At 39.2% G+C, this 57,764-nt stretch overlaps 1 protein-coding gene across 1 annotated transcript; it reads left to right on the forward strand.

Annotated features, from left to right (window-relative positions):
- Positions 1-6,107: 6,107 nt before the first annotated feature.
- LOC104462500 (versican core protein-like) lies at positions 6,108-39,863 on the forward strand. The gene is made up of 9 exons (XM_010074459.1): positions 6,108-11,756; positions 13,923-14,036; positions 16,359-16,472; positions 23,327-23,485; positions 24,231-24,313; positions 36,733-36,877; positions 38,016-38,198; positions 38,671-38,811; positions 39,517-39,863. The coding sequence occupies exons 1-8, from the start codon at positions 6,179-6,181 to the stop codon at positions 38,799-38,801; spliced, it is 6,507 nt and encodes a 2,168-aa protein (XP_010072761.1). The 5' UTR covers positions 6,108-6,178; the 3' UTR covers positions 38,802-38,811; positions 39,517-39,863.
- Positions 39,864-57,764: the final 17,901 nt, after the last annotated feature.

The raw sequence follows: 57,764 nt of genomic DNA on the forward strand, positions 1-57,764 counted from the left end.
GGAGACTTAATAGCAGCCTTCCAGTACCTGAAGGGGGCCTACAGGAGAGATAGGGAGGCATTCTTTATCAGGAAGTGTAGTGATAGGACGAGGGATAATGGTTATAAGCTGAAAGAGGTTAGATTTAACTAGACATTAGGAAGGAATTTTTCTACTGTGAGGGTGGTGAGACAGTGGCCCAGGTTGCCCAGGGAAGCTGTGGATGCCCCATCCCCGGAGGTGTTCAAGGCCAGGCTGGATGAGGCTTTGAGCAACCTGGTCTAGTGGAGGGTGTCCCTGCCCATGGCAGGGGGGGTGGAACTTGATGATTTTTAAGGTACTTTCCAACTCTAGCCATTCTGTGATTCTATGATAATTAAAGTCTGCTGACTTTAGGCTCACTCTTGGTGACCCGTCAGGGGTGTCCCACAGACGTGCCAGGATTTTGAAATAACACATTAAAACAATTCGTATTAGGTTATTCAGAGTCTTAATCAAACACAGTGTGCATGTTTACTGTGTTATTCTGTGGACTGTCTCTTTGGATCCACTTTCCATAGAAGCTTCAATTTGCAGCAAATTTTCTGAATGTAAGAAAATGAGGAAGACAATGATTCATGCATCTGTCTTCAGTCCTTGTTGATGTTAGTGTGCTTTTTCACAGCATATTTTCCCAATCTATTCCTGCAATTACTTTCTCAGAACAATGTTTTCGAATTAATAAAGGGTCTGATCAACAGCTCTTGTGAAGCTTGAGACATCTGACTTGAGTCATCGTTTAACAGCCTACAGAAGCTGATGGTCTGTTCTTCCATGATGAGCTAACTGCTCATTGTGCTAACTGCTAGGTAGTAGGTATTTTCCTTATCATCTGGCCCTAGTCCCAGACACCTCTGACCTTGGTCTCATAGGGTCTGATTAGCTGGAGGTGACATTTAAGGATCTTGTTAGGCAATGCAAGTTTATCATCATGTTTGTAGGATGGGAGTCTTCTGCAGAAGGTGACATCTGTGGTGCTGTGCAGACCAGCTGTAGAAAGAAAAGGAGGCTTTTATTCATGTACATTTGTTTATGTTATAATAAATGCAAAGTACGTATCTGTGGGGAAGAAACAAGGTGACTTAACATGTAACATTGAGTAGTTAACAAGTATGCACAGGGAAAAACTCACATTTTCTACATTTTTGGCTTAAATTAAATTGTTCATTGCTTTTCGCTCAGAGCCAAATGTTCTTTATTTTCATTGTAAGTTACTGCATTACCTTTTCCACAGTTGCTGAATGCTACATTTGCAAAAATTTGGTTCAAAAACATATATGTACAGCATTTAATGATCTTTTAGTCATACTATGATCTTATTTCATAGCTAATTCCATGTTCAGTTCAATAATTTAATGACATTTTAGTCATAGTCTAAATTAATATATAATTCTGATATTCTGTTGAAGACAAAACCAAAATTTTTTTTGTTATTCAGCTCAGGAAGAAATTTGACAAATGCAAACTATTCTGTTTTCTCATGCTACCCTGTCTTGTGGTTACTGGTTTTTGGTAGTTAACATTATGAAGTTTGTGATAGTGTCACATTATGGAATGAAAACTCATGTTTTCGAGACAAACCATTAGAAATGTTTTTTATCTTAATTTAAAAATCTTTAAGATCTCTATTCTAATCAAAATATAGGGTCTAATTCAAAGTCCACGGAACATTTTGTGAATCTTTCTGTGGATTTCATAGGTTTATTTGACCTATAGTTCTTTTACAAAAGACCGACATCTATTCTCACAAACACCTCAGCAAGTTGTTCTGAAGCAATAAGTGGGCAAAATGCAGGAATGTACAGGTGTAATTCTGTTATCTGCAGGATGCCAGGTTAGATGTTGACAGTCCCATTGTGAATGATACTTCACAAAACTGTGCTAAATCCGTAAGTCCTCTGAATGACATATTTTGGGGTTTGAAAGTTTGGAAAACTTCAGAATTTGTTCTCTATTTAATTCTCTATTAATTCTTCTTCAGCTGCTTATGTGAAGGTTTTTGAAAGAGAAAATGCTTTTTCCTGGCTTTGCCCTTAAAAAGTATCTTGGAAAAGCTCTTCAGGGTTCTTTGTAGAATATTAAAATTCTTCTCAAGAAAAATGTTACTACTCATTACATATTTTTTGGATATGCAGAAGTTAGCTTGTCCCTCTGTAACATAGAGGCAACATTTATATCTGATCCAGTGAAAAATTAATGTGGGTTTAAAACCAATTGTCACTAGAAGGGTTGCAATGGAAACTAATGCCACCTCAATCAGTTGCTCTGTGGTTATGCGTAGTGGCAGTCAAGTCCTCTTGTGGCTAGAAAGCATCCTGTAGCCAGGGGTATTTCCATTTCTTACACATAGTTGCCTGTTATTGAGATAGATGCCTATTCCATACAGGTAATTTAAAACATGTAGACCTGTTGAATGGATTAAGAAACAGTCTAGGCTGCATATACACTCATCCACCTATCTATTCCACCTCTATTTCAGTGCGTACCTCATCACTTTCCTCAATAGGAGGCTTTACTGATAAATCTTCTTTAGTACTTATTTGGATTGGCAGTCTGAGCTGACAGCCCTTGGTTTTACCACTTTTTAGATACTTGCTTTCACTTTCTTTTTCTTGGAGTCGTAATAACAAAGCATCTCTTTGAACAAATGATCCTTTTGGCTTGTTTGCCATGATAATATGTGAACTATTGATAAACATATTTAGGAGCCAAACTCCTTTCCTTAAAAGTGCTCCTTTTGCCTCTTATTAATAGTCTCAAGACTTTATCTCTTTACTTGTCACTTGAATGGACAGAAACATAAATATGATGTCAGCCGCATCTAGCCAGTTAAAACTATTGCAAGTGTTTGTGTGTCTGCCCTAAGGGTCTAACAAGCCAGTTTAACAGATAAGACTTTTCCCTCCTGTATTAATATTTTGTGATAGCACTTAGCTTTTCCTCCTAGTGTCTTGATTATTCTTAGAAAATGAGTTATATGAGCCATATTTTTGCGTAGATTATTGGCTGTCTCTGGGGTTTAAGAGAATTTTCCATAGCTGTTAACCCTGAGCATTTGGCAACTTGATTGCTAACACTGAATAATCAAAGCTCCAGAAGAAGAAATTCTAATTAAAAGAACAAAATAATCTGTTGGATTCTTTACTATTTTTTTAAAAGCTGGTTATTTTTTTTTCTTGTATCAAAAACTAAAACAAAATTGCTTAGTATTTAATGAAAGCGCTTCCTGAAAGTTTGTTATTAGAATATCATACCTTTAGCTAAGGTTCTTTTATGTGGATCTTTGTGGCATGTGAGATCTTGAAAAAGCTAACAAAGTAAAAGTAGGATCTGATAGAGATCTTTGCATATGTAAGAATTTGTATATGCCTTCTAGGTGAATTTGTAACAGATGTTGTTCATTAAATTTATTGCCTACCATAAATGACTTAGCATGAGCTAGTAATTTGAGGGACTCCCAGGTGTGCACAGCTACAAAAATAATACACTGTTCAAAACTTGTTGGTCATGGTACCCTCCTACAAACTACCGCCTATCCAGTCCCATCCAGGTTTTATATTTTTTTTAATGTATAGTTCTGTACAAAAGCTACATGTTTTGTGCACACAATCCTGACAGCTGTGCATGAAATCATAATTAATCCTTACGCCACGTTAGTCTATACACCACATTATTTATACGTATTCCTTCTTAAGCTGTGTACACAGTACAAGCCATCTTTCTTGCCCATGAACATTTCCATATGTAGTTCTCTGGTTCTGTATGTTGGTGCAGTCATTTTGTAGTGAATTTACTGAGAATCAGAGACTCTCAAAACTCCCTAGCAGCTTTTTTGAATTGCCATTCCCATTTCGCTTATTGAATTCCCATGTATTTTTGCATTCACATTTTTGAAAAGAATGTGTACAATTCTGTGTGGATTGGAGCTTCTACTTTTATGAAAATATGCTTCCTCCATATGACTAGTGTTGCTGTTTGCTAAAATTTGTGAATTCTGAAAGTGACGTTATTAGACTTGTTTCTCCATGTCATATTGCAAATCTTGGACAAATTCTTGCTTTTCTGCTTGAACGAATTCCAGAAGCAAGATCTGGGCAGACTCAAATGAATGGCTGCAGAAGATTTATTTTTCTGTGGCATCGAGCAGCCTCTGTAAATATTTCTAAACAACTGGGAGAAGGAACGGAGTTAAATTCTCTTTATGAGCATCGTGTAAAATAATTGCTAACAAGCACCTGTGAAGCAGAGAGAAGGAATTTCAGTTCTGTAGTCATCTAATAGAGCTGCCATAGCATAAAGCAGACATCAGGGTTCATTGGACCAATCTAGAATAGCCAGGCAGAAATGCGGTTAAAATCAACCTTCTTTTGTTGCACTGGGAATGCTGAGTTTAGTGCTATACAAACTGAATATTTTAGTGGAAATACACAATGCTGAAGGTGTTTTATTCTCTAAAAGGCTGGCATGGATCTTAATTTTTCCCAAGTTGCCTACCAATTAGATCAAAGCCTCAGATTCAGGGTACCTTATTACCTGTTCTTTCTATAACAGAACTGAAATTGCCATTTACTCTTCAGATGGAGGTTTAACAAAATGAAGATTCAGTAATACTTTGTGAGTTTAGCTGTAAAAACAGCATGAGATATTGGAACATCAATTCTCAATAGACTTGCAATGACCTTTTCAAGACCCACTTTGCACTCAATTTGCACGCACAAAGCACCCCAAGCCAAGGGATCACAAGCCTTTCACACTGCTCTGCATCAGTTTAACCTGATTTAACACATTGTTTTGCAGAATGATCACCAGATTACTCTGTCCCTGAGGGCTTGTTAGTCATAGAGGTGAAATGATGGTCATATGTAAGGGAATTACTTCAAACTAATGAAATATTTTACCTGTCAGGTTCTCATTGTCTTGTAAATAGTTTTAATGAGAAAGATTTACTTAAAAATTACACTTTGTCATATACTGGATATGCGAGAATACCTGCAAATATTCTTTGGGGACAGATCATTGCTGACAGCTCTGTAAAACAGGAGTCCTGTACGTTGGTTCAGATTCTCTGCTGGCAGGTGTAGGCAAAGCTCCATGGCCTACACCAGTTTATAGCAGCAAACAGTAATTTTGCTTTGGGCAAAAAAATTATGAACATAGACTCAGAGTAAAGATGCAGTCATGGAATAAGATTTCAGCAGAAAGTTTCCAGCTTCAATTCAGTCAGTCAAGACTGAAATTTTACTTTTTTCTGAGTCTGCTGAGGGCACCATCTATTGTCAAGAACACAAAGTTTGAAGTAATGTTTGTGCTGAGAGGGTACATTTAAGAAATGTCTATGGAATTTGGGATCATAAATCTTAGAGGAATTCACAAGGGCTTCTGTAGCTAAAACCCTGTCTACTTAGAACTTCCTTCCTCCTCTTTATCTGATTGGCCACCTAGGAAAAATTTGAGAGATTTAAGATCTGTGGGAGTGTGCAAATAATTCAAAGCAAATGGGAAGGAAAAGAAAATGGGTGGACTTTGTTCATGTTACTGTCTAAATGGTGATGGTTTTTCAAATCTAGAATATTTTTTCTTATTTGCTTCATAATGCTTTATAATGCCAAATAGCAACAACTTTGTAAAGTGAGGCTTTATTTACTGACTTGGGGTCTAAGTCAAAAGAAAAGAGCAGTTGATATTGTTTTTATGGTGTTCCTAGTGATTTGAATTACTCAATACTTAGAGTAAATGGAGTTGCAGAGACATACTCTATATGTCCTATTTTATTTTAGACTTTGCCTTGCTTAGCTTTGTCTGAGTTCACTTTTCAGTAAAGGTTAGCTAGTGTCTCAGATCCATGGAAGCAGTTGGTGCAGGTTGGGACCAGAGTGTTTTGGTCTAAAAATTATTTCTATTTTGTCCATTTCTTATCTCTGCTGAATAGTGTAGGACAAGTTGGCTTATGTGTGGGTTTGGGACTAAACATGCATGGCAATCGAAAGTGTTACATAATCAATGTGTTCAATATATACAAAGGCTTCAACTAGAAAGTCAAGCACTGTTGGCAGCACTTAACTTGGTGTCAGTAGAACACTTGGAATTTACTGTGTTTCATTGTGAATTGTTTTGATTTCTTTTCTCCGATGGATTGCTTATACTTCATCTGTCTACTATAATGCGCAACCGTCACTGTCACTTAGGGATTATGAAAAGCTCTCTTTTTTTTGCAGATCATCCGGTGAATGAATTTTTGGATCTGTTCAGTCGCCACATGCTTCCTCATGCAATAGATGAACCCCATATTGAAGCAGAATCAACTCAGACTGAACCCTGTACTTCAGACTCTGTGCAGGATTCATCTGAATATATAATATTGGATCCTTTCTTTCCAAACTTCATAGAGTTTGAAGAAGAGGAAGACTGTGAAAATACTTCTGATGTTACAACACCTCCAGCTTTGCAGTTCATCAATGGAAAGCAACAAGTCACTAGTGCACCTAAGAGCACAAAAGCTGAGGAAGCAAGAAGTGACCAAATTGAAAGCGTTGCACATTCCAAAAATGTAACCTTTTCTCAAATCAATGAAACAAACACATTTATGATACCTGAAACTGAAGCTTCTGGTACTATGCAACCAAGCAAAGCTGGAGAAGTAATAGGGGCTTTTGAAGTTACACAATCGAGAGCAGATGTTGCAATGTTAGAATCTGTTTATAGTGGTGAGTCAGAAGTTGCCACAACAGAAAACTCAGTAGCCATTACTTCTTCATATGAGCAGTCTCTGCAAAAAAATAAAGAGACTGTGACATGGCATGGAAATGAGGAGACCTCTACTAAAGATACAAAAAATTTGCTTTTGATTACTAGCGAATCTTCTGGAGATGGCTCCACCGACTCTGATTTATCCAGTTCTATCTTCTCAGAAATAGTGACAATGTCAAGAAAGGAAGAGGAAGGAAAAAATTCTGGTATAACTTCTGCTCCTGATGCATTTACTGTGGAAAGTTCTGCTGTAACTGCTTCACTGGATACATTTTTTAATACTGCTACAGTTGGCATAGCTGTGAAAGAGTTCATTCCAGAGGAGGCAACCCCTGCTCCAGGAAATCATTATAAATCAACTATTAAACTTAATGCAAATTCTCCTGTTGAAAATATTCTGGAAACAAGTAGTCATACAGCAAAGCCTGAGAAGAGTACTACTTCTTTTATAGTTCCAGAAGGCTCTGGAGATGGAGTAGAGGATGTCACTATAACTTCAGCCATGACCATGGAAACAGCAGTAACAGAAACACTTTCAATGCAAGATATTCCTTTGGGCTATGGCACAGTACTGCCAACAGAAATTTCTGTAACTGTTTCGGGAGTCACCTCTGCTTTGCCCAGAGGATTAAACACACTTTATTCTGCTTTTGGTCAAAGTTCTGAAGTAACTGTTGCCACCAATTCTGTGTCGGAGTTTGTTACGGAAAAAGTAGTTGACAGCTCTCTTGTAACTGAAAAGAATCTTGAAGATGAAAAACAAATACAGACCACTGTTTATTCAACTCAGGAAAATTCAGCTACTGCTGCAGAGGGAAATCTGGAGTTAAATGATCTTGGGAACACTACTAGCAAAGTCAGAAGTGTAAGTCAAGAGCCCACCCTGCTCACAAAAACAGTACCAGCAACAGGTACCATAATTTCTGAAGTAAAAAAAGTCAACACTGTTCCTCTCTTGAGAGAGAAAAAGCTTTTTATAAGTGAAGGATCAGCAGAAGAACCAGCATACATATTTTCAGGGAGTCCCGCAAGAAAAGTGGTAAGTACTGACTCCCCGTTTATTGATCCAGGATCTGGAGACATAGATGTTGTCATTGAGTCTGCTACTTTGACTTCAGTTCCATTAAGGCCTGTCACCAAAACACAAACAGAAATGGATGAAGGAAAAGTTTATGTCATACATGGTGCTTCACTGAAGAATGCAACAACAGAATACGAAGAACATGCAAGAACAGATGAATTAGCAATATCAATTTCAAGTACTGGGTCAGATGGCTTGACAAAGGAGTCTGGAGCAGCAAGTCAGATGTCCCAGGATGTGTTTAGTACAGGAAACTTGGAAGAACAAAACCAGGAAACAGAAAAAACTCACACAACTCCTTCTGAAGTAAAATCTATTCCTGGTTCTAGAAAAGACATAACAACACATGTTGCACCGCAAGTTAAAACTGAAAATTTAGAAACAGGTGAGGTCACATCATCTCCAGAAGCAGTGGTTAGTAACAGCCCTCATGACATCATGGTGACACACGGTACTGGCAGTATAAAAGCAGTAGCTGAATCTACAGAAAGCAAAAATGCAAAAGTTAGTTCTTCAACGGCCTCATTAGGCAAGATTCTCCTGATTGAGCATGGCTCTGGAGAAGAGTTCAAAGGTGACAGCAGTACCACAAAACTAATGTCTAATGGACCTACTGAAGAAATTCGTGAGAGTCATTTCTCATTTTTTGATCATGGATCTGGAGAAGCAGGCACATTCATTGAATCGTTTGCAAAACCAGTAGTTTCACCCACTCGGAGACCAGAAACACGAGAGAAGTATGACAAAATTGTCAGCACACCATCTGTGGATCATGCCCTCACTACCGAATCTGATGAGCTGGTCACAAGTACTGAACATGAAGTAACCACAATGAGAACTGTAACTGACATGAGAATGGAAGAGAAAACAACTAGTGAACTGACAGTGAGAGCTTTTACTACGAAAATACCTTTGGCGGAAGATAAACACTCTGGGGAATACAGGCCAGAGGAATTTTCACCAAAAGCTTTAGAATATTCTGCAGAAACAACAACAGGCCCACTCTTTGAAACTATACAGGCTAACCATGAGCATCTGGGATTTTTAAATGTTCTGACTGTCAGTCCATATCCAGAAGAAAAGAAATTAGAAACTGATTCTGTTAAAAAAATACTTTTGCCATGTAATGATGACAGAGTAACTGAGCCTGTAAAGACTGAAAGGAAATACATAAGCTCTCCAGTTACAGATATAGAGCAAGAGGAGGAGTTGGTACAAAATATTTTCCCTAAAAAAGATATTCCCAGGTCACTCCTGACACCTAAAGAAGAAAAGATAACAAACGATGAGCTCATCGGTGATCCATTATTTTCAGGACAAGGATCGGGAGATGATCTTGCTGTTATTCCTTCTGTAGTGCCATTGATTGTCAAAGAAATCATGAGTACTTCAAGTCCTCAAATGTCTCATCCTGCAAATATGGGACCCAAACTTTCAACTGACAAGATGCAAGGCTTTGAAAGAGGAAGCACTGAATCCAATCCTGAAGTTAATGAAGAAGTTACAAGCGTTGTAACTGAGCTGTTGTCAGAAACAGAAGTCCATTTCCTCAGCTCAGTGATCACCAGTTCCCCAGCTTTAGCAGAAGAGAGTTCCAAGATCTTCAGCTCCAACAAGATTAAAGAGACGACGCATTATTTTGTTGTGACTGAAGAACCTCACAATAAGGAAACTAACTACAGAAGTGGAGAAAATGAAACAGATATGACAACAGATACTTCTAAACCAGTTTCCCAAGAGGAAACTTCACATTTACTGATTAAAAATGACGTAACTCCTGTTTCTGTAACACGGAGTGGCACTCCTAGTCTTGAAACAGAAGAATTGCTTGTAACACCAACAACAAAAATGCCAGACAGAGCATTACCTGAAAGCTCTGGAGAAGGATCTGGCTGGGTTGGTGTTTTGGATTCATCTTCTCCTGATTTGTTTACTCATTTGTCGATACCTCCTGTGTCAAAAGTAGAACTAAATGCTTCATCTAGTGTTCCTGGGGATGTTTATTCTGAAGTTATGACAACAGAGGCACCAATATATGGATCACAGGCTGTGATCACAGGACTAGCATCCCTTTTTACAGAAGAAAAAGACATTGTGGCAAATCCATCTGCTGTTCAACCAAACACGGCTACATCAGAAGAACTAACAAGTGATACTGGGATATATGAGAAAATTATTCCCATGATTGATGATAAAAGAGCTGTTGTATTGAACGTTTCTGTTTATGGTGATATTACACTAATTGAAGAACGACTTCAAACCCCATCAGAAGAAACAACTATTATAGACATGGATCACTCAAAATCAGTGCCCGAAGATATAATAAGTGTGCAGACAATGCCAAATCATGTCATAAAATCAACATATGGTGGTGATGATACCGTGGCGTCTGAAGGGGAGAAATACAACTCAACACCTAAATTTTCCCTAACCAAAGAGAAGTCACTTGGATCTGGTGATAGTCTTTCTTTGATTACTTTGGGTCAGCCAAGTAGTGAATCAGTAACAGCTGGGCACAGAACAAAATCAGATTACAAGGATTTGGGTTCAGGAAATGTCATGAAGTTTGCAACAGAAACTGTCATCAGTACCAAACTCTCTGAACTGGGCATTTTCCTTCCTACAGTGTCATCGCTGGTAAGCCCTCATATGCCTCATGAGTCTAAACATGTTGTAACAAGCACAACAGAAGACAGCTATGAGCTGAATACTTCAGCAAACAACCGATTAAAAGTAGATCAAAGTGAAACCATCTCTGTCTCTGGTTTTTCTGGAATGGGCCAAGAAGAATTGGATGATAAGCAGCTAGTGGTTCCTTCTCTTACACCAGTTTTAACTACTGAGACAGAAAAGACTTTGACAACTGACATGCTTGATATAAGTATTGTCACCACACACCGTGCATCCCAACTGACAACTGTATCATCTAGCAAGAGTGAAGAAAAACATCCTACAGTATACACAAACACAAAATCGGCATCAGCAGAGTATGAAGAAACTGATTCAGTGAGCTTTTATTCTGTACCTCAAACTCCTAAATCCTCAGTAACTGTTCAGCTAGTTAATGGAGTATCAGAGTATCCTGAGGTAATCATTCCAAGTACATCATCATCAAAGGATTCAGATCAGGCCGATCATTTATCAGAAGAAACCTTCAAAGAGGTTAGTTCTGATATTGCAGCAACATATAAACCACCCACTACAGACCTTCTCAACAGAACAGAGTCTTCTCTGCTGGGTCTTTCTCCTAGGCCTGTTTCAGAAAGCATGACTACTGAAAGTACTCCTCACTTTAACGGACTTGTAACAGACAGGACAGAGGAGACAGAAACCTCTCAGACAGTAATGGATCTGGCTGTTGAGGAAGAAGCTACTGTTTCTGGAGATTCTCTGTCAACACATGTCTTGCCTACTGCTTTTCTGAATTTTGGAGAAAGAGTGAGCACAGATGTTCTGATAGTTAGCACAACAGAAGCTGAAGCTTCCTTAGGGAGAGTGAACGACCACCGTCAAGAAGATGACAGGAGTACTGAGAGAGAGATCCCATGGCTTTTTTCCACACCTGTTTCAGATTCACCTGTTAGTTTTGAAAGTGAAGTATTTAAACCTGACCAGGAAGCAGTTACAGTGCCAGCTTCATCTTCACAACCTTTGGATAGAAACACAGAAACACAATCAGCTTTGTTTGTTCGAGAGGAGATCACAACAATTTCGTCTAACATTGCAACAAACAGCATTGCCCCTGGAAACAGTCTGTATCATAGTGAGCACTCAACGATAAGCTCTGAGGAGCCAAATACTGTTGAGCTTGTAACTTCATCATTTTCCCTCCCGGAAGTCACTAATGGATCAGATTTCCTGACTGGCACCAGTGTGGGTTCAGTTGAAGGCACAGCAGTGCAAATTCCAGGTAACTTCCAAATATGATCACTGTCATATATGTTTGTTGTGATCCTTGTAAATGTGTGTCTTAACTCTGATAAGAGGGTTGACAATCAGAACACCATGAAATAACAACAGAACTCGTGAGCCTCAAACTTTGAAATCAGCACGATTGTAACTCCTACAAAGTGAAGGAGTATGGGGTACCAAAACTCCAGCTCAGTGGCTTTTCCTGAGTGTTTGCATCGTGGAGCTCTGGATCAGACTTGAGGTGACCAGCCAGTTCTAAAAGACAGGAAGGTAATACTGATTGTGGTAGAGAATTCAGCTGTCATTATTTAATTTTCCAATGTCCAACAGATAATTTTTTTTCTGATTCCTTTTCTGTGTTGGCATGATGATAGTACTTATACAATTGTTTTACAGGTAAGCTTGTTTCACAACATCTTGCAGTTGACTTAGCAGATCTAGTGCACATTTTGAGATGAGAATTTTCTGTAAAAATTAACTTCTCTTAACCTACAAGATAACTTTTCAGATAAGAGAAGACTGAGACTTTACATAGTTAAAGCTACGTATCTGTAGCTTTAACTGGTTGATACAGTGTCTGTCTCTTATAAATTACAGATCTTTTTGTGAGATGTCATTTGCCACAGTATTTTGTTAGGCACAATTTAAACAAATACAGAGATGATGCTGGTATGATCGATATAAGTAGCTTTGCTTCAACTAATATATTATTGAGATACAGCTGAGGGAAGAACTGAACTGGGTTAATGTTATAGAGATTTCTATTATTTTTCCTCAAATAATCCAGGTACCTGTCAATTTGAAAATATTTACTGGGAAAATATCCAGTCCATAGGAAGACAAACAGACAGCTAATGCACAATAAACATTGTTATGTGCTTAACATAGCCCTACATTTGGGACTTTCAGTGAAGCAGTCCTAAAAAACGCACCCTGTTTTATTCATATGATCAGACTCTTTTCACACCCTCCAAAGCAAGATCCTGCCCACTTAATTACAATCCTAAACTTATGTAGACAGGATACTCTTCTGGAGGCTTTCAAATGAACATTCTGCTTTCCAGTGACTAGATAGGGAACTTGTTACTTTAAGAAGACCTTTTTGAATGTCTAAGAGTAAAATAAATGTTACTTATCTTTTATTTTATAAACCGTAATCAGATTGTTTTGGAAAAATATAACCAAAAATCTAAACTTTTCTGATGTCTCTGAATTAACCTAGGTTACAGAACTCTCTTACCCATTTTCTAAATTTTCAAAGCCAGGGCTTTCTTCTTGTATCCCAGAAGGACTCTCTTCATTATTTTCCTCTGAGAAGCTAATACTTAGAAATGGTTATCCAGTGCATACTTGTTTGTGTGAGTGATTGCTCCTAGGCATTAAATAAAATGTGAATATCTAGTTGCCTAAACTCAGTTGAAATAAACATCACTAGAAGGCATAAAGCTCTGCAAGGAAAAGCTCTTTAAATGATAACTCCCACAGCAACTGATGATTTCACAGCAGGTAAGCTTTTATATTAATGTTTAGTTCAGTTACAAATGTATTCAGTACCTTTATTTGTATTCTTGAAATGTGTTTTTTAAGAGAGACGGGCGGGAAATATACATACGTGAAAACATCCTTTCAAAGAAATAAGACTTTGTGGGCATTGATTTGTTAAATATAACAAAGTGAAACAACAGCAGCCAGCCAAGTATGTTCTGTGTACCCAATCATTCTACATAAACTAACCCTGTTAAAAAAAAAAAAAAAAAAGCATTTTTCCATCCATTTTGCACATGCTTAACTGTTTTCACCTATAATTAATTGTCATGTCATGCAAACTAAATCCTCTATAGAGTATCATGACTGCCAAATATAGTACAAATTTCTATTAAAAAAAATGTAATTCTGAAAATTATCTATACTGGTTCATAGTAAATGCCATGTTGTTGTTAAAGTTGAGAATAGTGATACCTGAAAACAAGATTTACTATTTTACAAAACTATCTTATTCTCAGTAGTCTGTTATGTTAATAGAGGGAGGTTCTCTAACTACAGTAAAGCCTGAAACATCAATGCAGAAATGAAGAAAGATTTCTTCTTCCAAAAAAAAGAAAAAGAAAAAACACCAGTTCTCTGAAATTGCAGAGTCAATTTTCTTTTTCTACTTGTTTAACAGGTCAAGATCCATGCAAAAGCAATCCCTGCCTTAACAGTGGTACCTGCTATCCACGTGGTTCTTTTTACATCTGTACGTGTTTACCAGGTTTTAATGGCGAGCAGTGTGAATTAGGTAAGTTGGTGCTATCTAGATACTGATTAAGTTGAGTATAGAGTTTTCATACACAAGAAATGCAGAACTGGTGTGTTTTGCAGTTGAAGAATACATTTGAAAAACTCTACAGTGAGGCCTTAAGAAGAGTAAAACGAAGGAGATCCACTTAACCCTTTTCTCTCTCCCTGTAAAGCACACAGAAGTATACACATACAAATGTAAGATACTAGTAAATGAACTACATGACTTAGAATGCGTAATATTAAATTCATAAATACCTCAAATAAAACCAACTAAACATTAATATTCGGGATAGTTTTTAAGAGTGCTGTGTAATTATTTGAAAGGGTTCAATTTCAAATGTGACTGGGAAGCTGAGCACTGAATGCGAGCTTGATTTTTTTAAGGAAATTGTAAATTTGATTATAATCATATAAATCTTTGTTATAAATCGGTATTTTGGTAGCTCTTCTAGCTGAGGACCTCTTCAAGCTGCCTGTGACATCTGTGTTTACTTGCCATGACTGTGGGCTTCGAAAGCCTCACAAGTACAGCTCAGAATAAACAGCTTTTCCTTCCAGAAAGTGGTATTTTGGCTGTTTAGTGTAGTTTAGGTTTTTGAAAATTTGTAAGTTTCATTCCCTGATAAATGCCATGGATTTGCCTATTACACAGTTGTCTGCCACATTTGAAAGAAAAAAAACTCATGCAATGTTGCTAAAATGAGTTCAACTCATCATATATATCTTGGGAGAAAAAAAAAAAAACAACCCCACCTCAAGGTTAATATCAATGCAGCATAATTGTCAGGATTACTATGGTTTTAGTTGTGTTCTGCAAGACAAAATGCGATGGAAAAAAAAAATTAACCAGTGTTTTTCTCTGCTTTCCTAGCTCATATTGATGAGTTTGCTATTTCTCTAGTCGGGTGTTGCTGGTAGATATAAAGTTTTAGGTGTTGCGTCTTAAATATTCTGCTTTGTCAAGGAATATGGCATCCCCTGGTTGCAAACCAGAGCTCTGAGATAATAATTTTGTCTCTTTTTTTTTTTTTTTTTTTTCCCAGATTCTAAAAGGATAATCTGGCCACTTTTTGTCCCCTAGAACTCTTAGTGGCTTATTAACAGAGTGGGTAGGACACTCCACAGCCAGTCACCATATAGAAGTATGTTCTGTAGTGCTTAAGAAAGTAAACCTCAGTGTTTTTAGCCCTGGATTCAGGGATATTCTGGATATGAGGCATAAAATGTTGACTTGAGAGCTTTCCAGATGACTGGAACAAATAAGACCTACCTTAAAATTTGAATAGAATTAGATTTTTTAAATAAAAAAATTAAAGACTTTCACATGATGCAGCAATTATTCCTATGATTGCACAACTCTTTGTTGGTTTGTAAATGTGTTTAAGTTCTCTCTTATATTTTAATAGTCAGTCACTACCAGCAGTTCACTTTGTACCAAGAAGTTTGCAAAATCTGTGTTGAAGTTTAAGCTGTGATTGTTTCAGAGGAACAGCACTCATTACAAAACATCATATGATCTTTATGAAGAGACATACTAATTTATAACCTGTGCAAAAACGTGCACAAAGTTATTATATTGAATGTACTAGTGCTCCAATTTAAAAGATGAAGACAGGGTATTTTAGCAACTAGAGTCAAGGGGGAGAGAAATGTTATTTGTTTACTCTGGAGATAAGTCTCGGCAGTTAACCTGTGCATGACTATGAGTGTCACTACCTGACTGGTTATTTAGTGAGATTGTCTTTATGATGCTTTGTCCTCATCTTGATAAGATCAGACAAGGAAGAAATGAAAAATGCAAACCAATAAGATGCCAGGGCATGCTGCTTTGCAGACAGAAATTAAGAGTCTGTTTGATGCTGTATGATAAGATTTCCAATATTTGAGATTTGTGGAGATATTTGAGGTCTCCAGTACTTGAGAATTTTTTGTGCCATGGTCACACACTCAAGCCAAATTTTCTACCAGTACAGGAACATAGTACACTCTGCACAGTATCAGTTCTTTCTCAGCTACGCAATGAGGAATTGAACGCCTAGATTTTAGAAATTAACTCAGGATTCAGAATGCGAGATATAAAATTGTGGATCAGTAATGTCACATTTCCTGAGGAAACCACTTCTTGGCTTGTGGATGAAGATAAATGAAGGTTGTGCATAGTGAAATCAGTTATCATGCAGATAAACCAGTCACTTGGGTCTTTTGCAATACTTCATTCTTTTGGATTGAACTGGTCCTAGTAATAAGTATGACTAAGGCTGAAGAACATTTCCCTTCTAGGAGGTGGGTGGATTATAAAAACACTTTTATGTTGTAGATATTGATGAATGCCAGTCTAACCCATGCCGGAATGGAGCCACGTGTATAGATGGCCTCAATACCTTTACTTGCTTGTGTCTGCCAAGCTATGTAGGTGCTCTCTGTGAACAAGGTAAGGTATATTATTTAATGTATGGTGTTTGAGGTAATCTGTTTCCATTTCAACATCTTTCTGGAGGCAAAGCCTCCTAAAAATGAGAGGATGGAAGAAACTGTCAGAATCTGTGGGAAGTCATCAGTGATGAGATTATAATTGTTGAGAATGTTAGACTCTAATGATTTGTGGCTCAGGACTTTTTGTTTAAGGTTAAATCTGCACCATTTTTGCATATGGGTGAGAGCAAACTCTATCCACATGCTAACCTGACTGGAAGTCACATTACTGCTGTGCCTATATAGACTGATATATTGGGCAGTTTCTGTGTCAAAATAACAACAGCTCTACAGTTCTCAAGTGTCTCCAAGGCAAGCACAACCTGCTCATGTTGGCTTGCAAACTACCAGGAAGACACTTAATGAGGTTCTCTCATTACTGTAGTGGTGCTTCTGGGATAAATGAGTGGGAGCAGAGCTACTTGCCAACTGAGATTCTGTCTTAAGAAATTATATACAGTGTGAAAGACACATCAGAACCCATCCCTTCCAACAAGGGTCACTGGAAAGTAGGAATAGTCTACTGAATACACCAGATTATATACCCATCCACTGGGGACCATAGCCTTGACAATGTAATCATGGAATTTTAAAATTCATTTGTTCTGTGATTATTTTAGGAAAAGTAGGTGCAGGATCACAATTACAAGGAAGTCGTAAAAGGATTTCTAAACTGGACAACTGAAATCAGAGTAAACATCCAAGTCTCTGTAATTGTTAGAACACTGCCTGCAAGAAATACCACTGTATTTACAAGAAATATTTACAGTGAAAGATAGTTACTCAATATGTGCATGTAGGAGGAGGAACAGGGTAGCAAAATCTGTTCTGTCAGTAAAATTAATGAAGGTGTTTCCATGGGAAAAAGAAATGGTGTTTTAAAGCGTACTTTCTAAAGCTTGTGAAAATACTTTTCTCTTTTTCTTCAGCTAAATAGTTCTGGTCACAGTTGAAGGAATGAATCACACCTTTGGATTTGTTTCATTAATCTTATATATTTTCATGTTTGTTTCTCATCTTCAGTGAAAGGCAGTTCGCAAACTCTTCCGTCTCAACCTATAGAAATTCATTTGTTAGGGCTGAAAACTCTCAAAGCTGACCAGTTCCAGCAATTTTCACTGTTTAACTTTTTCAGTGGTCTGGCTAACCTTGTAATTTGAAAGGACTTTCTGAATCTGTTCTCCAAAGTTGAGTTGACAGTGTTTTAACAACAAAAGAAATAAATGTTCTCACTCCCTTCCTCCTCTTCTTCATTCCAGCAACTCCATAGTAGCGAGTGGCTCAGAGTACCATGGTAGCTTTAAGCTGCTTTTTATGACCAACCTGAGAGCACATTTTAGGGGGTTAATGGGAACGTTTCCTAGTTTGTCAATCAGAACCAGAACCCTGCTCACTCAGCTTTGGAATTTAAATTTCCTCCACTTAAAGTCCTGCAGTGGTTTGGGACTTGGGAAAAGCGTTTGGTGCCAAATTTCCACTCCACCAGACAAAATAAAACTGTGTTGGCTATTCAGACACAGTTGTCTGGCAAGCAGGCTTTATTTCAAGGCACCAGTCCTGACCTCACTAGATTTAAAGACCATCCAGAACGACAGAATGTGTACCTCGGTGCCACAGGAAAGGTGGAGCTGAGCACACCGAGATTATATTTCATGACTCTCTTTCTTTTTTTTTTTTTTTTTTTTTTTTTTCTCCAATATATACTATTCATTTTAGCAAGCTTTGAAAAAAAGTCAAGCTGAAGGGCTTTCTTGCGCAGGGTACTGGGTATTCAAATGCCATGGAAAGGAACAGAATCAGCAAGCGTGCACTGCCTCTGGAAATGAAGCTCAAAGTGGAAGACAACTCCACTGTGTCCTGGTCCAATGACACTGGTGTAAGAAAACGTAGAGCTCAGAATTTCACCCAAATGCCCCTGTGAGACTATTCTAGACTAAGGCATCTTCGGCTGGTGTATTATGCGTCTGTCAGCATTAGGAGGGGTTGTGACCAGAGGACAGTGCAGCTGCACATCAGGGAGCTCCGGCAGGTGGTAGAAGTTAGAGGAGTCTTCAGGGTGATCTAGCCTAGGGTGAGTGAAGTCAGTCCTGAGACTCAGTAAGCTGTAACTGGCTCCCTGACAACCATTTTTGTTGCCAGGTGGAAACAGTTCAGCAGACCATCTGAGCCCAGGAACTTCTTCCTGAAGAGAGCTAAAGTTGTCTGATGTTAGAAATAGAGCAGCTGAGGGTTTTTCCTTTTTGAACTAGATTGGTAGCTCAGAAAGCCAGCATTGTTTTTCTCTCGGACTAGCTTAAAAGTGAGTGGAGTGCCTGTGTCAGATTCTACCCTCTTTTGCCCACCACATGTATGTTTTCATAGTACAGATGCACATTCTGCATGCCACTTGGTGACATTTGAACATCACTTCTTAAAATGCAGAAATATCCCCAAAATACTTTTTCAAAGGGAGACATTAGACTACAGTAGGTCTTGATGTGAGTCTAATCCTGGGGGAGCAATTAGCTTTTCCATTGTCATCCCTCTGTGAAAAGCCCTTATAAGACCTCTCAGTGTCCAGACGAATGAGCCCAGAGCTCAGGTCCTGACAGTTTTGCTGCCTGAAGTGTTGCTTTGCAAGCTCCATGTTTGGGGAAAGAGAAGAGGCGGATTGTTTGATACCCTGTCTCACACTGGGCTGGTGGAAGCAACTGTAGAAAACAGTCCCCAGGGACCAGTGGGGCGTATGAAAGTCTGTAGCCGGTGTTGCATTATCTGGACATCTGTATTTGTAGTGAGGAGTAGCTTAGTTCATGAATACTTACATAGGAAACAACAAAATGGTAGAGACTTGGAATTCAAACCTCAATTTCAAGAATAAGCACTCTTTATGAGAACTGGATAAGCACCTGTTTAGATTTTCCTCTTCCTTCCTTGTCTGGCTAGAGATTCCTTTTCTTTTTCTCCTTTTGCTATTCGACTAGTGTCTACCTGCTTTCAAGGAATGATATTTGTGTTTAAAACTTAAGATGGGCTTGGTCTGCTGCAGGATCTCTGCACCTAAGTTAGCCTGTTTACCAAACTCAGCTGCATGTATGGACCTGTGTGCCAAAATGGCACGTGTGTTTGTTACAGGACATAATACCTCCTTGGGATAATACAACCAGCTGTTCTCTTCCAGGTTCTGAAAACAAAACAAGTGGTTTTTTTAATTGTCATGACACAAACAATGTTTTTTTAATAACCCAAGTTCATTTTTCAAATGTCTGTGTTTACTTCAGTCTCATTTGATTCACTTTGTTCCCAGGGCTTGGTAGCTTGGGATGCAAGTATTTGAGAAGGACTCAGTGCATCTGTTCTGAAAACAGATGGTCTCTAGCTGATATCTCTCAGCTGAGAAGGGATTATTTTGCATATTTACCTTTCTCCTGGTGATGTGTGGGCTAATGGGCCCCAGGTGTTTGTTCATTAGCTGAAAGCAGACAGTCACAGATAAAACTCGCATCTGAGGAAGACTCTCATTATGTTCTAGTACCTGTGTTTCAGTCTTTGTTTTCTTTAAGCCTCTCAAGGAATTTCTTTAAAGACAAGGGACCTACTGTCAGCAGCTCATTGCAGCTGTTGAAAAAGTGGTACCTATCTATGTCGTAAACCCACAGAGAATTGTTTTTTAATGCAGTGTTTAGAGATGTTTTTATACATATACAATTGCAGTTACAGAGAACAGAAGCTGTGTAAGTAATTCCTTGGACACATCATCGGAAAAGCCTGTAAGTTGTCATAGGTCTTAAGACTAGTCAGACAACTTTTAAAATACCATAAATATGGCAAGCAATGTTTCAGTCTTTCCATCACGTTCTGGAATAAGGTTACAGAAAGCTGTGATCACCTCTCTGGGTAAGTATACAATGAACGTGGAGTATTGTATTCAATAAGTTCTTGCACTTAGCTCACAGGTGATCAGGTCAGAAAATTTACAGCCACCTGCAAGTAGACTTTACTGGTTCAGTAAAGGCATTGAAAACTTATACCCATATGGAGCATTTACCTTTTTGTTGCCCTTTCAGCTTTGTTAATGTAGTAAGATACACACACTCAGGATGAAGCACTACAGAGATGAAACAGTCCCCACATTTTTACTTACCTGGTTTTCATTTTTCATCCTCTGGCCTCCTGACTCTCCCTTTTCTCATTGCTTTTTCACCTCTTCTCATCAACCTCTCCTCTCATTAAAAAAACAATAAATCCTCTTTTCCACTTCTAAAAATCCCATGTATTTTATAGCCTTCAGCCTTGTCTTTTTCTGTCTTTGTAGATTTGATCTAAAAACAGGTGCAGAAGAAGTTATTGAACTTTTCCCTTTTGGAAAAAACAACATGACACTTTGGATAGGCCAGAGGAGTTGTATGTGTACCGCAGTACATGCATTTCAACTAGGAGTACCTATGTCAATAATTGGCATCCTCTATCTTAAGAAGAGAAATTTTGGGTTTTATGATTCATGCTCTTTGAACCCAGTCTTCTACACTTTTTGTTTTCAAGCCTCTTTACCTCCCCCATGTGCCTTTCAGCAGATCTTTTCTCAGATAGTGCACTTCTTCCCTAGCAAAGGCCAGTGAAGGCTTGATTAGAATAGCCCGGAAATACTCTCTGGCCATGATTTTTTCAGTGTGCAGTGCTGCTTGTTATTATTTGACTTGTTTCCTGTGGGACAAGCGAGTCCCTGAACAAGATAAATAATAAAATCTTAAATGCCTTCACAGAAGACACAGCACTGTTAGTCAGCATTGTGTGGTTAAACAAATGCTCTAGAAGGCTAAAGGCAGACTAAACTTTAAAATGGCTTAGGTGCCAGAGATTAAAGCTGTATCTGCAGCCTGCACCTCATACTGAATACGAAGAGGGAAAAGAGAAAAAACTAACAAGCTGGCAGTATAGATTACATTCCTTTTTCATATCTGGGATTACTCAAGGCACAAGCAGTTTTCCACAGCTTAACTTGTTGAAAATAGAAGAGAGATAATCAGTGTAAGCTCTATTATGCCTTTGTATTTAGTGCATTTATGTCTGTAGTGATGACTTTTAGAAAATGATATTGATACCAGACTTCTAAGACAATGACTGCTGTGTTATTAGTGTTGCCAGGAATTGTCAAAGAAGTTCTCGTAAGCATCTGAAGTGATATGTTTGCACTTTTAAACCCATTTGCGTACATGTAAAGTCTGGTCTTTCTCTTGGGAAATTTAAAAACTTAGAAAAACATAGACACCTTGGTGCTTCAAGGTATGATCAGCCTCTTCCTGCTATGAATTAAGAACCAGCCCTGTGTTGTGAAAACATTATGCCACTATTGTCTATTGTGGTAGCTGCTCAAACCTAAGAAATACCATAGTTAATGAATTTGCAGACATATGCTATTGGCATATTCTGGAATATTTGGCTTTTTCTGTACTAATTCAAAAAGAGCCCCTTTGACCAAAGCATGTTATTGGTTATTGACTGTATTGACTTGCTGAAAATAAGAAACCCAATTTCATACCCAGAACATATCTATACCTCTGGAAAAGCCAGACAGTTGCTTTCAAGCACAGTTTTGTTTGGAGATTGATAAAACTTGGTGGGAAGTGGCAAATTCCTGTTTGATGGGTGGAGTGGAGAATGCCAAGTTTTGTGCTTCTGTTCTTCAACATCCTACAACGGAGGCCTTTCATGTACTTAGATAGCTGGAACTGGCTGCAGTAAGAACAAGCTGTAATCTTGTGCTGGAGTGTCCTTTATGGTGCCATTTCATCTGCCATAACTCAAAAACAGTCTGAGTTTTCCCTACTGTTTCTCCCATTCCTCCCTTAAACTCTCTCTTCTCAGTGGAAAGTTCCTCTTGTCATCAAGCACAGCCCAGACACATTCAGGCGTCATATTTGTTATGCCCATCTCATTAATACTGATTTTTGTTGGTGCAGAAACAAACTTGGAACTGGAACTTTGTTGTTTCTGCCATCTATCCTGTTTATAGCTGCCTAACCTTGACAAAATAATTAATGTCAAATCCTGGGCTTGTTACTGTTCCAAGGCTCATGTTTATTTCTCTTTAGTTGAAGGGATATGCTGGCTGATGTGAACTTCTGTCTATTATGCATTCTTATCAGTTCCATCCTTCACACAAGCACAGACAATGTGCTTTTCATTACTCTGTATTTCAGCTTTATAGCCTTCCTTAGAAACTGATGCCTAAAGTTTATTGAGTTAGACTTTGTCAAGGAGGATGGGTTTTGGAGGAGGATTTAGAGGAGTAAGTTCAGAAAGATAATACTGCAGCTTTGCATCTGTGGATTGAATAATCATAACACTTTCTTTCATAGTATTTTCAGTTATCAGTTTCTTCCAAACCAAGGTAATTCAGTACAGTCACTCAAAGAACTATTTGGCCTTACAGGTAAAAATTCCCATCCCTATATACAGACTCAGAAAACTTGGATGAAATGTAGATTAACTGCAGCCCGATATCCAGGCATTTCATTCATCCAGAGTTATGGACAGAAGATGTCCTCCTGAGATTGTCTAGATACAGCACAGTTCGATCAGTGGAAGCTCAGAAAGTTGCCAGTTGCAATTACACTCCTTGCATAAGTAATATTCTTGCAGCTTGTACTGAAACTGGTTACACAGAATTACCTGGAAATGTAATGAGGTCTCAAGGGTGAGTTTCTGCGTTTGTACTGCTTAGTGGGTGGGGGATATCTTCTTGAACCTTTGCCCTTCAGAAAACGCATCCGTTTGCATGAAACATGCCTGCATTTCACACCCATTGACAGAGATAGGATTTTTTTGTCACAGACACGGAGACCTGTGATTATGGCTGGCACAAGTTCCAAGGACAGTGCTACAAATACTTTGCCCATCGGCGTACATGGGACACAGCTGAAAGGGAATGCCGTCTCCAGGGTGCACACTTGACAAGCATCTTGTCACATGAGGAGCAGATCTTTGTGAACCGTATGTACTGTTAGAATTCCTCTAAATGGGAGCGGGCGCTGAGGGTTCAAAGCTAGTGAAATATCCTCCTGATCACTCAGCTGTTACATCTCCGTGTTAAAATGTACTTTTAGAATGTTTAAAAGGCACACTTTGTGTTCTTCATGTTTACTTTTGCAATCAATGCAAGTTCTTTATAGCTACTAAGTTGTTATTTGTTACAAATTTTGGTTTTGAGAAAGAGGAACTATTGTTTTGGCATTGGAAATTGGTTTTAGAGGCTTTTTTTCTGGAGGCTTTAGATCTTTTGTACATGTGACATCAATGACCACACCACCATATATTCTATTAGATAGGCATAAAGAAATGGTTCCTGTATGTTGTGCTGCACAATCTAGACAACACCGGTCACAGCCTAACCAAAACTCGAAAAATGTAGGTTAAAATACGTGCTTTTATAATTTTAATACTTTTTCCTATGCTTGCTCAGGTACAAAATTGATCTGTTTTCTTTGGCAGACACCGTCAGAACAGAAGAGACAGGATTTTTTTTAAAACCATTAGATGAGAATCTGCATTTTTATGGGCAAACCAAATTAAAATTGAAAAGCTGAAAAGCAGCCTGTAAATAGTTGTTAGCATAATGACTAGAAGAATCTTAAGAACAGGATGTCTGATTCATTCTGTGCAAATTCTTATTATTTCCTTTGATAAGATCTTTTCCATTTATGGGAAGGTTAATAAAAATATCCTTCTGGTTCCTTAGGTATCGGGCATGACTACCAGTGGATTGGCCTCAATGACAAGATGTTTGAGCGTGATTTCCGCTGGACTGATGGTAGCCCACTGGTAAGATTCCTTTGAAATGAAATCACTTGTTCATTTCTTTTTGTGGTGGCTTATCAAATTCCCACCAGCAATGAGGGAAGCTGCATGAAAAAATGCAGACACGAAATAGGCACCCAAGCAAACAGCCAGCAAACTCTTGTTTCTGGATAACTAATGTTTTGTGGTAGAGTTCAAAAGCCGCCTTCTTAGTTCTTATTATTGTATATGTGGGAACTCTCAAAGCTTCCAAACAGAAAAAATCAAAAAAGTTTGAGACTGTAATTTAAGGGTTTCTGCTGGAGCTGGTTTGTGCTCTCCTGGTCTTATACAAGGACACACGTGTCAATTCTCCTCTCCCTTCTGTATATGGGGCAGAATGAATTTTTCGGATGAGGATATGGCAGTCAAGGTCTTGTGTTAGCTGGATCTGTGGGAGTGTGCAAAGGAGTCTCTCAAGTATTATTGGAGATTTTTCTAGTCTGTATGGCAGCTCTACAGCTAGGATGGAGAAGCAGCCATCCTTAGGTTGTTTAGGAGGCCCATAACCAATAACCCATCCATAAAATTTTATGATGCTGTTGATAACTCTTACTGACAAGAAGGACAATCAGCAGGAGAAGGAGGACACTCTCCACCCACCTTTGACTAATCTAAATCAAAGAGCTGATGAATTCAGGAAATGATTGAACTCTTTCCAATTCAAAACAGTCCCTTTTGTAGAAGTGACAGGTGATTTATTATTGTTTAGCGCCCACTGAAGAACATTACATGAAAAAAGTCCTAAACTGGTTGTGCTTCTTAAAGCAGAAACCATCTGGACACATGTCTGCACATACGCAAACATGCATACAACGATCATTGCTGCATACAGTGTAGCTACAACTTATGTAGAAAGACACCTAGGGCAAAGCAGGCTTCATTTGTTACCATAAACCAGAGGTTTTAAGTCCTCTAAAATGGCTTATAAATAAGCCATTTCTTGGGGAAACTACCATGTGTGCCAGGTGACAGCACAGAGGGAAAGAAAAAGATGATGAAATTTTTTTATTGCCTGCCTGATTGCTCAGTGCATCTGTGATGGTACCAATGCACACATTTGTGCTTGGAGCCACAAAGTCTTGCAGCATGTAAGCAGAAGAGCTTGTTTTTGTCATTTTCTCTTGCCTATCCTCACGTATTTTTGGGAGCACAGAAGGGGCCATGGCCTTGAATCCTGGTCGTTCTGGATAAGTTCATTCTTTGTCCCCATATGCGGCTTCTCACTCCTTACTGACAGTAACCTCTGAGGGTGGTTTAGGCTTGGTTTGAGCTCAGGAGTGGTCTGGGCTGTCTACAGTGGTTCATCAAGGAGGCTACATTCACTAAGGGATCTAAAGTTAGGTGAAATAAATTTGGGCATGTATGTAGTGCCTGAAGGGGCAGCCCATCTTACACTGAAGAGTGTAAAAGAAGATACATGCTTATATATTCCAAAGATAAATTTGGTATTTCATTGCATCAGGAATTCAAGGAAATAAAGATAAGGGTTGAGATTCTATTTTTTAATTCAGCCTACTGGGCAAATGTGTTATTACATTTTTATTTTAATTTTCAATATTAAGACATGAAGACATTCTAGGAACATAATGAGACCATCCGTCCAACAGATTTCTGTTTTGATTGATCTTTTTTCCACTTTATTTTTCTTTTCTTTTTAGCAACTTTCCTCTGTATCTTCCTTTGGAAAAAAATTAGCTGTCTCTTGAAACCATTTATGTTCATTGCTTCAATAGCTTTCCCTCATAACTTGTTACATATGGTTTCTGGATACCATGGTTCTGAGAAGGTTCCTCATTTGCTCCTTTTCCCTAGTTTTTAACTTATTTTTTATATTTTCTAACCACTCTCTAGTTAAAACAATTTGTCTTCTCTCTACTAATTAATAGGAACAATAAAATAATTAGAGATATGCATCAAATATTTTTCCCTGATGTCTTAAATTCCGGTTAATTTGAATACTGCATAGGTCTCACCATCTCCTGGTGAAAGACACCTTTCAGCATGCTGTGCTCACTACATCCCAAACACAGACTGGGCTTGAAAAGTGAACAATAACATGAATAAAGTAGTTGTGTCATACCTCTCGTGCCCTAAAGTTTAATTGTCAGTCCAGGTGCTACTTTTCAGTAAACAAATTGCTTTCCAGCTAACTGATGTTTCATTATATTGGATTTTATTGGCTGGGCCAATTTACTTATATTTATCTTTTTTGCAATTCCTTTAAAAAACAAATTGGGGCCTCCTTGGCTAAAGTCAGAGCATATCTTCAAAGAAACTGCTTGGCTTAGCTTGGGCTGCCTTGCCCAATATGCAGAACAAAATAAGCTATGATTATACTAAACTGTGGAATCCATTGCTGGCCACACGTATGAATCTAATTTGTTCTGTTTTACTGTACTGTAACCATATGGCAGGAAGCAATCTCTTCTCATCCACAATGAGCTCCTGCTCTCTCTCTTTTTTCTTTTTTTGTGTTTTTGAGAGAAAGAATTCCTCAGTGTTTACGGTGGTTGGGAGAGGTGGATTCATGTTCTGGAGCTGATGGGCCACATGAAAAACACTTTGGCAGCAGAAACCGTTCTCTTTTTATATCGAGGGAAAAGAGCTGATTGCAGCTGTGTTAGTTAGTACAGCATAAAAAGTGAATGCTCTTTCAGGAAACCTAGATTGTCTCTTGTGGTACAAATTCAGTGAGAGCAGGAGATGAGGGGCCACTGCCACAGGCATGGGCTTGGAATATCAGCAACATCTGAGATGGCATGGGCAAGTAGGAAGGGCAGTAAGCTGCAAACTTTGGCTCATCTACGTAGTCCGTAACTTCAGATAATTTGTCTCAAAGGTGAAGGTGGTGAGAGCAGGTACTGAATTGTGTTAAGAGAACTCACAGCACTCCAATATTTTTATATCTTCGTTATTCATTACTTCCTGAAAATTAAGGCAATTTCTTCTCAAGACTTTTCAGGTATGATTACATTGACGGATGCAAGAAGAAAATAATGTAGTATTTTAAAGAGCTTATTTTGTTAGCTCTGTTTTTCTTCTATTGCAGTGTATTTATAGGGCTGTTCTGTGGGCAATTTTTGTGGAAAAGCATTAGTTTTCCTGTGATTTACATTCTACACAGAAATGAAAATAGCTGTATGTCAGAGTTCATTTACATTTTAAAAATCACAGAATCAAAATTATTCTTGCACTTTTCTGTAGACTTTTCTCCCAGTGTTTCTGTGACAGTGAAGAAATCTTTAAGGATGAATCATGAGCAATCTTCATCCCACAGTTAACATAAAAAGCTCTAAGCAATAAAAACAAATACATTTGGGAAAATCACAGCAATACAGGAAAAGAAAGCAAGGCCTAAATACTCACAGAACTATGTGAAAAGAGGAATTTGTCCATGCCTGCTTGGATCTTTCTGTACTTTAAATTTGATGTAATGCAAACTACCAAATAACAAAACTTACACTATCAGTGGAGACATAAAATAATTGGCTTGATCAAAGGAAGAGCGAACACAATGTGACATTTAAAAATATCTTAGGGAAATTGAATTTAAATAATTCACTTAGTTTGGTGAATAGAAACTGTTACAGCTGTAAAGCACACCCATCCAAATAATAAAAAAAAACAAAACTGGTGTTGCTTTTGGCAGCTTCTCCATTGTATTTGGATTGCTGGAGTTTCACTGTTAAGGACCCTTGCGAACAGGCACAGCAGTAAAGGAGTCCTTTGGAGCTATTCGTGTTATGGATTAAACGCATATAGCTACTTGGGGTTGTGCCTTGGGCCTCAGTCTCACAAGGGGAGTTATTCATATCCTTTGGAAAATGCTGTTGATAATTAGTGCTTTGTAGGGTGGTGAGCTCACTCCCATTACATAAGATTAGTGCTGTAAAGGAGCTGGCTAGTGTCTGTGGCCAGATTGTCTGTCACTTGGAGAATGCTTCCAGCTAGAAAAGTAGTGGGGCATATTGCCACTTTTAAAACTGTCCAGAGACTCTACGTTAGTTTTTCTTCCCTTCAGCATGAGAGCATTTATGCTTTGTGTTTTGCAGGTTGTCAGTTGTAGGTAGCTAAATTTAAAAAAAAATAAATGCAAAACAAAACAGAAGTTTAATTCTGGCAAAAACAAAGCCCTCTCTTTTCCTTCCTTTATCGGTCAGTGTATTAGAATACTTTAACTTGAGGAAATCTGTAACTGTGCCCCTCTCAGAAAGAGTAACTATTGAAAACAAAAGCGTTCAAAAGGCATGGAGTATTGTAGGGAGCCTGCCTCTGAGGGTTAAATAAAGCAAACAAACTAAAAAGTACTGTAGTCAGCTGCAAACTAAAAGCTCATTGTGCCCATGTCCCACAGGATCTTTGGAGAAAGAGTTTTTAAATCACCAAATGTTTGGATTTTGTGCTGCAGTCAGTCATTACAGCCTCTTTTTAAGATGCTCATTTGACCTGCATTTAAATGGAGGAGAACTATATAATGTTATTAATGACAGGTATATTTTTAGTTCAGTATGTTGTAGGCAGTAAGCAGGGCTTCTTGGACAAAGTGGGTTTTTGTCTCATTTTTACCAGGGGTTTTCCTTATGGTTGGCTCTAGGCTAAAACCCTTGGATAGTTTCAGACCTGCAGTAATTGTTGACACAAATGATAAAGTGCAGGATTTTCCTTTTTTCAGTGGCTCTTCTGTTAGTTGTGCACAAAAAGAATGTCACACCCCATGCTATTCGCATCATGTTGATAATACGTAGTTATGTTAGTGCAAAGAACATGTATTTTACCAACCAATGTTTAACACCCTACCGTACTTTTTTCCCCACAGTAAAAAACCTACCCATTAGCAAGAGAATTTCACCAGCTCTCTTTGCCAGTCTCTGTACTAAGGCAACTTCTGAAAGCCCAGCACCCACAGTATATGCAGAAAATTGAACTATACAGTGTGGGAACTGTGATGGAAGTTATTACTCTAAGACGAGTTGGTACAGATCAGATAAAAGCCAATGCAGTTGTGTCCACTGGCTTCAATTAGCTTTTAAAGAGTTAATAAAATAAATATCTTTTCTGAATAAATATTATTTTGGAGCTACTCATTAGTGTCTGGACTCAGTAGTGAGTAGACATTGCCATCTAGTGGGAACTTCTTGCCATACTTAGTGGTTTCTGCTTCTTGTGGAAAAATTGTCCTACTATGGTATTATTTTAAAAAATATCAAAGAGCTAGTTATCTGGTTCACCACATGATCAATTTCCCCCAAAATATAGGATTGATAGTGCTTCTATGTTTCGGCTTCATCAACTGGCCTTTTTCAGTTCTTTCTTTTGTATTCCTTAGATTTCTTTCCCAATTTTTTTTTTTATTTTATTTTTGCACAGATCTTAGTGCTTATTCAATCTGCAATCAGTGCTTGTGCATATTCATGGCTATACATGAGTACATGTTACTCAGAGTCCTTTTTTTGCAACCTGTTGCATGGGAAATCAATGAGTTTTTCAATACATCCCACTGCTCTGTTACCAAAAAAACCTTTCAAGTGAAATAGTTTGCAAAGGTCCTTAGCAAAAGACCTCCTGAGAGTTTGTCTTGCTCACAGCATGACTACATAATGGGAAGTGTTGGGTGCCTGCCTGATCCAAGTCCTGCCCATTTCCCAAATCCCATGAAAATAAAACCCAGATTGTGGGTTTGAGGGAAGCCATTCAACTATGATCTAAAAAATATCAGGATCATGACTTGTGACTTTTGTGTATACTTGTGGATAAGTTTAAGGATCGCCGTTGTCTTTAAATTGACTATAACTTCTCCCAGCAAAGATTTACCAACACACTTAGCTTGGTCCCTCTTTCAGCAAGTTGTTTTAGCATGTGTCTGAATTGTGCATGTGATTTACCCTATGGAGTTTAGGGCACCACCTACGTCTTTAAAGCAAGGTATATACTTAAGCACTCACTGAATGGAGTTTTCAATCTCATGAATGCTTTTGGTGAGTTCTGTCAGACTGTTCCCATTCATAAAATGAAACAGAAAAATCCTTTGCAGGACTGGTGTGAAATTGAGTGAAACAGAGCCTATGCTATAAGATACTTTCTTGTCTTTCTTAATGTGTAAATGCCTCTAAATATTAGGTGAACGTAATAGAAGTATTTCAGACGTTGCCAAATCTTCACAGTCATCTGTTTGATTCTTTTTCTATCAAAAGGAAATGCAATGCCTTTCAAACTTCTTATGAGTGTCTCATGTAACAGAGTCAGTGTGGTATAACAGCATGAGACACAAATTAAGTTTTTCGGAACCGATCCTTATACTTATTGTAACCTTGTGCTGATCTTGTAGTTCAGACAACCTATAAAAGTAGGCAATTATCAGGACTTACTGAAAGTGAGATGTAATTTTTAATTAAGCTATCCAATTATAACACAACCTCCACAGCCAGGGACCTGTTCGGGGACTTTTCTGATAACGATTTCTAAGAATTTGTCTGCTATTGTAAAAAAAAGTATATTCCTGTTCTTAGCAGAGTAATGGGGGGGGGGGGGGGAAGGGGCAATAGCCAGTAAGCTTTGCAGTGGTGGTTTCAGCTTCTTTAGTGATAAATACCAGGCAGGAATTGTTCCTTCACTTTTAAGGTGAAATGGCACAGAAATTATGCAGTCACCCAATCCCTACATCTTTCCTTGTTTTTTTTTTTCTTCATTTGCCTCATTAGTCTTGCATTAAGAAATAATCAGATAGGGAAGCAGCCAGAATGAAAGAAAATAAAAATCACGTTGGAAATTACAAGTGCCAAAAAGTGCCAAGACAGATTTGTACTTTAAGCTTATTTAAACATGCTGAAAACATGCTTCCTTTTCCCAGAAGGAGAAGCATTAGCCTTGTAAATCTTGTATTTCAAGTAGATTATTTCCTAGCTTTAGGTATGTAGAGAAGATTATTGGCCTTTACACAATGAGGAGGTCAAGCAGTAAAATTTTGTTTGCATCAGTAGTTTATTTTGCTGTGCTTCATTAAACATGGTGCTTGTTGGCTATTTTGGAATGCAAAATCCAAGTGATTGATCCCAGCCACTTGGTGTGCCTTTTGGAGATAAAGGAATGGCTGAAATGTCCAAATGAGTGTCACAAAGCTGAGATGCTCCTCACTAGTAGATTCACTTTGGCAGTGCAAACATCTGAAAGAGCTGAGTGGATTACTTATTAGTAAGGAAATGAGTCCCTCAAACAAGGCCAGTTATCTGAAAATTTAAATAGCAAATCTCCCACAAGGTAGGATCTTGTTCATGATGGGAAAGCTGTGCTTATTCAGTTAAATTAGCAGCCACCTGAATGAGAAAAAGTAGTGACTAGCTAATAAAATTATCTGCTTTACAGCTCGTGGGATAGTCCTGGCTTCCTTAGATTTAATTTATGTGAAAAGTCAGCCTATCACCCAAATGGCAGATCATGGCTGTGAGTTAATTCAATGCCATATAAGGAAATCCTCCCCAAAAATGTGGAACTTAATAAAATGTCTTCACGGGCTCTTGTAACCATCATATCCAAGCTCCTTCTGTGAGGCAAGAGAATACCTTGGCACTGTTTCACAGACCAGGAATCAGCCAGCCAAGTGTATTGTCTAACACCACATGGGAAGCCTGAAGAACTGAACCCTGTCTCAGCTGCAGGTCTAACCCACAGACCATCCACCCTCTTTCTGCAAGAAAATTTTCAGTGCTCTTTAGCAGAGAAAGCTAGAACAAGTAAATCCAATGTGTCAGCATGGGCTTTGATTTTGACAAAAGTACCTATACAAGATTAATTAATTATTACGGTCTAATTAAAGGCATAAAGAGCATAACAGATGCTCCAGTTTTCAGCCTGAGATGGTGGCAGGACAGACTAGTGGTGTGGCTCCCAAAGGACAAAATGAATGTACACATACAAAAATCCTGGCCCCAAGGCTAGGTCCTGCAGTTGCGTGATTACACAGAAGACTCGGGTTTTTGATAAAAAAAGCCCAATGTCTTGTCATCATGGATGTTGAGAGCCACTGGAGTGGTTGGTGCGGTGGTGTCTGCCTGATCCTGAGGTGTGTGCTTCCAGCCTTCACTCCCCAGCATTGCTTTGTGCTTCCCTCTCCACAGCCACTTCAGCAAAGCACGCTCCATAGCTGGAGGAGAAAAGTGTAGTGGGCCAAACCTCCTTTGAAGTACGTTTTGAGTCAAGCACATAAGCAAGATAATATGTCCTAAAGTGTCCAGTCTGGAAGTTCTCTGCATTTTAATCCAAGGGAAAAAAAACTTCATATGTGTTGTGATCATGTTACTTAAAAAACAGAGTAGTAACAGGTCGCTCTGTGCGATCACCCAGTATAAGTATTTCTGCTGAGGACTAAAAGGGTTGTAGCAGCTTTTCTTCTGTGTATTAACTTAGCACTGGAATCTGTTTAGGTTTTCAAAAACAGAAGTCATATCTTATGAGTGATAGAGCTGAGAGTATTGCTAAAGGTGCCGATTGAAGCTTGGTTATTGGCAAAAGGATGTCTTTGGCTGTATCATTTCAAACAACGGTGCTCCTTAACATGGTTTGGTTGGTCAGCTGAGACAACAGTTTACATGAAAATATAACTTAGTGGCAGGGTGGCTGGAACAACGCCACCAGTTTTTGGCTCGTCTGTGAATATGGCTGATGTTTTTTGGATGTGATCTTGAAAAAACAAACAAACCTGAATGGTACATGTTGCCAAGGAAATAAGTTAATTTTATTATTCTTTTTGTACAATATAGTTTTCTAAATGACAGTAAAGCATTGAAATACAAGGAACTTAAATGACATAGCACCTTTGAAAAGGGCATCTTGTTCGGGATATTTTGAGCAGTGTTTCACAGCAGAATAACTATGACTTGTGTATCTTAGATACTTACTGCTCTTATTGCAAGTGTAGGGGAGCCTTTACACTTAGTACACTTGGTATGAGATATTGTAAGGGATACCTTTGAAAACAAATAGTACAAATTAGTGTGTGACTTATGGGATTTGATTCTTTCCCATTAATTTTATGCCGATATAGGTTTACTGGAGAGAGAGTGCAGTCACCCCTGATTTACACTAGTGTTAAGTGAAAACCAGAATCAAGTTCCTGCTCATGCAAAAATGTAATCCTTAAGAGGAAAGCAAAATATTAGTTTATTTGTCTAGCAATCTAGTCCACTCAAACTGTGAGAATCTTTTTCTGTCATTATCCCATTATCAGTGGCTAAATAAGGAGCTGAAAAACTACAGAAGAGCTGGGTGGAGACCTAAGAAAGCAATTCAGCAGTCTGGAACTTCCTCTGCTAAGCAATTCTGGCTCTAAACCCAAGCAAAATCAGAGTTATTCAGCCAAAGTAAATCCGTGCAATGACGATATCAGATGTGAGGTAACAGCAAGTCACACTGGAGGATATCAGACATTCTTGAATAAACCACAGGGCCTAGATATAATCCTTTGACATTATGCTGCAGCCCTGCCAGCAAAACAAACACACATTTTGGAGTCATTATGGCAAGGCAAGTAAGAGCATATGGAGTCTGTGCACTTAGGGTGGGAGCTGGCAAGCTGCTGAGCACCTTCAGCTCACATGCCCCCAATAGCCATTAAATATCCTTCATTCCCACACTCTGGTGCCTATGGAAGCAAAGAGCTCTCTAGTATAATTTCCACAAGAAACAGCTGCAAGGCTTGTTGAAGTCTTTCCTTTTCTCTCAGGATGTTATTGATCAAACTTTTCTACCACCAACCTGGTTCTTTAATTTTTCTCTGTGTTCATATTTCTGGGCATATTATTGAAAGCCTTTGGATTGTCTCAGCTTGAGAAGTTGCTGCCCATCATCTGAGCAGTGTAACCAACCATGCATGCACTTGTGACTTACATTATCAAATCTTACCTTTCAGCTGAGGTGCCAGTAAGACATTCAGAGGTAAAAGTGAGAGGTGGTCACTTCATTCTGCTTACCCCACCTCTGCAACACTCAGACAGACTTCCCTGTAGCACAAGGGAAACCTACAACAATTTTTCTTCCATGCCTCACACTTTGTGGTACTCCTGAAGGTACAACACAGCCCCCCATGTAGAGGAGATGGAGCAGGTATCTGGGGCAGTGTGACTGGCAAACCTAAGCCCTTGCTGCGTGCATGCGCTCAGCTGTCCCTGGTTTAGCAGGCAGTAGCTTTCTATGTTGTGGTAGCGTGATGTTTTCTGATCACATTCCAGCATCCTTAACCAGCTGTGCTGTAAAAAGGTGCTAGACGTTTGGCTCAGTGGCTATTCCAAAATACCCATTTGGAAAAGGGGTCTTGGAGCACCACGCACAGGTATATTCGTTCCTCCCCATTTTCCTTCTCACTGGCTCAGGACACACGCACAGAGCTTATTTTTCTTTTTTGCAGTAGGTGTTGCAAGAAGCCTCCCACACCACAGATCGCATTGACTCATATGTGCGGCATTTGGTTTCTATGCTTGCAAAACTCGTACTCTGATTTATAAGCTAATGTGAAATGTTGAATTTTGGACTTGAGTAAGTGAGTTAGTGTGTATTGTAATTTAGGACTATTAAACACTGAAATGTAGAGATGGAATTAAGTTAATTCCACATAAAAAGGGGGATGTTTTATTAGGGGCAATAAATTCAGTGAAGAAAAAATTTATTTAGACCACGATTGTTAAATTGCTTGGATAATTAAAACCTGTGATGGGTAAGATGACACATTTAAGTGTATTTAACTCATTTTTTTCATATCTTGGTTCATTGTAAGGTAAATACTACTTGTGTGTGGTATGTTAATTTTATTTCTAAAACATGTTCATCCAGGCAGTGAATAGTTGTTACTTCATAAAGTTAAGAAAATAGAAAGCTAAACTTTTATGACTTTTATATGGGCCAGCTCTAGATAGAAAGATGTAAGCACTGAGGAAAATATAAGCACTGGAGAAACTGTGTCATTTTGCCCATACAAGGGGCTAGGTGCCTGCTTAATATCTGGCATTTATGTGAATTCCAGTTCTTTCAGATATCTATTTTTATCCTTCATTAAATTCTTCTTGGAGTGACACAACAGAAATTGCGAAGAAAATCACTAAGAACAGTTTCCCAAATCTCTCACTTTTCTTTATATAACGTTACACAAATTTCAAGTTACTGTGCTTGATTTGGGATCAGGATGAAACAGGAAGTGGGATGAAGATTATCCCACTTCTGCTGACTGCAAGGACGGCAGGCTATATGTCCTCTACCAAGGACTACTGCATAGATTTTTCAGTTAGTGTGACACTCCTTTTGCTTCTGCTTTGCCTGCTTTCTGATTGAAAAAACAGACTGAATCCTCCCTATTTTTAATCCAAAAATGGCATTGTCCAATAGTGAGCTTAGGCATGCTTGAAAGAGCTCATTCTACAGTGGAATAAATGTGGGTTTAGCCCATGCATGGAGCCATGCACAGCCTGCCAGCAGCCAATGTCATGCAGCTCCTGGTATGAACGTATCTCTAGGTGGATGCAAAGCTGAAAGCTACAGAGTTGTGTAGCTAAGTCAGTACAGACCTGCATGTAGCCAGTTTGGTTCTCAAAGAACAAAGCCTGCCCAAATCGATATGCCAGACGTGTGTCCCAGGTGCAGGGCTAAGAAACTATTTTTTTTAGTGCTAAAGATATTTTTCAGCCATTTGAAGGTTCTCTCTTCCCCTCCCCCCCATACCAGTATTCAGGTTTTTACTTCTAAAATTGGTGTGCCAGTTTCTGCTTTTATTCGTAGATGCCTGGAGTTAGCTTTTCTACAGAGGGCAGAATTTAGATCATCATTTCTAAAGCTGAAAGGCTGCTGCACATGCTCACTCTTGCTGCCTAGGCCTTTTTAATGGAAATATCAATCTGTAATGATCTGGGGGCACGTTCTGACACCTTTACTTATTTTACACCTAATTCTGCACGTCATTCCATTGAATGACTTCATTAAGTGAAGTCAGGGAATAAATAATTTGAGTCTGAGAAGCTACCCTGTAATTTACCATTTAGTAGACATGGACTAACGAGGGTTATGGGCTGTTTACTGCATTTTCTGGCATTCCACTTCACGTCTGTCTGTGTAGGAAAGAGCGTGTTTCAAAACACTTAGGATAAGATTTCGCTTGTGCTGAACTGTGTCATTTTGTTTTGTTCACCTGACATCAGTTTACAGTAAGTGAGAAGTTAGATCAGAATATTTTTTCCCATTGAGATAATCTGTTAGTAGAGTGGGAGGATATTATAAATTTAGCTTTGTTTAGCTCATGCTTAACAGCCTGAATCAAACAATTGAGATTCCTTTTCACCAAAGGTAGTATTGTGTGTACTTCTGTAAAATGGAATGTAAATATACTCCAGCACTGGGAATAACCATTTTGCTCCTCTTTTTTGCAGCAATATGAGAACTGGCGACCAAACCAGCCAGACAGCTTCTTTTCTGCTGGAGAAGACTGTGTTGTTATAATATGGCATGAGAATGGGCAGTGGAATGATGTACCATGCAATTATCACCTTACCTACACCTGCAAGAAAGGAACAGGTACGAACTTTACAGTAACTATAGTGTAATTCTCTACATTCCAGTTTTAAAAAGTTAAAATGACAAATTCTATCTGATTTCTGGTGACCAGTACAGTGAGGTCTCAATTGAGTTAGCCTCTGAAAATCAGCCTTCATCTGTGTCCACATATTACACTCCTACATAATATGTTCTTGAGTCAGGCACAGAAGTGTACACAGTTGAAACTCCTGGTTAAAACCAGGCAAATATCTTCCTATGTATAGGTCTCAGCAAAAGAGGCATTCACATACCCAGCAAGGCTGGTTTGCTTGCGTACTGTGAAAATATTACCAACTCTTCTTTCCTGGAACGGCACCACTGTGAAGTATGTGGGCAGCAGAATGTTGGTAGGCAGTCAGAGCAGGCAGCTGACCACTGGTATGTGGTGAGTTTTTCAGCTTCAGTTGAGCATAGTTTATACCTATCAAGTAATGCTGACCTTTGTCCTCCCCTTTTCCAAAACCATCCAGTTTAATGGCACCTCTGGAATCTGAAATGCACGTTTGGTTTGCACACTGTTAGAACTGATACTTAGATGCAACCTGACTGTCATCAAGACCTGTACAGCAATACTTTAGGAATTACTTCTGCCTCTTCAGACTGGGAAAGTAAAGAAGCAGCCAAAAATTTGTGTGTGTTCTGTTGGTCACCATTACCATTTACAACTTTTTATTACCTTGCTCTCTGTGCCTTAGTAGGTCCATCAGTTTTAAGTGCATTTAAATAGTCTATTGTTGAGGAAGACATGAGAGGTATTGAAAAAATGCCTGTAATAACTTCACTGGTTTTCAGATTTTGCAGCTTTCCAGTGAAAATTACTTCTTTGTGTGAGTATGCAAACCTTTTTGGCTCAAACTTCGATCAGAAATTTAAACCAAAAAGGCAATACTAACCATACTATCTGCTGTTTTCCAGTTTTTGTCATAGCTGTATTTGGTCTACAAGACTTGAGAACTACAGAAAAGACTGACCTCCCTGTCCTTATTTGGATGTGTGTTTTGGGAGTCTGACTGAGGTCCCCTGACATCTTCCTTTAGCCATGGTTTAGAGGCCAGTACCATATTCAGAACTGCATTTACAAACTAATGTTTTGGGTTATGTTCTCTCTTCCTTTCAGTTGCTTGTGGTCAGCCTCCTGTCGTGGAAAATGCAAAGACTTTTGGGAAGATGAAACCTCGTTATGAGATCAACTCACTTATTAGATATCACTGCAAAGATGGTTTCATCCAACGTCATATTCCAACCATCCGGTGCCAAGGGAATGGAAGATGGGACATGCCTAAAATTACTTGCATGAATCGTGAGTTCTTCGAAAGCAAACCAATGCTGGATCAGAAACAATAGACTCATTTAAGTTTAATAAGCAATAAACATATACTTTAAGAGAAGTGCAAATCTATTATGACAGATTATGACAGCAATGCTGCTCACTCTGTCTGTAGGAAAGAACATCAGCCCTCCAAAAAATAATGAAAATGTTCCTCTCTGTTTTTACAGAAGCCACTGAGATTCTTTTAAAGCAAACAACAACCCTCTTACAAAGCCTCTGAAATCAACAGGTTACCGATAACACTAACAATTCTTTCTGCAACTGTGGTCTGTGTGTAAGAGATGCTTCTCCTGTCCATAACGTGGTCACAGTAGCAGTTAATCATTTGTTAATCCTCTAACTAGTCAAGAATAAATGGAACCGTAATGTGAAGTGTAGCCAGCCCACTCATTGTTAAATAATTTTTAATTAATATTCCTTTTTTTCCTCCTTTTCATTGCAGCGTCCACATACCAAAGGACTTACTCTAAGAAATACTACTATAAACATTCTTCATCAGGAAAGGGAACATCGTTAAATTCATCAAAACACTATCATCGCTGGATCAGGACGTGGCAGGACTCAAGGCGCTGAGAGATAAATGGTGAATTGGGATTTCCACCATTTCAGCCAAAGTCATAACTTTCTGTGCCTTTTCTATCACTTATAGGAGTATTATCAAATTGTTTTGAAACTATGGACTGCCGTATTCACAATGCATTTTGCAAAAATATGGTGTTTATCAGAAAAATTAAAAATAAAAAAAAAGGAGAAGTGCTTATGGGGATAAAAGAAAACCATTTCCAGCCTATAAATATTATGAGTTTTCTATATGCCGTTGGTGTGGACCATTTTATGATATATACCAGCCTTCTGCAATATTTAAACAGCTCGATTTTAGCACCAATGAAAATGTAAATAAGATGATTTTAATGTTAATTGTGTGTTGTTTTTAAAATCCTGTATATAAAATGAAAAGTCACACTAATTTCAGGCATATTTATGGTTAGAACGGCCTCAGAGGTCTTCAGTCATTTATGACGTTGTTTTTATGTTGTTTACCTAGGCTGGAAATGGTTGAAAGAACTTCACTGACTGAAATTTGCTATTATCAGGTGAAGATAAATACAAAAGTTACATGACTTTTTTTTTTTTTTTTTTTTTTTTTTTAAATGGGAACTGTGCCAATTCCCCTCCAAGGTACAGTCTGTGTCCATGTGATGCAAAATTTAGACAAAGCAAACAGAAGTGGCACGAAGCATGAAACAGGGACTGCAATGTGGAACTTTTTTTCTGCTCTCCATTCCAGCTTCACCATTCATGAAAAAGGACTGCACGGAGGAGTTGTGTATGACAGGGAAGGCCTGTAAAAATCCAAGTGCTAATACATTAACTTCATCAACCAGGGCCACTTTTATGAAAGAAGAAGAAAAAAGGAAAAAAAAAAAAAAGAAAAAAATTACTTTCACAACATTAACCACAAGGTCTATATTACAGGTCTCTGCATTCTAAAATGGAGATAGACCTGGTGTTTGGGGGATTTTTTTTTTTGTAAAAAACAAACAAAATTCAAAAAAGTAAATAATTTTGTATATATAACCATTTTTTAATCTTTTTATAAAGTAATGAATGTTTGTGTATGAATGCTGCAGCTGTGAAGCGTACATTAATAAATGAAGTAAGCCATACTGATTTAATTTATTGGATGTTATTTTACCCATGCAAAGATGATTAAAAGAGCTCACCATTGCAGTATTAGCCCCTGAGCTCCACTTTTGGAACCATCTTTCAGTTCAACTGCTATTTCCCTGGAGAACAAAATTCCTGCTTAACAAGATCATTTGTTTGCAGTTAGATGGGTGAGAAGTGTGTGATTTACAGAAGAATCAGATCTTGGCTTTCTATAAAGATGTGTGTGCACAAAGAGATTATAGGTTGTAGTTGGTGCAGTGTGTACGTAGGAGTTTTCTATTATGATTTCTTACCCTGGTCAGCTTGATGACTGACCTGGATGTGTACAGTAAGTGTCGAAGGTAATGTTTGAAATGACCTCTCCACAGAAAGGACTGTTATTTCTGCAAAGTAAGTGCCTTGCACATCTTTGGGCACAGGACAAAAAAACAAAACAAAACAAAAAAAAGTAAAAAAAAAAAAGTTAAAATAAAGAACAGTAAGTTCCCTATGATGTACCTTTTAAAATAGCGCTACAAATACAAACACAGATGGGAGGTTTATGCCTTTGTGTTAGTGTGGGGATACAATGCAAAAAGTTGAAAGGGATAAAAAAATAACAGAAACCCAGCCAACACATGAGAGTTTGTACTAGGCAGAGCTGCCCATGGAGTGACCTTGCCATAGCTCACCGGGAACAGTAATTGCAGTTCCAGACACCATCTCTTAAGAAATTCCAGTGACTGCTCCATGGAGTGTACCCCATCTCTGTGTGTTTGACGTGGCAGTGCATCACTGTGTTGGCTGGTTCATTCCCCACTCCCAATCAATGCACATAATACTTTTCTCTATTTATATTGTTATCTTGTATAGTGTATAATGTGAATGTCTGGGATTTTTTTGTGAATGAAAGTCTAAAATCTTTGTAACTTTTATATCTGCTTCTGTTTCACCAAAGAAACAAGGTTTTGCTATACTGTGACTTGTCTTGTTATTGCATGTCTTCCTGTTTTAAATCTATGCAATGTGATTTTTTTCATATGAATACAGCTAGAGTGTCAGATACTTCACAGGTGTCATGGGCTTAGCCAAGTGCCCGCTGAAGTAAAAGAGAGTCAGCTGGCTGAACTTTAGTAGGTGCTGGATTTGACTTTATATGAGCAACTCTGGGGGATATTTTAAGATATACATTGTATGTTTTGAAGTTGATTTTTGCTTGTATAAGTCAAGGCTCTGTTCATAAATATACAGTATTCTACACATCACTTCCTTGTACCAGAAACATACAGAACAGAAAATACATTTTAACATTTTGCAAACTTTCTCACCATATGTATAAAAAACCCTGCATAGATTTCTTGTTTTCTTGTCTACTTGTTGGATTTAAACAATGTTGTAAGGCATTCAGATAACATTGTGATTGTAGTTTTAAATAGGTTAGGTACAGTGCTTATATTGACTTTTTTTCACCTCCTTCTATTATGCATAATAAAATAGGACTGACAACATTCCTTATTAAAACAAACAAACAAACAAACAAACAAAAAACTGTTACCCATGCTTGTTTATTTAGACAGAGAATGGAACTTTCTTCAGCTCTGGAGGCTGTTTCTAATACTGACCTAAACCCCAAATGTCCCAGTACCAGCCCCCTGCAAAATGCACCCACCACACAGCTGGTGCAAGTTTGAGCTGTAAAAACTCAACAGCACAGTGGCCTGGGATGATGGAGGAGGAAGTGAAGCAAGAGGAGGAAGATGAGCAGTTTCTGAAAACCTGGATCCTGCTGAGAGTCCTAAGAGTATGACTTGTGGATATAACAAAATTCTCAGTGAAGCTCTGTACCTCTAATAAGTTTTCCACACTGAAAATGATGACTTTTTGCATTTAGATGAGCTATGTTTTTGTCTGCTAAGAAGCCTTGCTGCTGTTGTGTCTCCAAAGACTTACAGATGGTTCCTTTTCAGACTGAGCAGGGCTGCTGAAGGAGTGGCAGCTGCAAAGATGCCCCTTAGGTTGTCTAGGAAGATACATGAACTTCAATGGCATTCGTAGGCAGAGGGGTATGAGTCGCTCCTGGTGTGAACCAGAGCTGTTTCTTAGTCCAGACTGTAGGGAAGAAGAGTGGTTACATTCTTATCTCAACTAACAAGGCTTGCAATGTGCTGTCCTGGCCCCCAGAGGCAGAGGATGACTCAAGCTGTCCGCAGACTTCAGCTTTCCAGGTAGAAAATTGCTCCTTCACCAGGAAATGTTTAAGGTTTTGCATGCCAGAAATTACTGGAAAAGTATCTGGGTTCAGTGCAGCTGCGTTAATGCACTAAGGCAAATGCATTCATTTTCAGAGAAAACATAGAGCTTGTGTTATTGATTGTAAGCAGTAATGTGCATAGGCCTTGATGAGCACACTGTTTGTCCTGACAAATGATGAAAGGGATACAAACAAGGTTTGGAGGAAACATGGACAAAAGCCTACAGGGCACTCAAAGCTGTTAGGACGGTGAAGCCAAGAAGTATAGTCATGTTAAATATCATCCAGGAAGAGGTGTATCACTTGAACACTCCAGCAGTAGAACTGGAAGGAAGCTTAAGAGCCCGCAAAGGGCAATGTGACGGCAAATTTAGGTTTTCATGGCAAATCTTTTCAAGTGAGGAAGAGATCAGCTGTTACTGCTATAGAAGCTAAGTTACTGTGTGAATGCAGGTAAAAAAAAGAGAAATGGGACCTTCAGTTGTATTGGTGAGGATTTTTTTGCAAGGGTGGGAATGGTTTCATGATACTACCAAAGCACCTCCAGATTTCCAGCTGCTAACAGCCAGGAGAGATGAACTGAAGCTGGAAATGGCCCAGCGGCCTGCTTCTGGGATGGTCGGAAGAATAGAGAAGCTAAAAGGAAGGTGAACACTGGTGGTGGTCCTGCACAGATGCAATGGTCTTAAGCAGCAATTTTAAAAAGCTCCTGGTTTTAAGCTCTAGAAGGTGCTTTATGTAATTGTGAGAAGTCCCATGACAGCAAAAGTCCGTATTACTTTTGGGCAGGAGGTGACCAGTTTAGGAAAGGGAATAAATGGTTGTGTTTGGTAGAAAGAGAATGGCAGACATTTTAGTCCTGTGTTTCTTACACTGCAGTGATTGGGGTAATAATCACACATAATGTTGTGTGGTAGAGAAACAAGTAATGCAGGGGCTTGGCAAAGGTCACACACAAACCAAGCAGAGGTCGTGCAGCAGACCCAGGCAGTGACTCTGTTTACTATGGGGTCTGGTTCTCCACAGGTTAAAACAAAACAAAACAAAACAAAAACAAAAAAAACCCCAAAAACCCTAACTTTTCTAAGCAGGTGATGGGAGTTTTGCTTTCAAAGGCAGTAGGATCCCAAGCTGCTCTCTTCAGGATTAAAACACATCTTGGGCTTACCCACATACAGCATCTTTGGCAATATAATGTTTAATAAACTAGAAAAAGGGAAAAAACCAGCAGATGTTGCTGATGGTGCTGTTTGCATGCTGAATGAAGGATCCCTTTGATAGTGAAAGCCATACCTGTTCTTCCACTGCATCTTGGTCATCTTAAACCACAGCAGCTCCCAGACATGCTCAATTCCTGACTGAGGACAGCGTGTGGCAGGGTTACAAGGCCAGTGACCACTCCAGTACACTTTCCATGTCAACCTCTGGATGAGAGAGGAGGCAGCCCCCAGCTTCCCATGGCTGCAGAGACGATCCTGAACCTGCTTTACTTGCAGTGTGAGGTGGCTGAGAGGTGCAAGTGCCAGGCTGGAGCTAATGCCCCGTGTCTCCCAAAAGGGCGTTTGAATGGGAACGTATGTTCTATTCACAAAAACGGTGGACTTTGGTAGATTCCAAACCATGCCGTGGCCCTGCGTTGGTACTTGCGGTTTGAAAATGGATGACGGTGCAGGGCTGAAATGTCAGCTATTCCCCTTTGCTTTTGGAGAAAATAAAGATGCTTTCCTCTCAGTGCACTGAACAGGTCATGCTGGTTTTCTTGTGCTTTCAGGGTACAAAGAGAATCCTAAACCCAGCACAGTGTCATTGATCCAAATCAATTGCATCCCATTAAGTCTTGCAGAAACTGTCTCCGTTGGGTATCATCTCCATAAGAGGATCTGCAGTGTGTTGGAGCAAAGGTCTGTCTCCTCGCACTGTGCCGTCGCTGACAGAGAGCTGTGGAAGTCATTTTAAGGAAAAAGGCATGATTAGAAAAAGTGATGTTTTGATCCCCTCTCCCCTGTATCCTTCCCATGCCAGTGTCCTGGCTCCCTCCCTGTGGGCATCCTCTCCAGACTGACATTTTCAAAAGCAGAGTAAAAAGGAAGAAAAAAATATCATTATGAAAGGGAATTGTTATGTCAGAGAGAAAAATGCAGAAAGAATGATGGGAGGAGAAGTACATGGGTATTGATTTGGAAAAGGAAAATTAATCCATGTTAACACCATATTAGGGAGGAATTTGAATTTAAACCAATGAATTTATACCAACCAGACAGTGATATCTCTGGTATATGTGTATCAGCTATATGTAATATAAAACTTGTTATTGTAATTGTTGATAAACTGGCCTAAATATGTGTTCTCTTTGTTTGGTAGTAGTTTTTGTTTGCACTGTATGGTTGTAAGTGTTGTTTTTTTAAAAAAAACAAAATGCTACAATCCTTCAAGGCTTTACTTAAGACAGAATCTTTTAGCCTGTGTTTGCACAAGTGGGCTACACTTTCAGTCATTCTCCAGTCCTTGAAAATTGTTAGGAGCAGCTATTTGTACTTGTAAAACCAAACATTTGAGTTTAAAATGACAGGCAATGGGGACACAAAAAGTTTTTTCAAGATGACTGAAGTGACATTAGCATACTGCACAAGTTAAAAGACTCCTAAAGATAAGAGAAGAGCTCTGGACATCCGGCATCATTTACTGTCACTCTTGAGTGGAAGATTACTCCTGAAGAAGATTTTCCAAATGTGAAAATTAAGGGGAAGCTTGGGGTTTAGTTTACAAAAGCCTTTTGAGATGTACAGTATGCTGGGTACTAGCTAACACGTGATTACACAGAGAAGTGTGTCCTACCTTTTAGGACATGGTTGTATATAGGAAAAGTTTCATTTTTCAGGGCTAAAAAATCTGATATGTGTATTTGATTGACTCAAAATAGTGAGTTCAAGGCATCTTTAACAACATTGGGGCTAATCTTAGAGGAAAAAAATATTTACCAAAGGAGAGGTGAATAAAATTACAGAAAACCAATATTTTTTCTCTTGCCTTGCCCCAGCAGACTCCAGGCACAGCTGTGCTCTCAGAAAGGTGATTGTGTTGGGGCTTGCTCCAGGATGCTGGGGGTGGCTCTGGGGCTGCTACGCTTCCAGCTGCTGAGCAGCTGGGATGTGCTCCAAGCCCCTGGAGCAGCAAAAGGACAGTGCCAGCACAGGATGGCAGGATGGTGCCACAAGAGGGAGAAAGCAGGGTAACTAAGGCTAGTGTCACCAAGCCAGTGCGGGAGCAAACCCCCCTCCCTGGACAAGTCCCATCCCATGGAGAAGCAGCTGGGGAGCCTGTGAGAGCTGTCACTTTGTGGGCACCAGACCTTGAACCTTCCTTGATGTGATTCAACGAGTGGTTTTGGCTGTATGAAGGGGACAGGACATTGCTATTAGGCTAACCCAACTCTAAATCCACAAAAGTTAACACTTTTTTTTTTTTCCTTTGTTTTTCTTACCTTCTTACAAGAATCCAGGGTTGTCTCTAGCTGGAAATCCAGGACTGCCTTGTGATATTCATGACCTCCTCATGGCAGTGGAAGAAGGAGAAGGGATCTCTCTCTTTGAATCTTGGCCCATATGTATTCTGTGTGGTAGCCAGAGTGTAAATGCCTCTAGCCAATCTCAGACTATGGAAATAACCCTTTTTGGATGTAAATTTTCAACTTGTAAGCAAAGAGCTCAGAAGGAAAACTTCCTGGAGTAAAAAAACTTATTTCCTTTCTCATCTCTGCTATATCACTGTTTACATCACCAATAATCTTAGCATTTAACTGCTCCGATCTCCTTACTTTTTATAATAGTTTTTTTTGAGATTTCTTCATATGTGAAAATGGTAATATCCCACTCTGACCCTCCATGGTCAAGCATCTTAAAAAGAAAACAGCTTTCAGCATATGTCAGCAGCTATCCCTCCATCTCACCTGAGAAAGGTGATTCATTAGTTAAAGCTCACCAGCTTTCAAAAATTAATAAATGCTGACAGATTTTTTGGAATTATGTATTGTGTATCATAATAAGAAATCTCTCTCCTGCAGTAAGGAGAAACTACAAATATTTAGTAGCATTAATCTCACTTTATTAGTGTGAATCTCTGTCTGGAATAGTTATCTCACATGTTTTAAGAACAAACTAAGTCATTAATAAATGGGATGTTACATTCTCAAAACTGCAGAAATCAACTTCACCTTTCATCAATTATATTGCCTTACTCTAGCCACAGACTCTTCAGACAGAAGTTGTGCCATGACTGCTTTTGTGACATGCGGTGTAAGTAATGGTTAACTCAAAAGTTGAGCATCTTTTTGCAGCTGTTTCCCTGTGTTTCACACATTCACCCAACCCTTTGTGTGTTTCTGTGCAAGATGAGTGCAGGAGAAACTCAGCAGGGATTCCCAGGAGGAAGTGTGAACATACTGGTATGAATCCCAGATTATCAGCAGAGTTGTCCAGTATTTGTTCTCAGATCCTGTAAATCATCTGTGATGCGAGATTCAAGGATAGCATAAAGGCACAGAAATATGCTGAAGGACTGATGCAAAATCATTGCTGGAAATGTCACAGAAAGGAGAGCAGAGGAGGAAAAAAATTTTGCTGTGATTTCTTGCAATCTTGTTTTGCAGAGGTAAATAAATCCATTTGAAACTTGGGCCAGAATATGAATGAATAAACTGGGATTTGACTGTGCTGCTGAAGGGAAGAAAGAATCTCCTCAAACCAAGAGACCAGTACTCACTTGAATTTGGACCTTAAATATCCAGTTTCATAATAACTCTTAGCTGTTTTATGGCCATTAAAAATTTGAGCCTGTCCTACCACAAAAGCTGTTTGGGTGTGAAACTTTTGGAGTCTCCTTTGGGAGCTATTCCTGTGCTTGTTAGCCTTGGAGCATAATGCAAACCTGTACAACCCTTTCCCCTGCTACCCAGTGCTGACATTTTGGGGTGGGGGTGACTAGATGTGGCAGGAGGTTTACTGCCCTTCGTGGGGGGTGGCAGTGACAAGTCACATTTTCCAGGCAGGGAGGCAGCTTGCACCCTTCCACAAGTACCGACGTGCACCGAAACCACCCCTGCCGGCAGTGAAAAGCTGTATTTGCTGGGGATCCTTCACTCCGAAATGAGCAGGGAGAGTTGCACCCACTGCTGAAAATGCCATCTGGGATCTCACTTGCAGTCAGGAGGTTACAGGGAAAAATGTTTGACCCAGCAGGTAAATGCAGCAAGGACTGATCGTGCAAGCTAACATAGTACACAGAAAAGCAAGCACAAGGAGGCATTTCATTCAGCCTTTCTTTAACAATGAGAGAAAGTGTCAATTTTAGCACAAACATTACAAATATATATGTATTTTACGTGACTGGATAAGGAAGAAGATCAAGAGACTAGAGAAACATCATTGAAAAAAATCACTGTCTGAAGTTTTGGTGGACATTGGTGTGTCTTCTTCCAACGTCAGCCTGTCCAGATCGAAGAGTGAGATAAGCTCCAAAAAGTATTGGACTACACAGATTTTATTGAAGTTTATGACTTCTTCAACTTCACACAAAAACTAAACCTTATAGTTATAACCCAGGGCAAAACATCGCTAGGTGAAATATCCAGCAGGATGACAATAGCAGAATGGAAATCTTTACATTTCAAGGGACTGTATCTCTCCTTTTCGTACCCTTCCTGCAGCAGACACATGGGTGTGTAATTTCTGAGATACAGTCAGACAGGGAGTTAGAGGGGAAAGAACTTTATTTGCTTCCGTGTATTGTTTATTTAAAAGTAAAATTGCCTACTTAAAGTTCTAAAGGTGGGGAGGGAGGTGGGGAGAGGCTTGAAAAGACAGGGAAGAAAAGAAAAGGGAAAAACAATTGGGTATTTTTTCTCACAGTCTCACAGGGAGAAAAATAGCCTGAACAGAGGAGATATTTGATACCATTAGGGAGAATTCAACACTTTAAAAATTGTTCTTGTTGATGGTTGATAACCTAGTGACTCAGAGACTTTATTTTTTTTACTGGGAACTAGTCAATGAGGGGTCAAATCTGAAGATGCCTTGCAAATCTACAGCACACATTTTTGGTCAGTGAAAATTAATATTGCTTTTCAGCTACTCAAAAGATTTCTTTGGGTAGCTGCAATGTCAGTTTTATATTCTCATCAGAGTTATATAATCTGTGCTGACATGGACCAGAAACAGGAAGGAAAACATGGGATAGCTTAAAAAATTAGTGTACTAGTTGCTAATCATATCTACAGTGTACGAACAAGGCCAACAAGCCACATTTTTTATAGCAGCATACTGCTTCAAGACACTGCATGGAAATGCCTTCTGTCCAAGGATCATGAAAAAATGCGTATGCATGAAGAGCTTGGTCTTACAGGATTTTAGCACCTCCTCATACTAGTTCTTTGAGTAGATTTGGGATTGTGAAAACTAATTTTTATTTTTTAAAGGTTCAGTACACCTGGGATTTAGGGCTTTGATCCAATATTTATTAATGTGATAAGTATCTTATTGTGCAATATGATTAACATTATACCCAGAGGCAATGTTTATCGATACAAAGCCAAAGACAACTAAATAAACATATGATGAAATGTTCATGTTTTACTTCACTGTGTGTTCAGGAGCAAGTTCAAAACAGCTGAGTTAAAGGGCAGAGCTGCAAAACATGAGTATTTGCAGCACCAAACATTCAGACAGAAAATGAATAATGAGGAAACTCTGTTTACCTTGAGCACAGTCCGGTTTCAGTTTTTAGGGCTTGTATTTTGTGGGAGCTACAAATGCAGCCCTGAAAGCAAGCTTAACAAAACCATGTATTGCCTCAGAAATACTACAGATGAATGTGAAATTTGGTGTCACTGCTGATAAACACCTGCTTTCCCAAAGTCCCTCCAGGGTGGCTGTGGGATGCTGGCATCTGTGTTTGCATGGGGGAACAATGCACCCTCTGACTCTACAGACCACTATCTGCTGTTTGTGCCTGGATGTAGTTTGGTGTATTATAAGCTGACCATAGTGACCTCTCTTTTGTCTACATGGGTAGACATCTGCTCACTTTGGCACTTGGCTTACTTCAGTGTGGTTGAAGTAGTCTTGGAGGCTCCTGGTACCTGTCGTTATATTTCAGCCACCACCAGCACCGGATGCATCTTCAAATCCCTTCCCCCTCTGGGTGCTGCAGATCACTGTTTCCTGGGACTTTAATCCAGCCCTTTAGTCTGTAACACCAGGAACCTCCTCAGCTCCTGAAACCCGCCCTATGGAGGGGTTTTGGAAAGATGCTGCATCTCCTCTACATCTGCAAGTCCTTTCTAAATCTCCAATGCCTGGATAACCCAAGCCACCCTGATGGCCAAAATGCTGGTGTAGACTTTAATTTTCTACCCATTATGACAATACCCTTCTCTTGGGCCTTGGCATTGTGTCACGCATTGCTGATGCTTTCATCAGACGCCACTGTTGGGATGATTTTCTCAGCCTTGTGTTTTTAACCTTGTCATGTTTTCTGAAACCCTTCTCTTGCTCTTGGTTGATGGTCTTCCCCTAGTTAGATGCAAGACCTCTGAATCTCTCTAACTTCAGACGACCTGACCTCCTCCACAGCACTAAACGTTGGCCTTTACCATGGCACAACCTACTTCACCAACAGGTAACACACTGCCCACGTGATATGTCTGCAAAAACTTCTATCTCAGTCTTAAGAAAAAGGCAAAAGCTCCCCTTGCAAGTCCAGTGAAATCTCCACCCCACCTTTTGGGTTTTTTTCTTTTTTTTTTTTTACTAATACCTACAAGAGCATAGCTGTTTTGAGTTGTGGTCATTAATATCATCTTTCTTACACTGATACTGAGATTTTTGGAGTTACAGCACATAATTAGCTTCTGCTTGACTTGCAAGGTGTTGTAGTAGTTTAGCCTCTTCATCTTTTATGCCAGACTCTTTTCTCCTGTTTTAACAAAACTGAGGATAATGGTGCCAATGTTTCTCCATCAACCAGCACAAAGTTGTGATGTAAGATAGTTTTACATTTTTCTTCTTCAAGCTTTGTGTTTTTAGCAAAGGAAAGTCTTGCTAATAACAAACATTCAAAAAAAGTCCTTAGGTCTTCAGGCATTGTAAGATTTCTGAAGAAAATTAATCTCTAACTTTGGAAATGCTGGAATGCGATCGATCTTTTTTTTTCTTTTTTTTTTTTTAGGTTTTGCTTGGAAATTACTAGGCTGAACATGTTCACTTTTTAATGAAGTCTGCATAGCTGTATTATTGAGGACTTCAAGAAAAACCTTGAATAATACTGGGTCTGTTGTACAGGTGCTGAATCTGATGTCTGCATGGGAAACTGAAAAAATTTCTTCTCAAGTTGTAGACACACACCAACATATTCTAACGTCCCCTTTGAGGCATTTGCGCTGATAACTACTCTGTACATTTTATTGACAATGTTATAGTGAACTGACTTGCAAAATTCCAGTGCCTATTAGTATATTTTTCATTATGACCCCTGTTAAGTTTGCTTGAAATTGGAAGGGAAAAAAAATATATTATTTTCCTTCACCATTTGAGTCTTCATGGTGGGAGCACATCTCCTTTATAAAAGCAGAAAACACTAATGGGAGTGTAAAAATCAGTGTTTTCAGTGAAAATGTTGCTTGAGTTTTTTCCTCTTTGGTGTGTTGGCTACTTCAAGAGAGATCTGTAATTTTTTACCATATTAGGATCAATTTTCAGATTTAACCTCGAAGTACGAGCGTAAAATATTTGCCTCCTCTTCACTGAGAAGACTAGCAGCATCAAAGGCTATGCAACAGATACAGCTCTCAGCTATCAGTCAGTCCATGTAAAACAACAATCCTGAAACATTGGGTTATTTTTCTTTCCTGCCTGTGCAGGAGGCTTGAGTTCCATTTAAGGACCATTTGGTCAAACTTAAGTATACAGAGGGCACACACAAAGCCTTTTCCCTTCAGGTACAGAGAGGCACCTGTGGTAAGGGGTTTCTGAAGTGAGTTAGGAGAGAAGGAGAAGAAACAAGTTTCTGCAACGTGCCAGCTAACAGGGATGTATAGGAACACTGACCTGTTGTCCTTGAAGCTTCTGGGTCTTTCATCTGGGAGTAAAGCTCAGGTGAGCAATACATTTCTGAAAACACTGAATATTTTATGTAAGAAATGAGAGTGGTTATACGATAGAGACAAATCTCAGATGTAGGGCTTGCAGCTTCTGGGGCAACAGGTGGAAAACGTGGCAATAACAACGGGTTCAGGAGCACTGCAAGGGAGAGCATGCTCTAGTCCAAAGGACAAATCGCTGGCAAGCTAGTGAAAAAATTATCTCTTAAAATATATATGTGCATATTTATAGAGAAACCTAGGAAGAAGAGGGCCGCATTATTTTTCCACTAAATTGGTTGTGCCCGGATTATGCTTTCTTCATGTGTGCTGAGGCATGGCACATTCCTCTAATTTATTTCACTGCTCAAGAAGCAATAAAGCTAAAGTAAATAAATAAATAAACAAATAAAAGCTTTGAGAAGCTTGTGGCAAACTGCTGTTCATTTGCTTGTCAAAGCCACCTGACATGAGTCAAAGATATTCCTTTTCTAGGTAATATGTATGACAGTCTTTGTAATTTAACAGATCCTACCTAAGGATTAGTGTCCACTGACTTTGTGGTTATTATGTTATCTTTTTATAATCATATGTAATCAATAATTACTAAACTAAAAGTAGCTGCCTTTTGGCTAAAATATGCAAATAGTAATGTCCAGAACAGAGAAAAGTCAATGACATCAACCACAACTAAGTTTTTGGCTCCCAACACTTTTAGTTTTCTAAACTAACCTTTCAGGTACCGTGATCAGCCAGTGCAGCAAAACCTCTGCACAATGGCTGTTTGCTCTTCTGGTGGGGAAGCAGCATTTTTTTTTCTTTGCCATTGATCAGGTGAGAACATATTATACACTTCAGCTCCCAGATGCTGTTGGTAGCACCCTGATTAGTTTCTGGGGGACTGATACTGAGAGGTGATTATAGTCTGCAACCCCAGCCTGCATGGATTTTAGGGCTGACAGCTACTGCTGGTTGGGATGTGTTGTGGGTTTAAAACAGCTCGTGAAAAACACCCAGCCGCTTGCTCACCCTCCCTCATGCCCAGGAATGAGGAGAGAATTGGCGGGATGAAGGTAAGGAGGCTTGTGGGTTGAGATAAGAACAATTTAATAATTGAAATAAAATAAAGTTGAAAGTAATAATGATAATAATACTATACAAATGCGTGATACACATTGCCACTGCTCACCACCCACTGACCAAGGCTCACCCCATTCCTGGCTAACTGCCCTGGAGTAGAGAGAATCCTGAAACCACAGTCCTGGAAGAGAGAGAGAGACAGAGAGACCGAACTTCCCACCAACCCTCATCTCTCTGCTGGGCGTGATGCACACAACATGGAATATACCATTAGCCAATTTGGGCCTCAATCCTAAACCTTAGCTCAAATCCTGAGACAGTAATTATGGGTCCATTGCTCTGGCTGTGCTCCCCCCGCCAGCTTCTTGTGCACCTGCACACTGGCAAAGCATAGGAAGTTGAAAAGTCCTTGGTTGTCTTAGCAACAACTAAAACCAACAGTATGTTATCAACATTCTTCTCGTACCAAATCCCATACTAAATCCAAAACACAGTGCTCTTCTAGCTACTAGGAAGAAAATTAACTCTGTCCTAGCTGAAACCAGGACAGGATGTAACCTGCTCCATTCACCACAGCCAGGAGAAATGTTAGAACCTTTCATGTAGGATGTCTTCTTTCCTGACATGTATATCTTCCATAACTACTTCGGACTTAATTGTCTTTGGCTGAAGGAGTTTATAAGCTGTTGTCACTAAAGCTTCTTTCCTTCTGCCCTCAAGACTCTAAACTGATGGCCTCAAAAATCAACTGTAATGGGGTGTTTTGAGTTAGAATATCAGTGCTTTATATGCCAAGGCTTTCTACATTATCTTCTAGGGCATTTGATTCTCTGCTACTCCACTGTCAGTTTTATTTTCTTTTAGTATGGGCAGTGTTATTTTTATTAGCTTTGTGATTAGTTACTGTCCTTTGCAATATGAGGTGTCTTTCTTGCAATCTGATTTAGTTTCTGGCACTGCTAGCCCAAATCAATCTCAAGTGCTCCATCTGTTGATGTTTCCAATTCATAAGAAAGCATGACCTCATGTGACCTATGAATTGGTAGTCTTTTCTGCTTTCTTACAAGGAAAATGAACCATGCTCTTTCTCCAGGGATATTCTTCCATGGATCAAGAATATCCTTCAGTTTTACAATGGCTTTCTTCAGCAATCAGTAGCTGTGAGGGAGTACATTATAGCTTTTGAGTGTCAATGGGCTGCAAACATTTAGCAATATGCAAAAATTTTGCAATATACAGATTTAGGTCAGACTTCTCCAGTTTGACCTAAATATTGCCTTCACTGGTGGGGGGGAAAGAAAGCACTGCACCTGCAGGAGGTCTTTTTCAGCTTTCCTCTTGGAACAGAGGATCGAAAGGGTTTAATTTTCCCCTTCTCTATAAAATTGTCTTTTTCTAAACTATAACAGTCAGAGGAATGAAAAATCCCGCATCTTCATATAGCTTTTGACTTTCGTTACATTCCTAGATTACCTTGCTAAAACAGTAAATTTAATCTTAAGCCAGAAATATGTTTCAAAAAGCCAGAAATAGTGTTTCAAATGGAAATATAAACCATGTGTTTAAAAGCATATTCCTTTTTCCTACCAGCCAGTCAATAAGAAAAGCTCTTGCAGATTTTGCTTTTTCCCTTGACAATGATTGATAAAGGTAGGATACCAAGGAAGGTGAAAATCTGAGGATAGGTTTACAATAGTATCAAGGGGATTGAGGGACACAAGTACTGTTTGTTTTCTGAACACTTTCTTTCTTATGATTCCTTTAGGAGCCCCTAGAAATCTCTTCTCTATGTGCTTTATTTATTTGGCCTGTCCACAGACAAGGACTGAAATTATAAATGTCAATAACTCTGTATAGCAGTGGTCATTGCATTCATATCCAGTTAAGGATTTCAGATACAACTCTAACGTTCCTTGTGATTTGCATGGAAATTAGAGCACTAAAACCTACTCAGTTAAATTTATTTCCTTAACTGTTTTTTGGTTATGAACTGGTCTTGTGTATTATCCAGAGAATGCCCATGGAACACTATTTTATCCACTCTTCAGATGAAATAAACGTGGTTAAATTATTTCAGATCCATTACTAGCAATAGTCTTGCTAGAACGGGTAAAGTAATTTCATACCTGTTATCAAGCTATTGTATCGTAATGATGTACTTTTTTACCCCCCTCTTTGGCATGAGTAAGTGGGGGGAGCAGAGCAACCTGCTGCTGGGGTGGGGGATGAGACTGGGGGGCTCTGGCATCTCTTCCGCAAAGCTGCACAGCTGCAAGAGCAGCCTCGCATGAGCTTGTCCTTCACTCAAGCCAACGCTAGATGTCAGACGGAGGAGGGTTACTGCATGGAGTCCTCCGCTCTGTGCTCTGGAGGGGCTCCCCGTCCCTGATGTGGTGGGGGGCAGATGTGGGGACTAGGGGCGCAGCTTGCCAAAGAGCAATTTGTTCTGTTTTATTTTATTTTTAGGTGTTTCAGCTGCAGCTGCGGGTTAACTCATAATATACCAGCAGCTCTACAAACGTTCACTAGTATAGCAAATAAAACCGATGCATTTCACACATTATCTAAAGGAGAACATAATCTTCTACATCTGTCACAGGACCAACGGCTGAGATCTGGGTTCTCTGTTTCCAGATATCATATAGATTTCAGCATGCCTCTGTTTTAAGTAAGGCACGCTTAGCGGGTTTTTTGAGGTTGGTAAACTGCCATTTGCAGGTGAAGCTTACTTAAAATAGTGTTTTCAGGCATTTGGGATTGTTGGTGGAAGTTGTTATAGAAATGCAAGCTCTTACTGACCATGCGGAAAATTTAAATTAACCCAAAGCTGCACTAGCTGCTTCAGATAAATCATATACATTTTCTGTACACAGAGAGCTATCTGACTAAATTTTAACTGTTCATTTCTTTTCATTAACATCCTCAGTTCTCATGCCACATTAGGTAGTGGATGGAATACTGAAACGTTTGGGTTTGTACATCACTTCTGATAACACTTTAATTTTCCTGGATGTGAAGATCAGTAGGTTTGTTAGTTAAAGTATAATCCTTAAATTTTCCTGAAATCATTTAGAATCCTACAAATCATATTTGCAGTCCTCTTATGACTTAATTTTTGGAGATTCTACGGGGCATGGGGGAAAATCTGTGTCTCTTGTTTCTATTAAAATCACTATGGTTGCCCAGTAGTATTGTGTGAGTTGTCCTGAAGTTCATTTGCAGAGTTTGTCTGCTTTTATTACTGATTAGTCATTTTAAATGGTTAGTCGATACCTGGGACCCAGACCCCTAAACTTTACAATCATATGTTTTGTTTCTCTAATCATCAATAGAGAAAAATAGATACTGTTTTGATAGCTCTCATTGTCCGTTAAATGTTTAAGTTTTGAGAAATTAATTTATCTGTGATATGGAAGAATTTGACCAAACAGCATATATTTACTGGTAAAAGTGTGCTAACTTGAAGGTGTCAGGGAGAATACCCCATGATGTAGGCTCAGCAAGTCCTCTGTATTTGCAGGCTTCTAAAATCTTTCAAGTGGCTTCCTTCAGTGAGCTAAATTTCAGTGAGCTCCCCATTTTCTTTTTTCAGCCCTCTACAGCAGTCCATGTACATCTTTCCCTGCCACACTCCCCACCCTGGGTCTGTGAAACAGCACATGAAAAATACAAGTTTACAGTATTTGTGGAAACAGTGGAGTGACTGCTACAGGGATTTGCAAACAGAGCTGCACAGGGTAGAAATAGGCAAGTGAATGCTTGCTCCTGCATCTGCTGCTGAACACAGGTCTAGTGTTACCTCAATGCTTTAGCAAAAAATTGTGTGCCCAGATAGCGACGATCGCTCAAGGCAGGGCAAACGGCTACAGGGGGATATGGACGAGCTCTGTATCACTGTGAGAAGGAATAGCCGGCAACCAGTGCTGGAGACAGCTGAAGAATAAAGCCAACACATTTTTCATCGTCTGTACAATTACCAGTGAAGACAGTGTGAACCCATGAATCTTCTGTTGTTTGGTACTATCAAGATAAAGCCGGATGCACTTCTGGAAGTGAAGTATTGAGCAGAAGTACGTGGTACCTGGTGAAGCTTGAATGTCCCATGGCAGCAGAAAGTCATTTTCCAGCAGGGTTGGCTGCACACTCATCTCCTAAGCCTGACTGTGGCACGTGGCAATCAGCAGGGCTTGCGGGACATCAGCCATCCCTCCTTTGAAAACCTGCTTCAGTGCACTGAAGTCAGCACCCAGGAATTGGACTTTGAATCTATACCTGGCACTGAGTTCCGCCAATTAATTAAATATTAAAGGTTTTTAGTTGTGGTCTCAGAATACTTCTGAACCTCCATCCCAGCTAAACAGTGGTGCAGCTTCTGGAAAGGCAGCCTGCTGGGTCGGATAACGTCATGTAGTCATAAATGATGTAGAAAATGGTGACTGGAATAGTTAAAACCTTACATTATCATGACTTTTTGCAATTAGTTGGTTGCCTGGGGAAGACAGAGGTGTTTGCCTTGTAAATAGTATGGTTTAACTACTAAAACAGAAATATGGAATGAAAGAAAGAAAAACAGAGGGGCTAGTATTAAAGCACTGTTTGGTTGTGGATATTGTTTCAAGTTCTGGCTTGATGAAGAAATGAGACTAGAGGCTATGTACAGAGAGTGGAATACAGCATTTCAGATCTGCAGCTAAACTGTCAGATCTTACAAGATTTCTACCACTTTTTTTTATAACGTAACATCATTAATAAGATCTTAGAATGGGACGGACCTTCTTCCCAGTTTGGATAAACCTGAAAACTTGTATTATTAATCACCAAAAAAGAAATTTCAAACCTAAAATATTTCCACTGGCTAGAATTTGCTTTTCTAAACTTTATGTGACATTAGTGAGATATCTTATTGAAAGCCGCGCTGTCATACCTTCCTTCACTTGGAACCACAGAACAGCTGAGGTTGGAAAGCACCTCTGGAGATCACTCAGTGCAACCCTCCCTGCTCCAGGATGGGTCAACCAGAGCAAGCTGCCCTGGGGTTTTGAGTATGTCCGCTTATGGAGACTCTATACCCTCTATACCCTGAACATCCCATTCCAATGTCTGACCACCCTCACAATAAAAAAAAAAAAAGTTTTCTTGTATTTGGATGGGTTAGTGCCTATTGTTTCTTGTCCTGTTACTGGACATCACTGAGAGGAGCCTGGCTCTGCTTTCTTTACTGCCTCCCATCAGGTATTTATACCTGTGGATAAGGTCCCTCTGCACCTTATCCATTCTCAGCTCTTTCAACCCCTGCTTGCATGACAGATGCTCCAGTCCTTTAGTCATCTGTGTGGGTGGTTGCTGGACTCACTCTGGTGTTTCCTTGTCCATAGTAATATATTGATATATTTATATGTATATATCACAGAATCACAGAATCACA

Source organism: Pterocles gutturalis, unplaced genomic scaffold (assembly GCF_000699245.1).
Source record: "Pterocles gutturalis isolate BGI_N339 unplaced genomic scaffold, ASM69924v1 scaffold21437, whole genome shotgun sequence".
Lineage (NCBI taxonomy): Eukaryota > Metazoa > Chordata > Aves > Pterocliformes > Pteroclidae > Pterocles > Pterocles gutturalis.

Bases quoted from the DNA above. Each gene is read 5' to 3' on its own strand.
- LOC104462500 (XM_010074459.1), top strand. From the start codon at position 6,179: ATGCGCAACCGTCACTGTCACTTAGGGATTATGAAAAGCTCTCTTTTT. The intron at 23,486-24,230 runs GTATGTACTGTT...CTGGTTCCTTAG, and splicing joins GGAGCAGATCTTTGTGAACC to GTATCGGGCATGACTACCAG. The intron at 38,199-38,670 runs GTGAGTTCTTCG...TTTTCATTGCAG, and splicing joins TAAAATTACTTGCATGAATC to CGTCCACATACCAAAGGACT.